Source organism: Ranitomeya variabilis, chromosome 3, assembly GCF_051348905.1.
Source record: "Ranitomeya variabilis isolate aRanVar5 chromosome 3, aRanVar5.hap1, whole genome shotgun sequence".
NCBI lineage: Eukaryota > Metazoa > Chordata > Amphibia > Anura > Dendrobatidae > Ranitomeya > Ranitomeya variabilis.
Window position 1 is genome coordinate 174,144,310 of NC_135234.1, and position 72,089 is coordinate 174,216,398.

General features: G+C 47.2%; 1 protein-coding gene across 1 annotated transcript; it reads left to right on the top strand.

Annotated features, from left to right (window-relative positions):
* Positions 1–10,518: 10,518 nt before the first annotated feature.
* ADORA3 (adenosine A3 receptor) lies at positions 10,519–59,945 on the top strand. Its single transcript, XM_077294892.1, has 2 exons — positions 10,519–11,187; positions 56,828–59,945. The coding sequence occupies exons 1-2, from the start codon at positions 10,838–10,840 to the stop codon at positions 57,459–57,461; spliced, it is 984 nt and encodes a 327-aa protein (XP_077151007.1). The 5' UTR covers positions 10,519–10,837; the 3' UTR covers positions 57,462–59,945.
* The last annotated feature ends 12,144 nt before the right edge of the window (positions 59,946–72,089 follow it).

Consider the following 72,089-nt stretch of genomic DNA (forward strand, 5'->3'; position numbering starts at 1 on the left):
GTTTTTTGTGCAAAAAACGCTGCAGACAAAAACGCAAGTGTGAAACCAGCCTTAGCCATGTTTGAAGTGACTTTAGGGGTCCCATATATTTGGAAACCCCCAAAAGTGATACCATTTTAAAAACAGCACCCCCTGACATATTGAAAACTGCTGTCAGGTAGTTTATTAACCCTTCAGTTGCTTTTTAGGAATTAATGCAAAGTGACATGACAGAAATGAAAATGTGTATTTTTACCACCTAAATGCCTCTAACTTCTGAACACGTTACAACAGCCAGCAGACTCTTAGGTCAGAATTTGGTAATGAATTGCCAATCGCAAACATCAGGACCACAAAATCATGATCTGAGGTTACCAATTGGGATTAGGAGGAAGCCGCCACAGTCTGTTAACCATTTATAATGATGTAGTCACTATTGAAAGCAGCATCTAAGGGGTTAAACAGATTTGGAGGGTGCAAACACTGATCATGGCTGATGCAGCAAGTTGTCAGCTATAGTGTACAGCCGACAGCTGCTGGATTGTCACCTGTATGGGGAGGCTATTCTCTTATATCTCAGGTCAGTAAAAAGACGTATTGGCTGTCATTAAGGGGTTCAATCTATCCACAAGATAGGTGGTCACTAGTAGATCAGTAAGGGTCTGACTGCTTGGAACCTCGCTGATTTCCAGAAGTGGAATCCTCCTGAGGCTCTGTGCAAATTTGGTGGCAGTAACACATGGCAATGGGACTGATGGAGATAGCCAAGTACAGTGCTCAGCTATGTCTGCCAGTCCTATGGACCTTAAAACGACCAGCAGTGTACTTGTAAATCCTCTCAGCATTCAGGTTGCGGTTTCAGACTCCAAGTTTGGCAATTGCTGGGGTCCTAGCAGTCAGACTATCATTCTTTTTGCAGTTATCCCCTATTCTGTAGATAGGTGATTTCTTATTAACCCTAAACCAAGTGCTTGGAAATGTAATTTTGAGACTCAACTATGGGAATAAGGTTGGGAATCATTGATTTTGTAAAAAGAGCATAGGAAGGATGTCTGCACTTTGTACAGCAGTGTGTTTTTACATTTTGCCTCTTTTGCATACACTTGTCTGAAACCAAGTTCTTGTTAAAAATATTTGCTTACAGTCTCATTAGGTTACCATTTCTCTAGTCACAGTTTCCTCTCTTTTCCCTTCTTCAACTCTCACTGGTAACCAATCATCTTTCTATTTATGTTTCAATACAAATCAATATTGTCAAAACCTAGGGAACATTCATCCACGGATATTAAGGAATTTGAGCTCCGCAGTTGATGTACCACTGTGCTTTATCTTCTTAGACTTTCTTGTCGGTGCCACAAGATTGAAAGATGGCTGATGCAGTACCGATATTTAAGAAAGATAAAAAGATAGATCCAGGAAACTATCATCCGGTAAGTCTGACATCAGTAGTGTGCAAAATTTTTATGGGCAAAAATAAGAAGGGATGAGCAGACCTGTAGATGTTCGGGTTCCTCAACTTCGATAGTACTTTAATCCAAAGATCAGTTGGGCACCAGAACTTGACCAAAACTTGACCCCTAACATGAACCCCATAGAAGCATTTATGACTCTACCATTTAAAAGCATAAAAATTAAAATTTTAAAAATTGTGAAATTTTAAAATTTTTTGCCAAATTTTCATTTTTTTCCACAAATAAATGCAAGTCATATCAAAGAAATGTTACCACTATCATAAAGTACAATATATCATGAGAAAACTATCTCAGAATCACTGGGATCCGTTGAAGCCTTCTAGAGTTATGACCTCATAAACTGACAGTGGTCAGAATTCTTAAAATTGGCCTGGTCAGGATGGTGAAAACAGGCTTTGGGGTAAAGGGGTTAAAGACTGACAATAAAACATTACAAATCGATGAGAAATTGCGTTTTACAAGAAAAAAATTTAATGAAACATTTTTTACTGTATAATGACTTAAGTTGTATATAAGGCAAAATGGTAGAATTTTAAAAGGATTTTTTTAAATTATAATTTAAGTAAACTAAAATTACATTTTTCATTAAAAAATAGGAAATGCCAGTGAAATTTATGAAGGAAGCAAGAACTGCAAAAAATTGCATTTTTCCCAAAAAAATTAGGGACTCGGATGGACTCAGATGCATCCTTTTTTAGACATAAAAGAGTATCTCATACGCATTCAGTTCAACTTGTCATGTATTGGTACTCCAAGACTAATAAATGCTATGCACGTGTAGATCCTGCCAAAAATTACAAGCAGGGTAATCAAGAAACCCTTGAAGGCACCAACTGTATTGCCTCATTCAAATAATGTGAACAAAGTGTAGTTGTGGTACTCCTATACTAATAAAAGCTTTGCACAAAAGGCAAAGCCAGGAAAAAACCCTAGTATTCCACAACTGGCCTCTGCTGCTTACAAAGCCCTGCCAGCATGTGCAGTGTGGAGTTCCAGTGTGTGGTCATGTCACACACCAGTTGCTGAGCTGGCAAATGCCTGAGCTGCTGCAGCACTGCTAGAGCGGTGTGTTGTGAATTCCGTTCTCGAACTCCCTCCTGTGGTCATGAATGGTACTTCGGTGAGTTCTGCCCTTGGACTCCCTCTGGTGGCTGTGAGTGGAGCTGCTGGTTCTGAGATTCCTTCCCCAGCTGCCCTCGTTTAGGGCTAGGCTAGGATTCTCTATTTAACTCCACTCAGATCGTTACTCCATGTCAGCTGTCAATGTTCTAGTACTGGTTCAGATCTCTCCTGGATCTTTCTGAGGACCTGTCTACTCCAGCAAAAGCTAAGTTCCGGCTTGTTCATTTGTTACTTATGGTTTTTCTTGCTAAGTTCTAGTCCAGCTTGCTATCATGAAACTGCCTGGCTAGCTGGAAGCTCTGGGGGTGCAGAGTGGCACCACCGCACCGTGAGTCGGTGCGGGGGTAATTTTTGCACACTCTGCGTGGTTTTTGTAGTTTGTTGTGTTGACCGCAAAGATCCCTTTTCTATCCTCAATCTGTTTAGTTAGACTGGCCTCTCTTTACTAAAGCCTATTTCATCCTGTGTTTGTGATTTCCTCTTAACTCAGAGTCAATACTTGTGGGGGGCTCCTTTTACCTTTGGGGAAATTTCTCTGAGGCAAGTTAGGCTTTGTTTCCTTTCTTTAGGGGTAGTTAGCTCTTAGGCTGTGAAGAGGCATCTAGGCAGAGTCAGGCACGCTCCACGGCTATTTCTAGTTGTGTTGATAGGAGTAGGGTTTGCGGTCAGCAGAGTTCCCATTTCCCCAGAGCTCGTCCCGATTCCGTGTTTAACTATCAGGTCATTCCTGGTGCACCTAACCACCAGGTCCATAACAGCGGTGGTAGCTGTAGCCGACTTGCGGAAATGGGCGACGACGTGCACCTTGCACAGAAGCTCTATCGAATCTGGGTATGTTTTCAGAAACTGCTGAACTACCAAGTTGAGCACGTGGGCCAAGAATGGTACGTGTGTGAGCTTGCCAAGTTTCACAGCCACCATCAGATTATCCACATCCTCCTACATTACCACACATGACAATGCCTGGTTGGAGGTTCAGCAGCATAAGTCACAGATCTGTATGATCTTGTATTCCTTTCACTTACTCTGCCGTGGTGTGCAGTTTGTCTCCTAGACATATTAGCTTCAGCAGAGCCTGTTGCCACTCTGAGGCAGTGCTGCAGAGCTTCCTGGTTCTAAATGATGTGCTCTGAGATAGCACATAGGAGATGGATGATGAAGAAGTGCAGGAATTGGTGTAGGAGATGGAGGAAACCGTGGTAGCACATGTGCAAGGGTGGGACTCAGCCTCAGCCTCCACAATGTTAACCCAGTGTGCCATCAGGGAAATGTAGTGTCCCTGGCCACAGGCGCTTGTCCACATGTTGGTCGCTTAGTGGATAATCCCAGTAACTGCATTGGTATGGGCACAGGTGATATTCCTGGATTCATGCTGGTACAAGGCTGGGATGTCACAATGGGAGAAAAAGTGGCAGCTGGGGACTGAGTACCGAGGGACCGAATTTGTACATCTATAGCAGGACAATTTTTGTTTTATATTTCAAACATTTGACACAAACCAAGTTCTAGTCTCTATATGACAATAGTCAATTTTTGAATAAAAGTATTTTACTGTACCCGGACAAGCGGTTTGTAAAAATTTTAACCCACGGTAATTTTACACAAAACACGTTAAACTATATGGATGACTAATTGAATCAGGAAAAAATGTTTTAACTTTTTTTTGAAGTGTTAAATATCACATAAATGTACCTCAGACCATGGAATAGTGACGGGTGAGAAATTTAATACTGTAAAACTTTTTAACGCTTATTCAGTTTTATAGAACACAGAACTGTACCTCAGACCAAGTAATACTGTATGGCTGAGAAACTTAACCCTGCAAAATTTATTTAACACTTTTTTATTTATATAGATAACAGAAATGTGCCCCACACCACGGAATATTGTATGGGTGAGAAATTTAACCCTGACAAATTTTTTAATGCTTTTTTGGAGTGAGAAATTTAACACAGGAAAATGTTTCAAATATTTTTTGAGTGTTGTATAGCACAAAAAAGTAACATAAAGCACGTAATACTAGACGGATCAAAATATATTCAATTTTTTTACCTCCCTCCTCCCAAACCCCAAAAAGCTGCAGCTATATATTTGGCAATGGACTGCGCAGCCCTAAAATCTGTCTGTAGACTGTATTCTGTCTACTGTTCCTGCTCCTGCAACTCTCTCTCCCTCCCTACACTAAGTGCAGAATGTATGTGATTCTAACAGCAAAACCAAATGATTAGCTCTTAGAAGGGCTGTTAGTATGATACTGTCATGAGTGTGTTATGCCAACCTGGGAGATCTGGGGGTAGAAGATCACTGTGTATTGTGAATTGCAGAGCTTGCATTTAGCCTTTGTGTTTGGGTCCCATATTGAATGAGTTTGGTTCCTTTTGGTGCTGAAGATGTTAACGACCCCTACTATGCTGTTCAGAAACATACAGCTCCAGTTCAGCTGCTTCTGATCTGGTGGTTAACTCTTCCTATAAAACTTGGCCAGACTCTGCCTTGCCAGTGAAATCTCTGCTTCCTTGCTCTTAGGAGATGATGTGCTGAATAGAAGTTAGTTGTTGCTATTGGAGATTTGTCTTTCTGTGTGTGCTAAAGCTAAGTAGTTGAAGTTTGTAGTTGGAGTGTTCTATAGTTTGCTGTTGTACATGTGTTTATCTCCTTGTCCCTATTCCCATTTAATTTATTCCTCTTTGTTCCTATCCTCCCTATTGTGGTTAGTTCTTTGATATTAGAGAGGTTTTCTGTTATGCCTGTTTTGTCTTTGTGTTTGGCTTACCTTTCATTTCTGTCCCATGCCTCATGGGGTGGGGGAGGGGACATATTATGGTTTTTACAGGAGATTTTGGCCACTCTACCATCAAGATTACCCCTGGAACAGGGATAGTTAGGCTCCCAGTTCCAGGGACAGTTTGAAGCCCCCCTTCCCTAAAGTGAACCTGTCACCAGTTTTTGCCTATAAGAGTTACGGTCATGACCTTTCAGGGCTGATATACAGGAGTCTATAATGATGTATATCTGTCCCCAACCCTACCTGTAAGAGAAGAAAAATAACTTTTATTATACTCACCTGTGGGGCGGTCCAGTCTGATGGGCGCCGCTGGTCTTGGTCTGGCGCATCCCATTTTCTTATGATCCCCGTCCTCCTGCTTGCTTCGTGTGGATGATGTGTCCTTTAGTTATCCACACAGTATCCTCAGCACAGCGCCCCTGCGCAGATGTACTTCTATGCTCTGCCGAGGGCAGAGTAAATTACTAGAAACACAGAAAAACTTTTCAGATCACCCAGTAGAAACCTTCATCTGTAGTCCACATAATATCCGGGCAAGGAAAAAACATCTCTGTCTGACGTTGAAACTTGTGCACATGGAAAGAAAAATCCAGCTCCAGGAATGAAAAGTATCAAAAATGTATTTAAACATATTAAAATTTGGAAAACTGCTGGCAAGCAATAAATTACATCATTTGGATGGAAGCTACCATATAGTCGCTGGACGCGTTTTGAGCACAAACAGTGCTCTTAGACTTCAGCAGGAATCAAATGTTACAGCGAGCACTGCCCAAAGCTCACTGAGTAACGAGTACATATAAGCCAATATACTCGTGTGCCTTCTGGGTATCTCCGAGTATGTTAGCTATTCCTTAGTGGTTATGATTCTTTTTAGACAATAGGCAGTGTAGGCAGCTACTGAGGGTCCTAGTGAAAGGGCAGTCTGTTCTACCACATACAGTAGGCAGAACATGACTGCCTTGCTCTCCTTCAATGGCGGGGAAGAAATTAACTGAGCAAGCATTTTTCTGTGAGGTTCTTTCTTAAAAAAAAGACCTGATATTGCTATCAGTTAAAGGGCATCTGTCACCAAGTTTTTGCTATGTAATCTGAGGGCAGCATGAGGTAGAAGCTGAGACACTGATTTCAGGGATGTGTCACTTATTATGTCACTTGGTTTTATAGATAATCACTGTCATGACTAGTGATCTTTTGAGCCCTGGTTTGACCACACCCCTCCATGTGATAAGCAGCTCACTGTCAATAGACAAGGTACACAGAAAGGTGTTGTGTGTGCGGGGTTATCTTTCTGATCTCTGCTACAAAACATTCTACATCTAAAAACTCTGTGTCACATCTACTGCGCCAAGTAAACTAAGTGATACATCGTTGGATTTAGGTACTCTTTTTCTATATTATACACTGTGTGCAGAATTATTAGGCAAGTTGTATTTTGATCACATGATACTTTTTATACATGTTGTCCTACTCCAAGCTGTTCAGGCTTGAGAGCCAACTACCAATTAAGTAAATCAGGTGATGTGCATCTCTGTAATGAGGAGGGGTGTTGTCTAATGACATCAAAACCGTATATAAGGTGTGCTTAATTAGTAGGCAACTTCCTTTCCTTTGGCAAAATGGGTCAAAAGAGAGATTTGACAGGCTCTGAAAAGTCCAAAATTGTGAGATGTCTTGCAGAGGGATGCAGCAGTCTTGAAATTGCCAAACTTTTGAAGCGTTATCACTGAACAATCAAGCGTTTCATGGCAAATAGCCAACAGGGTCGCAAGAAGCGTGTTGGGCAAAAAAGGCGCAAAATAACTGCCCATGAATTGAGAAAAATCAAGCATGAAGCTGCCAAGATGCCATTTGCCACCAGTTTTGCCATATTTCAGAGCTGCAACGTTACTGGAGTAACAAAAAGCACAAGGTGTGCGATACTCAAGGACATAGCCACAGTAAGGAAGGCTGAAAAACGACCACCTTTGAACAAGAAACATAAGATAAAATGTCAAGACTGGGCCAAGAAATATCTTAATACTGACTTTTCAAAGGTTTTATGGACTGATGAAATGAGAGTGACTCTTGATGGGCCAAATGCTGGATCAATAAAGGGTAGAGAGCTCCACTCCGACTCAGACACCAGCAAGGTGGAGGTGGGGTACTTGTATGGGCTGGTATCATCAAAGATGAACTTGTGGGACCTTTTCGGGTTGAGGATGGAGTGAAGCTCAACTCCTAGACCTACTGCCAGTTTCTGGAAGACAACTTCTTCAAGCAGTGGTACAGGAAGAAGTTGGTATCGTTAAAAAAAAACATGATTTTCATGCAGGACAAAGCTCCATCACATGCCTCCAACTACTCCCCAGCGTGGCTGGCCAGTAAAGGTTTCAAAGAAGAAAAAATAATGACATGGCCCCTTGTTCACCTGATCTGAACCCCATTAAGAACCTGTGGTCCCTCGTAAAATGTGAGATCTACAGGGAGGGAAAACAGTAGACCTGTCGGAACAGTGTCTGGGAGGCTGTGGTGGCTGCTGCACGCAATGTTGGTCGTAAACAGATCAAGCAACTGACAGAATCTATGGATGGAAGGCTGCTGAGTGTCATCATAAAGAAAGGTGGCTATATTGGTCACTAGTTTTTTGAGGTTTTGTTTTTGCATGTTAGAAATGTATATTTTTAAATTTTGTGCAGCGATATTGGTTTACCTGGTGAAAATAAACAAGTGAGATGGGAATATATTTGGTTTTTATTAAGTTGCCTAATAATTCTGCACAGTAATAGTTACCTGCAAAAACAGATATCCCCCTAAGATAGCCAAATCTAAAAAACCCTACTCCAACTTCCAAAAATATTAAGCTTTGATATTTATAGAAAAAACAACGAGAAAAAAGATCATGCCCATATGTAAAGGAACACCTCCAAACAATGATAAATATCAAAAATATGTACTTTTTATTGACAATGAACCTCAAAAACTGCATGTACATGCATGTAAAGAACGATGACACAAAACACTTAAAAACATTTAAAATTGCAAAATATGCGGAAACAACAACATGCCTATACTGAAATGATTGTCAATTCCTATGGTAGGGAAAATGACGCCCCACAGAAAATATGACAAAATATTTTTCCCTGAGGAAGCCGCCATCTGGGCGGCGATACGCGTGGAAGCCTACCCACGGGGTGCTTCCCCAGTTTACAGAGACTTCTATTCATGGTCATGGCTCTGGATTTTCGGTATGATGGGGTTTTTTCATGGGATTGAGGTTTTCTTTTTTCTTTGGGCTTTTGCATCTTGCAGTCCTTCCTCTCCCTCCCATTGCAGGCCATGTGTGCTTATTTACAAATCATCTTTTGAGTCACATCTCAGATTCTATTTTTAGGCACGTGTTTTTCAGGACTTTTTTCTGCATCCCATGACCATGATTTGCACATTGTTGCAGGTATTTTGCACAGGAATTATGCACCTTATGTAGGTGGCTATGGTATTGCAACATTGACACCACACTATTGAGTGGTCAATTACTCTTGCATTTTGACTGTGTGGTTAGATCTTTCTGATCATCTTATTTGGGAGAAGCACATTTTCTGTGGGGCGTCATTTTCCCTACCATAGGAATTGACAATCATTTCAGTATAGGCATGTTGTTGTTTCCGCATATTTTGCAATTTTAAATGTTTTTAAGTGTTTTGTGTCATCGTTCTTTACATGCATGTACATGCAGTTTTTGAGGTTCATTGTCAATAAAAAGTACATATTTTTGATATTTATCATTGTTTGGAGGTGTTCCTTTACATATGGGCATGATCTTTTTTCTCGTTGTTTTTTCTATGTCTTGTTACAAGCCCATAGTGAACCTTCCTTTTTCTGATATATATATTTTGTGGTGCCCTCCATCCATCCATCCATCTGTTTTCAAGCTTTGATATTTATGAGTCTTTGGGGTTGATTGAGAACATAGTTGTTGATCAATAATAAAAATAATCCTCTAAAATACAACTTGCCTAATAATTCTGCACACAGTGTACTGTACTACGCTCAGATGAGGTAGCAAAAATGTGGTGATAGATTCTCTTTAACTGATAAAGGAAAAAAAGGATAAAGGATAAAAAATGTAAATCTAAAAATGAAAGGAACAGTAAACTGAGAAATTAATAAAAGTAGACAGAAGAAAATCTTTAACAATCTGCAGAATATTTTTGCATACTTTTAAACAATTTTGTAGAAACGTATCATTTTTTTCCTCTGATCCTGAAACAAGTAAAAAGAAAAGAAAATGTGTTTAAAAATATAAAAAATTAAAGAAATATAAAAATTCAAATCACCTCCTTTAGCCCCATTTAAAACAATAATAAAAAAATGCACATATTTGATATCGCTGCATTCAGAAACACATGAGCTATCAAAATATAAAAAGAATTACGGTAATCCGATCGGTAAAAGAAGAATATTAAGGGCTTAGCAGATGAGCGTGTTCTAGGAACGTGTGCTGAAATTTGACAGCACATGGACCAATGTTATTTAGTAGAGGTGTTCAGCTGACAGTTTTTTCACATGAACCAAATGTCCAATTGAAAAATATCGCAACACGTAATATTCTCTTTTGCATTTGGGATGAGACTCGCCCATTGAAATCTATGGGTGCGTAAAAAATTGGATCTGATACGGATCATCTATCTGTATTGCATCTGACTGTTAAAGATGCATGGCAATTCTGTAAAAGTCAGATACAATACAGATGAGCCTTATGGGATCCATTTTTTACTGCAACTAAAGACTTCTGGAAACTGTTGCTGATCAGGTACATTTTAAACAGTTGATCTACAAACACAGATGCCATATGGGTGTCATACAGATGTAAAAACGGACATACACATGGCACATGGAAGGCATATGGATAATATGTATGAAAGTTGTCAGATTTTTGGGATAAAAATAAAATGTTTTTTTCATGTGGTGATCTGAACCAGCCCTAAAGAGGGAATGTTTGTTTTAGTATATTTATCGATCCTTTAAATCACAGTCTTTGCAACTCTGGATGGAACTACTCCTATTTTTCTTGAAAAGGGAAACACTGGCTTCCGTTAGGGCAACTTCTCTAAAGCTGTGGAGGTATAGAAAACCATAAATAATAAGCGTGATTTCCCTAAAGCTTTCTTACTTCAACTAGCTGTGGCACCTGATTGTGGCATCCTGCAGGTTCTTTACTTTTCAAAGCACAGCACAGCATTGACTTCCTTTCAGAAAACAAGGAATGACAGCAGGATTTACCCTTTGATTCCTATCTATTTGGAGGAACTGACATCCCTACAGGAGTTTTTTTTTCTCTTTGAAAGAAGAAAAGAAAAGCAAGATTTATTTTTGACAAGTCAATGCAATGGAACAATAAGCAAGGTTCCTACGCATCAAACCCTGTTTCAGTGATTGCCTCCTTTCTTCTTTGGATGTATGCTGTGGAATCTCTTTAGTAACTTTTACATTATCACTGGACATGGCAAATGAAACAACACATTTAGACCCCTACAGCCAGGCATACATTGCCATAGAGACTGTGATTGGAATATCAGCTGTTTTGGGCAACATCTTGGTCATCTGGGCAGTGAAAGCAAACCCAAGCCTACAGAATACAACTTTTTTCTTCATTGTGTCTCTTGCATTTGCAGACCTTGCTGTTGGCATCCTGGTTATGCCCCTTGCCATTGTAATAAGCCTGGGTAAACAATTACATTTCTACTCCTGCTTGTTTATGTGCTGTTTAGTGATTATTTTGACCAATGCCTCCATCTTATCCCTGCTTGCGATATCCATTGATAGATACTTGAGAGTTAAAATACCCACAAGGTAAGGTCAACGATCATTGTATAATTTTATTTCTATCCTTTACCTATGGTTGTCTATACTTCATTTTCATGAGAACTGTATTTGTTGTTATGTGCATGCTGCATTACCAGTCTTGTACAGAGAATCACTGATATGTTCATTATCTCTGCCCCATCAGGATATAAAAAAAACACGTAACTATTCCTATACTAAATCTATGCGAAAGGACTAAATTTCACATCCAACATTATTTTCAGATCATTATTACAGAGCAAACAAAATACCACCATGCATGGAATGGTAAGTGGGTCACAAGTGTAAATAGCGCATCCATGCATATGCCACATAGCAATCCCATGTTTATAGTGTGTGCCTCACAACCCCGACGCACGTTTCACGTGGGCTTACTTTGGGAGTTGAGCCCCTTGCTATTTAATGCTATGATGGCTATGTTGCATATGCATGGGGTGTGCAAAATACACTTGTGACATACTTATTTATCATACCATGCATGGTAGTATTTTCTATGCCACTCTTTGCAATATGGGCATTTTATCTATTATGTAGGGTTGACTATTTTTATTAATACATACTTATTGAAGATAAGTTAACACCTTATGTACTTATTCCCTATACCATGTATTTTGCTAGTGATTTACGGTACCTTTAACTGCCCAATATTCCTTCTGTGCTGTGTGTATTCCTCTTTATGAGCCTTCACTGAGAACATTATTATATACTAGCTATTGAACCCGTTCTACGCCCGGGTGGCAAGCATTTATATTGGTATATGGTCTCCATATATATGGGCGGCTGTGCTGGGTGCGGCGGCTGTGCTGGGTGCGGCGGCTGTGCGTGGCTGTGGGCGGCTGTGCGTGGCTGTGGGCGGCTGTGCGTGGCTGTGGGCGGCTGTGCGTGGCTGTGCTGGGTGCGGCGGCTGTGCTGGGTGCGGCGGCTGTGCTGGGTGCGGTGGCTGTGCGTGGCTGTAGGCGGCTGTGTGTGGCTGTAGGCAGCTGTGCGTGGCTGTGCTGGGTGCGGCGGCTGTGGACGGCTGTGCTGGGTGCGGTGGCTGTGCTGGGTGCGGCGGCTGTGCGTGGCTGTGGGCGGCTGTGCGTGGCTGTGCTGGGTGCGGCGGCTGTGCTGGGTGCGGTGGCTGTGCTGGGTGCGGCGGCTGTGCGTGGCTGTGGGCGGCTGTGCTGGGTGCGGCGGCTGTGGACGGCTGTGCTGAGTGCGGCGGCTGTGCTGGGTGCGGCGGCTGTGGGCGGCTGTGCTGGGTGCGGCGGCTGTGCTGGGTGCGGCGGCTGTGCTGGGTGCGGTGGCTGTGCGTGGCTGTGGGCGGCTGTGCGTGGCTGTACTGGGTGCGGCGGCTGTGCTGGGTGCGGTGGCTGTGCTGGGTGCGGCGGCTGTGCTGGGTGCGGCGGCTGTGCTGGGTGCGGTGGCTGTGCATGGCTGTAGGCGCCTGTGCGTGGCTGTGGGCGGCTGTGCGTGGCTGTGCTGGGTGCAGCGGCTGTGCGTGGCTGTAGGCGGCTGTGCTGGGTGCGGCGGCTGTGCGTGGCTGTGCTGGGTGCGGTGGCTGTGGTGGGTGCGGCGGCTGTGGGTGGCTGTGCGTGGCTGTGCTGGGTGCGGCGGCTGTACTGGGTGCGGCGGCTGTGGGCGGCTGTGCGTGGCTGTGGGCGGCTGTGCTGGGTGCGGCGGCTGTGGACGGCTGTGCTGAGTGCGGCGGCTGTGCTGGGTGCGGCAGCTGTGCGTGGCTGTGCTGGGTGCGGCGGCTGTGCTGGGTGCGGCGGCTGTGCTGGGTGCGGCGGCTGTGGGCGGCTGTGCGTGGCTGTGCTGGGTGCGGCGGCTGTGCTGGGTGCGGCGGCCGTGCCGGGTGCGGCGGCTGTGCGTGGCTGTGCCGGGTGCGGCGGCTGTGCGTGGCTGTGCCGGGTGCGGTGGCTGTGCGTGGCTGTGCCGGGTGCGGCGGCTGTGCGTGGCTGTGCCGGGTGCGGCGGCTGTGCGTGGCTGTGCCGGGTGCGGCGGCTGTGCGTGGCTGTGCTGGGTGCAGTGGCTGTGCGTGGCTGTAGGCGCCTGTGCGTGGCTGTGGGCGGCTGTGCGTGGCTGTGCTGGGTGCAGCGGCTGTGCGTGGCTGTAGGCGGCTGTGCTGGGTGCGGCGGCTGTGCGTGGCTGTGTTGGGTGCAGTGGCTGTGGTGGGTGCGGCGGCTGTGGGCGGCTGTGTGTGGCTGTGGGCAGCTGTGCGTTGCTGTGGGCGGCTGTGCGTTGCTGTGGGCGGCTGTGCGTGGCTGTGCTGGGTGCGGCGGCTGTGCTGGGTGCGGCGGCTGTGCTGGGTGCGGTGGCTGTGGTGGGTGCGGTGGCTGTGGACGTAAGTGGCGTAAGTAACAAATAGCTGTGGCATGAAGTGCCACAGCCTCATGACACAGCAATTTGTTACTTGCGGAGGGTGAGTATACTTACCTGTCCCATTCCATCGACGCCATTCCGGGCCATGAATATCCCCCTGCTCCCGGATTCGGCGCCTGCGCAGTCCGCACTTTCCGGCGCCATTTTCTTGAAGACACATTGCAGTGTGTCTTCAAGAAAATGGCGCCGGAAAGCGCGGACTTCGCAGGCGCCTTTTCCGGCACCAGGAGGACAGATTTTCTGTGTCCTCCTGGTGCCGGAAAAGGCGCCTGCGCAGTCCACGCTTTCCGGCGCCATTTTCTTGAAGACACACTGCAATGTGTCTTCAAGAAAATGGCGCCGGAAAGCACAGACTGCGCAGGCGCCGATTCCAGGAGCATGGGGATATTCATGGCCCGGAATGGCGTCGGTGGAACGGGACAGGTAAGTATACTCACCCTCCGCCTCCTGGCTCGTCCCTGTTTCTCTGTTGGAGATCGCGGTGTGCGTTCAGCGCTTACGCATACCGCGATCTCCTAGGAGCGTCGCTCTGTGGGGTCCAGACTGCGCCGGCGCTTGCGCTTGCGCAGTCTATAAAGGCTTCGGACAGAGTGACGCTCCCAGCGTTATATTATAGACTAGCTATTGAACCCGTTCTACGCCCGGGTGGCGAGCATTTATATTGGTATATGGTCTCCATCCTGGTATGTGCTGCTCCCATCTTGCTCTCCCATCCTGTCATGTGCTGCTCCATCCTGCGCCCCCATCCTGTCATGTGCTGCTCCACCGTCTTGTCATGTGCTGCTCCATCCTGCATCCCCATCCTGTCATGTGCTGCTCCACCGTGTCATGTGCTGCTCCATCCTGCATCCCCATCCTGTTATGTGCTGCTCCACTGTGTCATGTGCTGCTCCATCCTGCGCCCCATCCTGTCATGTGCTGCTCCACCATGTCATGTGCTGCTCCATCCTGCGCCCCCATCATTGCGGGCGGCTGTGCTGAGTGCGGGCGGCTGTGCTGAGTGTGGGCGGCTGTGCGTGGCGCTGCTGGGTGCGGGCGGCTGTGGACGGCTGTGCTGGGTGCGGTGGCTGTGCTGGGTGCGGCGGCTGTGCGTGGCTGTGCTGGGTGCGGCGGCTGTGCTGGGTGCGGCGGCTGTATGTGGCGCGGCTGTGCGTGGCTGTGCTGGGTGCGGGCGGCTGTGCATGGCTGTGCTGGGTGCGGGCGGCTGTCATGTGCTGCTCCATCCTGCATCCCCATCCTGTCATGTGCTGCTCCACCGTGTCATGTGCTGCTCCATACTGCGCCCCCATCCTGTCATGTGCTGCTCCACCGTGTCATGTGCTGCTCCATCCTGCATCCCCATCCTGTCATGTGCTGCTCCACCGTGTCATGTGCTGCTCCATCCTGCGCCCCATCCTGTCATGTGCTGCTCCACCGTGTCATGTGCTGCTCCATCCTGCGCCCCCATCATTGCGGGCGGCTGTGCTGAGTGCGGGCGGCTGTGCTGAGTGCGGGCGGCTGTGCTGAGTGCGGGCGGCTGTGCTGAGTGCGGGCGGCTGTGCGTGGCGCTGCTGGGTGCGGGCGGCTGTGGACGGCTGTGCTGGGTGCGGCGGCTGTGGACGGCTGTGCTGGGTGCGGCGGCTGTGCGTGGCTGTGCTGGGTGCGGCGGCTGTGCATGGCTGTAGGCGGCTGTGCGTGGCTGTGGGCGGCTGTGCTGGGTGCGGTGGCTGTGCTGAGTGCGGCGGCTGTGCTGAGTGCAGGCGGCTGTATGTGGCGCGGCTGTGCGTGGCTGTGCTGGGTGCGGGCGGCTGTGCGTGGCTGTGCTGGGTGCGGGTGGCTGGGGGTGGCTGTGCTGGGTGCGGCGGCTGTGGACGGCTGTGCTGGGTGCGGTGGCTGTGCGCGGCTGTGCGTGGCTGTGGGCGGCTGTGCTGGGTGCGGCGGCTGTGCTGGATGCGGCGGCTGTGCGTCGCTGTGCTGGGTGCGGCGGCTGTGCTGGGTGCGGCGGCTGTGCGTGGCTGTGGGCGGCTGTGCGTGGCTGTGGGCGGCTGTGCGTGGCTGTGCTGGGTGCGGCGGCTGTGCTGGGTGCGGCGGCTGTGCTGGGTGCGGTGGCTGTGCGTGGCTGTAGGCGGCTGTGTGTGGCTGTAGGCAGCTGTGCGTGGCTGTGCTGGGTGCGGCGGCTGTGGACGGCTGTGCTGGGTGCAGTGGCTGTGCTGGGTGCGGCGGCTGTGCGTGGCTGTGGGCGGCTGTGCTGGGTGCGGCGGCTGTGCTGGGTGCGGTGGCTGTGCTGGGTGCGGCGGCTGTGCGTGGCTGTGGGCGGCTGTGCTGGGTGCGGCGGCTGTGGACGGCTGTGCTGAGTGCGGCGGCTGTGCTGGGTGCGGCGGCTGTGGGCGGCTGTGCTGGGTGCGGCGGCTGTGCTGGGTGCGGCGGCTGTGCTGGGTGCGGTGGCTGTGGGCGGCTGTGCGTGGCTGTGCTGGGTGCGGCGGCTGTGCTGGGTGCGGTGGCTGTGCTGGGTGCGGCGGCTGTGCGTGGCTGTGGGCGGCTGTGCTGGGTGCGGCGGCTGTGCTGGGTGCGGCGGCTGTGGGCGGCTGTGCTGGGTGCGGCGGCTGTGCTGGGTGCGGTGGCTGTGCGTGGCTGTGGGCGGCTGTGCGTGGCCGTGCTGGGTGCGGCGGCTGTGCTGGGTGCGATGGCTGTGCTGGGTGCGGCGGCTGTGCTGGGTGCGGCGGCTGTGCTGGGTGCGGTGGCTGTGCGTGGCTGTAGGCGCCTGTGCGTGGCTGTGGGCGGCTGTGCGTGGCTGTGCTGGGTGCAGCGGCTGTGCGTGGCTGTAGGCGGCTGTGCTGGGTGCGGCGGCTGTGCGTGGCTGTGCTGGGTGCGGTGGCTGTGGTGGGTGCGGCGGCTGTGGGTGGCTGTGCGTGGCTGTGCTGGGTGCGGCGGCTGTACTGGGTGCGGCGGCTGTGGGCGGCTGTGCGTGGATGTGGGCGGCTGTGCTGGGTGCGGCGGCTGTGGACGGCTGTGCTGAGTGCGGCGGCTGTGCTGGGTGCGGCGGCTGTGCGTGGCTGTGCTGGGTGCGGCGGCTGTGCTGGGTGCGGCGGCTGTGCTGGGTGCGGCGGCTGTGGGCGGCTGTGCGTGGCTGTGCTGGGTGCGGCGGCTGTGCTGGGTGCGGCGGCTGTGCCGGGTGCGGCGGCTGTGTGTGGCTGTGCTGGGTGCGGCGGCTGTGCGTGGCTGTGCTGGGTGCGGCGGCTGTGCGTGGCTGTGCTTGGTGCGGCGGCTGTGCGTGGCTGTGCCGGGTGCGGTGGCTGTGCGTGGCTGTGCCGGGTGCGGCGGCTGTGCGTGGCTGTGCCGGGTGCGGCGGCTGTGCGTGGCTGTGCCGGGTGCGGCGGCTGTGCGTGGCTGTGCTGGGTGCAGTGGCTTTGCGTGGCTGTAGGCGCCTGTGCGTGGCTGTGGGCGGCTGTGCGTGGCTGTGCTGGGTGCAGCGGCTGTGCGTGGATGTAGGCGGCTGTGCTGGGTGCGGCGGCTGTGCGTGGCTGTGCTGGGTGCGGTGGCTGTGGTGGGTGCGGCGGCTGTGGGTGGCTGTGCGTGGCTGTGCTGGGTGCGGCGGCTGTACTGGGTGCGGCGGCTGTGTGTGGCTGTGGGCGGCTGTGCGTTGCTGTGGGCGGCTGTGCGTTGCTGTGGGCGGCTGTGCGTGGCTATGCTGGGTGCGGCGGCTGTGCTGGGTGCGGCGGCTGTGCTGGGTGTGGTGGCTGTGGTGGGTGCGGTGGCTGTGGACGTAAGTGGCGTAAGTAACAAATAGCTGTGGCATGAAGTGCCACAGCCTCATGGCACAGCAATTTGTTACTTGCGGAGGGTGAGTATACTAAGGCTAAGTTCACACTAGCGTTGTGCGCCGCTGCGTCGGCGACGCAACGCACAACGCACGCCAAAACGCGGCAAAACGCACGCAAAAACGCTGCGTTTTGCGACGCATGCGTCGTTTTTTGCCGAAAATCGGACGCAAGAAAAATGCAACTTGCTGCGTTTTTTTGGTCCGACGCTTGCGGCAAAAAAGACGCATGTGTGGCACAACGCAACAAAAAAAAACGCATGCGTCCCCCATGTTAAGTATAGGGGGCGCATGACGCATGCGTCGCCGCTGCGTCGCCGACGCAAACCCGACGCACATTAGCTTAACGCTAATGTGAACGTAGCCTTACCTGTCCCATTCCATCGACGCCATTCCGGGCCATGAATATCCCCCTGCTCCCGGATTCGGCGCCTGCGCAGTCCGCGCTTTCCGGCGCCATTTTCTTGAAGACACATTGCAGTGTGTCTTCAAGAAAATGGCGCCGGAAAGCGCGGACTTCGCAGGCGCCTTTTCCGGCACCAGGAGGACAGATTTTCTGTGTCCTCCTGGTGCCGGAAAAGGCGCCTGCGCAGTCCGCGCTTTCCGGCACCATTTTCTTGAAGACACACTGCAATGTGTCTTCAAGAAAATGGCGCCGGAAAGCGCAGACTGCGCAGGCGCCGATTCCAGGAGCATGGGGATATTCATGGCCCGGAATGGCGTCGGTGGAACGGGACAGGTAAGTATACTCACCCTCCGCCTCCTGGCTCGTCCCTGTTTCTCTGTTGGAGATCGCGGTGTGCGTTCAGCGCTTACGCATACCGCGATCTCCTAGGAGCGTCGCTCTGTGGGGTCCAGACTGCGCCGGCGCTTGCGCAGTCTATAAAGGCTTCGGACAGAGTGACGCTCCCAGCGTTATATTATAGACTAGCTATTGAACCCGTTCTACGCCCGGGTGGCGAGCATTTATATTGGTATATGGTCTCCATCCTGGTATGTGCTGCTCCCATCTTGCTCTCCCATCCTGTCATGTGCTGCTCCATCCTGCGCCCCCATCCTGTCATGTGCTGCTCCACCGTGTCATGTGCTGCTCCATCCTGCATCCCCATCCTGTCATGTGCTGCTCCACCGTGTCATGTGCTGCTCCATCCTGCGCCCCCATCCTGTCATGTGCTGCTCCACCGTGTCATGTGCTGCTCCATCCTGCATCCCCATCCTGTCATGTGCTGCTCCACCGTGTCATGTGCTGCTCCATCCTGCGCCCCATCCTGTCATGTGCTGCTCCACCATGTCATGTGCTGCTCCATCCTGCGCCCCCATCATTGCGGGCGGCTGTGCTGAGTGCGGGCGGCTGTGCTGAGTGCGGGCGGCTGTGCTGAGTGCGGGCGGCTGTGCTGAGTGCGAGCGGCTGTGCTGAGTGCGGGCGGCTGTGCGTGGCACTGCTGGGTGCGGGCGGCTGTGGACGGCTGTGCTGGGTGCGGTGGCTGTGCTGGGTGCGGCGGCTGTGCGTGGCTGTGCTGGGTGCGGCGGCTGTGCTGGGTGCGGCGGCTGTGCGTGGCTGTAGGCGGCTGTGCGTGGCTGTGGGCGGCTGTGCTGGGTGCGGTGGCTGTGCTGAGTGCGGCGGCTGTGCTGAGTGCGGGCGGCTGTATGTGGCGCGGCTGTGCGTGGCTGTGCTGGGTGCGGGCGGCTGTGCGTGGCTGTGCTGGGTGCGGGCGGCTGTGGGTGGCTGTGCTGGGTGCGGCGGCTGTGGACGGCTGTGCTGGGTGCGGTGGCTGTGCGCGGCTGTGCGTGGCTGCGGGTGGCTGTGGGCGGCTGTGCTGGGTGCGGCGGCTGTGCTGGGTGCGGCGGCTGTGCGTCGCTGTGCTGGGTGCGGCGGCTGTGCTGGGTGTGGCGGCTGTGCTGGGTGCGGCGGCTGTGCGTCGCTGTGCTGGGTGCGGCGGCTGTGCTGGGTGCGGCGGCTGTGCTGGGTGCGGCGGCTGTGCGTGTCTGTGGGCGGCTGTGCGTGGCTGTGGGTGGCTGTGCGTGGCTGTGCTGTGTGTGGCGGCTGTGCTGGGTGCGGCGGCTGTGCTGGGTGCGGTGGCTGTGCGTGGCTGTAGGCGGCTGTGTGTGGCTGTAGGCAGCTGTGCGTGGCTGTGCTGGGTGCGGCGGCTGTGGACGGCTGTGCTGGGTGCGGTGGCTGTGCTGGGTGCGGCGGCTGTGCGTGGCTATGGGCGGCTGTGCGTGGCTGTGCTGGGTGCGGCGGCTGTGCTGGGTGCGGTGGCTGTGCTGGGTGCGGCGGCTGTGCGTGGCTGTGGGCGGCTGTGCTGGGTGCGGCGGCTGTGGACGGCTGTGCTGAGTGCGGCGGCTGTGCTGGGTGCGGCGGCTGTGGGCGGCTGTGCTGGGTGCAGCGGCTGTGCTGGGTGCGGCGGCTGTGCTGGGTGCGGCGGCTGTGCGTGGCTGTGGGCGGCTGTGCGTGGCTGTGGGCGGCTGTGCGTGGCTGTGCTAGGTGCGGCTGCTGTGCTGGGTGCGGTGGCTGTGCTGGGTGCGGTGGCTGTGCTGGGTGCGGCGGCTGTGCTGGGTGCGGTGGCTGTGCGTGGCTGTAGGCGCCTGTGCGTGGCTGTGGGCGGCTGTGCGTGGCTGTGCTGGGTGCAGCGGCTGTGCGTGGCTGTAGGCGGCTGTGCTGGGTGCGGCGGCTGTGCGTGGCTGTGCTGAGTGCGGTGGCTGTGGTGGGTGCGGCGGCTGTGGGTGGCTGTGCGTGGCTGTGCTGGGTGCGGCGGCTGTACTGGGTGCGGCGGCTGTGGGCGGCTGTGCGTGGCTGTGGGCGGCTGTGCTGGGTGCGGCGGCTGTGGACGGCTGTGCTGAGTGCGGCGGCTCTGCTGGGTGTGGCGGCTGTGCGTGGCTGTGCTGGGTGCGGCGGCTGTGCTGGGTGCGGCGGCTGTGCTGGGTGCGGCGGCTGTGCTGGGTGCGGCAGCTGTGCGTGGCTGTGCTGGGTGCGGCGGCTGTGGGCGGCTGTGCTGGGTGCGGCGGCTGTGCTGGGTGCGGCGGCTGTGCGTGGCTGTGCTGGGTGCGGCGGCTGTGCGTGGCTGTGCCGGGTGCGGCGGCTGTGCGTGGCTGTGCCGGGTGCGGCGGCTGTGCATGGCTGTGCCGGGTGCGGCGGCTGTGCGTGGCTGTGCTGGGTTCGGCGGCTGTGCGTGGCTGTGCCGGGTGCGGCGGCTGTGCGTGGCTGTAGGCGCCTGTGCATGGCTGTGGGCGGCTGTGCTTGGCTGTGCTGGGTGCAGCGGCTGTGCGTGGCTGTAGGCGGCTGTGCTGGGTGCGGCGGCTGTGCGTGGCTGTGCTGGGTGCGGTGGCTGTGGTGGGTGCGGCGGCTGTGGGTGGCTGTGCGTGGCTGTGCTGGGTGCGGCGGCTGTACTGGGTGCGGCGGCTGTGGGCGGCTGTGTGTGGCTGTGGGCGGCTGTGCGTTGCTGTGGGCGGCTGTGTGTTGCTGTGGGCGGCTGTGCGTGGCTGTGCTGGGTGCGGCGGCTGTGCTGGGTGCGGCGGCTGTGCTGGGTGCGGTGGCTGTGGTGGGTGCGGTGGCTGTGGACGTAAGTGGCGTAAGTAACAAATAGCTGTGGCATGAAGTGCCACAGCCTCATGGCACAGCAATTTGTTACTTGCGGAGGGTGAGTATACTTACCTGTCCTGTTCCACCGACGCCATTCCGGGCCATGAATATCCCCCTGCTCCCGGATTCGGCGCCTGCGCAGTCCGCGCTTTCCGGCGCCATTTTCTTGAAGACACATTGCAGTGTGTCTTCAAGAAAATGGCGCCGGAAAGCGCGGACTGCGCAGGCGCCTTTTCCGGCACCAGGAGGACAGATTTTCTGTGTCCTCTTGGTGCCGGAAAAGGCGCCTGCGCAGTCTGCGCTTTCCGGCGCCATTTTCTTGAAGACACACTGCAATGTGTCTTCAAGAAAATGGCGCCGGAAAGCGCAGACTGCGCAGGCGCCGATTCCGGGAGCAGGGGGATATTCATGGCCCGGAATGGCGTCGGTGGAACGGGACAGGTAAGTATACTCACCCTCCGCCTCCTGGCTCGTCCCTGTTTCTCTGTTGGAGATCGCGGTGTTCGTTCAGCGCTTACGCATACCGCGATCTCCTAGGAGCGTCGCTCTGTGGGGTCCAGACTGCGCCGGCGCTTGCGCTTGCGCAGTCTATAAAGGCTTCGGACAGAGTGACGCTCCCAGCGTTATATTATAGATATGTTGATTTTCTTCGCATGTGTGTTGCAATTGTTTTGCAATTTTAAATGTTTTCATAAAAAAAATTATATTTTATTATTTGGAGGTTGTGACTTCATAATATTGTAGGCATTATATATTGCAGGAGACCTCTCTCTTTTTTGTATAGTTTTGATCCTGATATACCTTCCCTTAAAAATGTATGCAAGTATGGTCTGCATATAAGGCTGTGAGGATATCAGTTTCCAACAAACAGTGGTAGTACTATTGAATGGTCATTATGAAGATTTTGGTTTATTTCTGTGGCAAGCACATGGAATTCTTCAAGCTCGTTAAAGTAACATATGGCAAATTTGCTGAAAAAAATTCTGAAGCTATGCTGATGATATGAATAATGTTATATGCAAAAGAGGAGAGATAGGGAGGTGCCCCCTACTCAAACACCACTATACCACTTGGTTATAAGAGGGAGGAAGAGACATATATATCTGGGCTCACCTTGTAAGCTATGTGAAAAAGCTTGTCACAATTCTGTATTCACTGGCTGCTGCCTTCCTTTTTTATTTTGATCTCCCTTGATATGGGTCCTGTTGGTACAGCAGATGAAGCCCAATAGTAGAAGAATGAGGTCCTATCAAGCTTCGTAGGCCAGGGTCACACTTGCAAGTGCAATGTGAGTCTCTCGCATCAATACCCGACACTGCCGCTGGCACTCGGGACCGGAGCGTTCAGCTGCATAGAAACACATGCAGCCACACACTCTGGTCCTGAGTGCAGTGCCAGGTATTGATGCGAGAGACTCGTGCAAGTTTCTCTCATTGCACACGCAAGGTACTCTTTTGTCAGTGCCCAACTCTACTCTAACCTATCAAATATTTGTTAAAATATGCAATATTTTTTTAGGTATATTTTTACTTATTATTCTTTAAGGGAATGTGTCACATACAATTTTTGAAATGACCAAAAATACCACATGCAAGGAACAAATACTGCAACACCATTAAAAGACCACATATTACCACAACATAGTGGCCAAATAATACCATATACAAGGAACAAATACCATCACATGATGACCAGACCACATATTAACACCACCTATTTACTGAATAATACCACATACAAGGAGCAAATTGTGTTAAACCATGACCAGACCACATATTACCTACACATAGTGACTGAATAATACCACATACAAGGAACAAATAACGCCATACCATGACGAGACCACATATTAATACCATATAGTGCCGGAATAATACCAAATACAAGGGACAAATACCATCACACCATGACCAGACCACAAAACTCCACCACATAGTGACTGAATAATACCACATACAAGGAACAAATATCGTCACCCCATGACCAGACCACATATTACCATAACATAGTGACCGAATACCACATACAAAGAACAAATACTGCCACACCATGACCAGACCACATATTACCACCACATAGTGACTGAATACTACAATACTGATCATTAATAAAAAAAAATGCACAACACTAATATTACCATAAGTACCATTATACACAGGTTCTCTGTATAAAGTGTTTAGGTAATATAGGGATCACCAGTGACATTATACACAGGAGCTCTGTATATACTATATAGTGTTAGTGTACAAGTAACACACTGACTTACCAGTGACATCTCTAGTTGAAGTTATTCATCTTTGCTTTTATTCTTCATCCAGCATAGACCGCCACCACTTATTTTAGCCGGGACTCGTCTCTGCAGAAAATAACACAGTTATCTAGAGCACATTCCCCAAATTTTTCCCCAACTTCTACTCTATGCCAGATGAAGAAAAAAAGCAAGTGTCGCCCTGCGCAGTAATAGGACCTCCCATTCCCCCCATTGAAAACAGTATCCTCAAAAATAAAATACATCACAGCAGTAATAATATCACTTACCGTATTTTTTGGACTATAAGACTCACTTTTTTTCCTCCCAAAATGTGGAGGAAAATCGGGAATGCATTTTATAGTCCAGATGTATGGGCTCTAGCTGTGGTGGGGAGGTGGGGGAGTGGTTTCGGCAGTGCAGCGGGTCACAGAAGGCAGGAGACAGCGGCTTCGGCTTACTTCTGTGCCCACTGCTAAAGAGAAATGAATATTCACTGAATTTCATGCCCATGGGTGTGGAAGGCAATGAATATGCATTTCTTTCTGGCATCCTAGTATAAATGGCCCCATCCTGTTGCTGGAATGATTGGTCTCATCATAAAAGATAAAAAAAAAACAAACATTACACTTACTTTCCTCCGCTCCCTCGCAGTGTCCTGCTCTAGTGCCAGTGCAGCGCCCCAGAGTCCTGTTCGTTGCAGTATTGTCACTCTTCCACCAGGGGGAGTGATGGTACGTCTGATGGCACTAAAGGAGTTCACCTGATCAGATATCACAGTCACACACAACATTTCACACTCCGGCCACCAGGGGGACAAAGGGTCCTATCTATTAGGCCACTCCTCACACTCTGGTAAAACTGGTAGTCGGATAGGAAGTTAGGGAGAAAGCTGATTGGAGAGACCCAGGGAGGACCTGTTAGGGGTGGGATCCTGACAGCGGCCTAGCACGAGATAGAGCGTTACGGAGCTGCGCCTGCACCCCATTGCAGCAGCATCCTAAGAAAGGACAAGAAGCTAAGTATATTGTGGAGAAGTGAGAAGCGAGATCACAGCACTAGGAGATAAGAACAGGAGGAGTCCTGCCTTGAGATCGGCAACATCCTTCTGAGGCACGTAGCCGGCGGCCGGAATGCCGAGGCACTGATTGGCTCTACGCCTTACTCTGAACTACGGCAGGGCAGTCAATTCCAAGCTGGCTGTCCAACCTTTACACTTAATGAAGACAACGGAGGCAAATTGTGGGAGAGGGGCGTCTCTAGGGTCCCTATAAAATAACTCCAGGCCTACCCCGTCATACGGGTGTGTGCTATCCATATCATCTGGGGGACGTAGAGAGAGAAAAAGAAACATACATGACAGTTGTGAGGACTATCCTGTGGTGCTCAGCAGGGGAAGTACTACAACACACAGGCGCTAGTAGGAAAGCTACTGATTTCCACCTGCAAAGGGAACTCTGGAGGTGCCTTCTGACCGGCCGGTCTCAGCCAGCCCTTTAAGCAGTGCTCTGGATTGTGGATGCCGAAGCCTTCAGTAAAAAGGTAAAGAGACTGCAACCCTGTGTCCTCGTCATTTACTGCGACCTACACCATTACTATCTACTCATCAAGGGAAGCCCTGGGGACATACTTTCACCTGTGGGAAGTTACACCATCTAGCTGCCATTCCATCACCCCAGTGGACCCCTAACAGCGTCGGTCACCCTGACCGAATACCACAGGTGGCGTCACGAACACTTGACAAACTTTCATCCCCTTTAATTGGGCGCCCCTTAGCAAGGCCACGGGCCGGGTCGGGCCACCGTGACATCCCCAGAACCGAGACAGAGGGACCCGGTACCGAGTACCCCACTGCCCTGCATCTGGGGGCGCTCCACCAGCAGCTGCCGGAATACTCACCAGGACCGTTGATCGCAGAGAGCGGTTGGTATCCATTCCTCTTCAGTAGCGTGCAGTGTCAGCCGGAGCCCTCCTGCTGCTGCCTGCGGTCACGTGTGCGCGACCACTACAGCAGCAGGAAGCCGCTGGCTGACACTGTGCGCTACTGAAGAGGAATGGATTGTCACTGCTCCCTAAGATGAAAGGTCCTGGTGAGTATTCTGGCAGCTGTGCTCTGCTTGTGAGCAGTGCATGATGTCCCTGCCATGCGCTGCTTACAAGCATTAAGCAGCTTCTGGCACCAGAGCAGGATGCTGCGACTGCGAGGGAGTGGAGGAAGGGTAAGTGTAATGGTTTGCTTTTTTCATCTTTCCTGAAGGGGCCATGCATATAAGGAATGGGATGGGGCCAATTATAAAAGAAAAAGGATGGGACCAATCATACCAGGAACAGGATGGGACCATTTATACCAGAAAAAGGATGGGACCAATCATATCAGGACCGTGATGGGGTCAATCATACCAGAATAAGGATGTGGACAATCATACCAGGACTTTGATGGGGTTAATTGTTGTGAATTCCGTTCTCGGACTCCCTCCTGTGGTTATGAATGGTACTTTGGTGAGTTCTGTCCTTGGACTCCCTCTAGTGGCTTTGAGTGGAACTGCTGGTCCTTGAGGTTGGCTTTTCAGCTGCCCTCGCTTATTGCTAGGCTGGCTTCTCTATTTAACTCCACTCAGATCGTTACTTCATGCCAGCTGTCAATGTCTCAGTATTGGTTCAGATCTCTCTTGGACTTCTCAGATGACCTGTTGACTCCAGCAGAAGCTAAGTTCCTGCTAGTTCATTTGTGTTACTGCTAATTCTAGTCCAGCTTGCTATCATGATATTTCCTTGCTAGCTGGAAGCTCTGGGGGTGCAGAGTTGCACCTCCACACCGTGAGTCGGTGTGGAGGTCTTTTTGCATACTCTGCGTGGTTTTTGTAGTTTTTTTGTGCTGACCGCATAGTTCCCTTTTCTATCCTCTGACTATTTAGTGAAGACTGGCCTCCTTTGCTAAAACCTGTTTCATTCCTGTGTTTGTGACTTTCCTCTAAACTCACCGTCAATATATGTGGGGGCTGCCTTTTCCTTTGGGGAATTTCTCTGAGGCAAGGTAAGGCTTCTATTTCTATCTTTAGGGGTAGTTAGCTCTTAGGCTGTGAAGAGGCGTCTAGGGAGAGTTAGGTACGCTCCACGGCTATTTCTAGTGTGTGTGATAGGAGTAGGGTTTGCGGTCAGCAGAGTTCCCACTTCCCCAGAGCTTGTCCCGATTCCTAGTTTAACCATCAGGTCATTCCGGGTGCACCTAACCACCAGGTCCATAACAGTTAATCATACCAGAATAAGGATGAGGACAATCATACCCAGACCTTGATGGGGACAATCATACCAGAATAAGGATGGGACCAATCATACCAGGAACAGGATGGGGACAATCATACCAAATAAGGATGGGGCCATGCATACCAAGATAGGGATGAGGGAGCCATGCATACCCGGATAGGGATGAGGGAGCCATGCATACCAGGATAGTGTCTTATAGCCATGCATACCAGTGCGTCTTATAGTCTGAAAAATATGGTAATTAGCCCTTACAGTAATAATGTCCTACATTTTAGCACCTTACTGTAATAACATCCCCCATTCTGGCCCCCATGTGTCTAATTCCTTGCCACATGTGTTTACATCCTGCTCCCATATGTTATCGCATCCTGGCCGCATATGTCCTCCCATCCTGGCCCCATATATCCTCTCATCCTGCACCCCCATATGTCTCTATGCTGCAACCACATATGTATTCCCATCCTGGCCACATATGTCTCCATATTGCCCCCCATATGTCTCCATCTTGCCTCATATGTCTCCATCCTGCCCCCACACATATCTCCATCCCACTCCCCATATGTATCCATCCTAACCCCATATGTCTCCACCCTACTCCCATATATGTCCTCTCATCCTGGCCCATATGTCTCCATCCTGTCCCCCATATGTCTCCATCCTGCCTCCATATATGTCCTCTCATCCTGGCCCTAAATGTCTCCATCCTGCCCCCTCATATGTCTTCATCCTGCCCCAATATACTGTATGTCCTCTCGTCCTGGGCCCATATGTCTCCATCCTGCCCCCTTATGCCCTCCCATCCTGTCCCTCATATGTCTCCATCCTGCCCCCATATATCTCCATCCTGTCCCCATATATCTCCATCCTGCCCCATATATGTCCTCTCATCCTGATCCCCACATATGTCTCAATCCCGCCCCCATATGTCTCCATCCTGCCCCATATATGTCTCCATTCTGACCACTATATGTCTCCATCCTGCCCCTTGCATGTCTCTCCATATTGTGGATTTCAGTAAAAGAAAAAAGGGTTCTCCTGACCTGGCCATGGTCCAGCAGCATTATATTCCTCAACCATTTGATGCGCAAACCCACCGACACATGACAGTGACTTCCTACGCAGGCGACGTGAGCGCCGACATCAGATGCCAGCCTCTGATTGGCTGGAAGCTCATATTGCAATGCAGAAGCGGGTCCCGCATGGCAATAAATTTTAACAGAACATACACCTGAGGACCCACATTCAGTTACTGAGCGAACGGCCGAATCCTGCCCCTGGGGCCTGGTGATGAAGGGGGCCCCCTCCTGATTGGACCCATAGGCCAGTAATGCCCTGATGGTGGCCCTGAATCCAAATATGGAAATCAGAATAAAGTCCCAGATCAATACTAACCTTTCTCAACAATTTCCTGCTTTTACATGGGCATCACACCTTGGTAAAAGATCCATTTTAGGTGCCTTTACAGTGAACTGGAAACTTTGGGAGAAAAAAACCCAAACTCTTGCTCATATGAAATAATATAATAGTAGTCAGTATTAGGAAAAAGGCACATTGCTCTGTTATAGGAATTGGTATGGGACATAAAAGTCGGACCACAACCAATCCAGCATTCATGGTACATCCTGTAAACATGCTTATTTATTTATAAAATTATGAACTGTTTGAGGATCAGTTGATGTTACATTTGCTTTCTTAAAAAACACAGATGCAAAATGGGAATTTAAAGGTTCAATCTTTTCAACATCATTTTTTACCACTTCACCCTTTTCGTCCTGTAAAACTCCTACAGCATCTTTGACTTTCTTTTGTTTTTGACATACTGGTACCCCCCCAAATCCCTTTTTATTGCTTTTGGTCTCCATTGCAAGCTTCTTTTCATACTGGCTTTAGCTTGCCCTGCATTCCCTGCAGATAGCATCATATTTTTCTTAGATATGCCCTTCTCATTCCATTTAATATACTTTTTTTTTCTTTTTAGCAAGTGTTCAACCCTTTTCTGCCATTGGACGTACTATCCCGTCCATGTGACCTGGGACTTAATTCCCATGGACGGGATAGTACGTCATAAGAGATCAGCCACGCTCACAGGGGGAGCGCAGCCAATCGCGGTCGGGTGTCAGCTGATTATCACAGCTGACATACGGCACTATGTGCCAGGAGCAGTTACGGACTGCTCCCGGCACTTTATCCCCCAGGACACTGCGATCATCATGATCGCAGCATTCTGGTGCCTTAGGGAAGCATCGAGCAGGGAAGAGGCTCCCTGCGTGCTTCCCTGAGACCCTCAAAAAAGCACGTCTCTTCCTGTCTCCTCACTACAGGCCCCCAGATACAAGATGGTCACTGGGTCCTTCCAGGTCCTCCAGGGAGGCGGCTTGTCAGTGCCTGCTGAGAGCAGGTGCTGGCAAGCCTCCTGAACTGCCTGTCAGATCTGCGATCTGACACTATATAGTGATGTCCCACCCTGGGACAATGTAAAAAAGTAAAAAAAATAAAATTAACGTGTAAAAATATGGTTGGGATTAGGGTTAGGGGCATGTTCAGGTTAGGGTTGGGATTAGAGTTAGGGGTGTGTTCCGGTTAGGGTTGGAGTTAGAATTGGGGGGTTTCCATTGTTTAGGCACATCAGAGGTTCTCCAAACACAACATGGCGTCCGATCACAATTCCAGTCAATTCTGCTTTGAAAAAGTAAAACAGTGCTCCTTCCCTTCTGAGCTCTGCCATACGCCTAAACTGGGGTTTACCCCAACATATGGGGTATCAGCATACTCAGGACAAATTGGACAACATTTGGGGTGTCAAATTTCTCTTGCTACCCTTGGGAAAATAAACATTTGGGGGATAAAAATCATTTTTGTGGGAAAATTTTTTATTTTTATTTTCATGGCTCTGCGTTATAAACTGTAGTGAAACACTTGGGGGTTCAAAGTTCTCACAACACATCTAGATAAGTTCCTTAGGGGGTCTACTTTTCAAATTGGTGTCACTTGTGGGGGTTTTCACTGTTTAGGCACATCAGGGGCTCTCCAAACGCAACATGGCATCCTCTCTCAATTCCAGTCAATTTTGCATTGAAAAGTCAAGCGGCGCTCCTTCCCTTCCGAGCTCTGCCATGCACCCAAACAGTGGTTTACCCCCACATAAGGGGTATCAGCATACTAAGGACAAATTGCACAACTTTTGTTGTCCAATTTCTCTTGTTACCCTTGGGAGAATAAAAAATTGGGGGCGAAAAGATCATTTTTGTTAAAAAAATATGATTTTTTGTTTTTACGGCTCTGTATTATAAACTTCTATGAAGCACTTGGTGGGTCAAAGTGCTCACCACATATCTAGATGAGTTCCTTAGGGAGTCTACTTTCCAAAATGGTGTCACTTGTGGAGGTTTCCACTGTTTAGGCACATTAGGGGCTCTCCAAACGCGACATGGCGTCCTATCTCAATTTCAGCCAATTTTGCATTGGAAAGTCAAATGGCGCTCCTTCACTTCCAAGCTCTGCCATGCGCCCAAACAGTGGTTTACTCTCACATATGGGATATCTGTGTACTCAGAACAAATTGTACAACAACTTTTGGGGTCCAATTTCTCCTGTTACCCTTGGTAAAATAAAACAAATTGGATCTGAAGTAAATTTTTTGTGAAAAAAAGTTAAATGTTCATTTTTTTTTTAAACATTCCAAAAATTCCTGTGAAACACCTGAAGGGTTAATAAACTTCTTGGATGTGGTTTTGAGTACCTTGAGGGGTGCAGTTTTTACAATAGTGTCACAATTGGGTATTTTCTATCATATAGACCCCTCAAAGTGACTTCAAATGTGATGTGGTCCCTAAAAAAAATAATGTTGTAAAAATGAGAAATTGCTGGTCAAATTTTAACCCTTAACTCACTAACAAAAAAAAAAATTGGTTCCAAAATGGTGCTGATGTAAAGTAGACATGTGGGAAATGTTACTTATTAATTATTTTGTGTGACATATCTTTGTGATTTAAGGGCATGAAAATTCAAAGTTGGAAAATTGCGAAATGTTCAAAATGTTCGCAAAATTTCTTTTTTTTCCACAAATAAACGCATGTAATGTAGAGGAAATTTTACCACTATCATGAAGTACAATATGTCACGAGAAAACAATGTCAGAATCACTGGGATCAATGCAAGCGTTCCAGAGTTATAACCTCATAAAGGAACAGTGGTCAGAATTGTAAAAATTTTGCCCGGCCATTAACATGCAAACGACCCTTGGGGGTTAAGGGGTTAAGTAATGTGCTTATCCTGGTCTCTTTAAATGTTTCCAATTCTTTCTTCTTTTCGGGACTGTATATACTATATAGTGTTAGTGTACAAGTAACACACTGACTTACCAGTGACATCTCTAGTTGAAGTTATTCATCTTTGCTTTTATTCTTCATCCAGCATAGACCGCCACCACTTATTTTAGCCGGGACTCGTCTCTGCAGAAAATAACACAGTTATCTAGAGCACATTCCCCAAATTTTTCCCCAACTTCTACTCTATGCCAGATGAAGAAAAAAAGCAAGTGTCGCCCTGCGCAGTAATAGGACCTCCCATTCCCCCCATTGAAAACAGTATCCTCAAAAATAAAATACATCACAGCAGTAATAATATCACTTACCGTATTTTTTGGACTATAAGACTCACTTTTTTTCCTCCCAAAATGTGGAGGAAAATCGGGAATGCATTTTATAGTCCAGATGTATGGGCTCTAGCTGTGGTGGGGAGGTGGGGGAGTGGTTTCGGCAGTGCAGCGGGTCACAGAAGGCAGGAGACAGCGGCTTCGGCTTACTTCTGTGCCCACTGCTAAAGAGAAATGAATATTCACTGAATTTCATGCCCATGGGTGTGGAAGGCAATGAATATGCATTTCTTTCTGGCATCCTAGTATAAATGGCCCCATCCTGTTGCTGGAATGATTGGTCTCATCATAAAAGATAAAAAAAAAACAAACATTACACTTACTTTCCTCCGCTCCCTCGCAGTGTCCTGCTCTAGTGCCAGTGCAGCGCCCCAGAGTCCTGTTCGTTGCAGTATTGTCACTCTTCCACCAGGGGGAGTGATGGTACGTCTGATGGCACTAAAGGAGTTCACCTGATCAGATATCACAGTCACACACAACATTTCACACTCCGGCCACCAGGGGGACAAAGGGTCCTATCTATTAGGCCACTCCTCACACTCTGGTAAAACTGGTAGTCGGATAGGAAGTTAGGGAGAAAGCTGATTGGAGAGACCCAGGGAGGACCTGTCAGGGGTGGGATCCTGACAGCGGCCTAGCACGAGATAGAGCGTTACGGAGCTGCGCCTGCACCCCATTGCAGCAGCATCCTAAGAAAGGACAAGAAGCTAAGTATATTGTGGAGAAGTGAGAAGCGAGATCACAGCACTAGGAGATAAGAACAGGAGGAGTCCTGCCTTGAGATCGGCAACATCCTTCTGAGGCACGTAGCCGGCGGCCGGAATGCCGAGGCACTGATTGGCTCTACGCCTTACTCTGAACTACGGCAGGGCAGTCAATTCCAAGCTGGCTGTCCAACCTTTACACTTAATGAAGACAACGGAGGCAAATTGTGGGAGAGGGGCGTCTCTAGGGTCCCTATAAAATAACTCCAGGCCTACCCCGTCATACGGGTGTGTGCTATCCATATCATCTGGGGGACGTAGAGAGAGAAAAAGAAACATACATGACAGTTGTGAGGACTATCCTGTGGTGCTCAGCAGGGGAAGTACTACAACACACAGGCGCTAGTAGGAAAGCTACTGATTTCCACCTGCAAAGGGAACTCTGGAGGTGCCTTCTGACCGGCCGGTCTCAGCCAGCCCTTTAAGCAGTGCTCTGGATTGTGGATGCCGAAGCCTTCAGTAAAAAGGTAAAGAGACTGCAACCCTGTGTCCTCGTCATTTACTGCGACCTACACCATTACTATCTACTCATCAAGGGAAGCCCTGGGGACATACTTTCACCTGTGGGAAGTTACACCATCTAGCTGCCATTCCATCACCCCAGTGGACCCCTAACAGCGTCGGTCACCCTGACCGAATACCACAGGTGGCGTCACGAACACTTGACAAACTTTCATCCCCTTTAATTGGGCGCCCCTTAGCAAGGCCACGGGCCGGGTCGGGCCACCGTGACATCCCCAGAACCGAGACAGAGGGACCCGGTACCGAGTACCCCACTGCCCTGCATCTGGGGGCGCTCCACCAGCAGCTGCCGGAATACTCACCAGGACCGTTGATCGCAGAGAGCGGTTGGTATCCATTCCTCTTCAGTAGCGTGCAGTGTCAGCCGGAGCCCTCCTGCTGCTGCCTGCGGTCACGTGTGCGCGACCACTACAGCAGCAGGAAGCCGCTGGCTGACACTGTGCGCTACTGAAGAGGAATGGATTGTCACTGCTCCCTAAGATGAAAGGTCCTGGTGAGTATTCTGGCAGCTGTGCTCTGCTTGTGAGCAGTGCATGATGTCCCTGCCATGCGCTGCTTACAAGCATTAAGCAGCTTCTGGCACCAGAGCAGGATGCTGCGACTGCGAGGGAGTGGAGGAAGGGTAAGTGTAATGGTTTGCTTTTTTCATCTTTCCTGAAGGGGCCATGCATATAAGGAATGGGATGGGATGGGGCCAATTATAAAAGAAAAAGGATGGGACCAATCATACCAGGAACAGGATGGGACCATTTATACCAGAAAAAGGATGGGACCAATCATATCAGGACCGTGATGGGGTCAATCATACCAGAATAAGGATGTGGACAATCATACCAGGACTTTGATGGGGTTAATTGTTGTGAATTCCGTTCTCGGACTCCCTCCTGTGGTCATGAATGGTACTTTGGTGAGTTCTGTCCTTGGACTCCCTCTAGTGGCTTTGAGTGGAACTGCTGGTCCTTGAGGTTGGCTTTTCAGCTGCCCTCGCTTATTGCTAGGCTGGCTTCTCTATTTAACTCCACTCAGATCGTTACTTCATGCCAGCTGTCAATGTCTCAGTATTGGTTCAGATCTCTCTTGGACTTCTCAGATGACCTGTCGACTCCAGCAGAAGCTAAGTTCCTGCTAGTTCATTTGTGTTACTGCTAATTCTAGTCCAGCTTGCTATCATGATATTTCCTTGCTAGCTGGAAGCTCTGGGGGTGCAGAGTTGCACCTCCACACCGTGAGCCGGTGTGGAGGTCTTTTCGCATACTCTGCGTGGTTTTTGTAGTTTTTTTGTGCTGACCGCATAGTTCCCTTTTCTATCCTCTGACTATTTAGTGAAGACTGGCCTCCTTTGCTAAAACCTGTTTCATTCCTGTGTTTGTGACTTTCCTCTAAACTCACCGTCAATATATGTGGGGGCTGCCTTTTCCTTTGGGGAATTTCTCTGAGGCAAGGTAAGGCTTCTATTTCTATCTTTAGGGGTAGTTAGCTCTTAGGCTGTGAAGAGGCGTCTAGGGAGAGTTAGGTACGCTCCACGGCTATTTCTAGTGTGTGTGATAGGAGTAGGGTTTGCGGTCAGTTCCCACTTCCCCAGAGCTTGTCCCGATTCCTAGTTTAACCATCAGGTCATTCCGGGTGCACCTAACCACCAGGTCCATAACAGTTAATCATACCAGAATAAGGATGAGGACAATCATACCCAGACCTTGATGGGGACAATCATACCAGAATAAGGATGGGACCAATCATACCAGGAACAGGATGGGGACAATCATACCAAATAAGGATGGGGCCATGCATACCAAGATAGGGATGAGGGAGCCATGCATACCCGGATAGGGATGAGGGAGCCATGCATACCAGGATAGTGTCTTATAGCCATGCATACCAGTGCGTCTTATAGTCTGAAAAATATGGTAATTAGCCCTTACAGTAATAATGTCCTACATTTTAGCACCTTACTGTAATAACATCCCCCATTCTGGCCCCCATGTGTCTAATTCCTTGCCACATGTGTTTACATCCTGCTCCCATATGTTATCGCATCCTGGCCGCATATGTCCTCCCATCCTGGCCCCATATATCCTCTCATCCTGCACCCCCATATGTCTCTATGCTGCAACCACATATGTATTCCCATCCTGGCCACATATGTCTCCATATTGCCCCCCATATGTCTCCATCTTGCCTCATATGTCTCCATCCTGCCCCCACACATATCTCCATCCCACTCCCCATATGTATCCATCCTAACCCCATATGTCTCCACCCTACTCCCATATATTGTTATGACCCCAATGGCGAGGGTCTCAGAGGAACGTGGAAGTCTGCAGAATACAAAAATCCAGCTCATAGGACAGTGGTAACTGGGTTGACCATATATCTACTCCTAACGCCAACACTAGAAGTAGCCGGGGATCATTCCTACGTTGATTCTAGATGACACGCGCCAGCCGGAGAATCTAGCTACCCCTAGTAGAGGAAAACAAAGACCTTTCTTGCCTCCAGAGAAGGGGACCCCAAAGCTGGATAGAAGCCCCCCACAAATAATGACGGTGAGGTAAGAGGAAATGACAAACACAGAAATGAACCAGGTTTAGCACAGAGAGGCCCGCTTACTGATAGCAGAATAAAGAAAGGTAACTTATATGGTCAACAAAAACCCTATCAAAATCCACACTGGAAATTCAAGAACCCCCGAACCGTCTAACGGTCCGGGGGGAGAACACCAGCCCCCCTAGAGCTTCCAGCAAAGGTCAGGATATAGTTTTGGAACAAGCTGGACAAAAAATACAAAACCAAAACAAAAAGCAAAAGGCAGACTTAGCTGATATAACTGGAACCAGGATCAGTAGACAAGAGCACAGCAGACTAGCTCTGATAACTACGTTGCCAGGCATTGAACTGAAGGTCCAGGGAGCTTAAATAGCAACACCCCTAACTAACGACCCAGGTGCGGATAAAAGGAATGACAGAAAAACCAGAGTCAAAAAACTAGTAACCACTAGAGGGAGCAAAAAGCAAATTCACAACAGTACCCCCCCCTTAGTGAGGGGTCACCGAACCCTCACCACGACCACCAGGGCGATCAGGATGAGCGGCATGAAAGGCACGAACTAAATCGGCCGCATGAACATCAGAGGCGACCACCCAGGAATTATCCTCCTGACCATAGCCCTTCCACTTGACCAGGTACTGAAGCCTCCGCCTGGAGAGGCGAGAATCCAAGATCTTCTCCACCACGTACTCCAACTCGCCCTCAACCAACACCGGAGCAGGAGGCTCAGCAGAAGGAACTACAGGCACAATGTACCGCCGCAACAAGGACCTATGAAATACATTGTGAATAGCAAACGACACAGGAAGATCCAGACGAAAAGATACAGGATTAAGGATTTCCAATATCTTGTAAGGCCCAATAAAACGAGGTTTAAATTTGGGAGAGGAGACCTTCATAGGAACAAAGCGGGAAGAAAGCCATACCAAATCCCCAACGCGTAGTCGGGGACCCACACCGCGGCGGCGGTTGGCAAAGCGCTGAGCCTTCTCCTGTGACAACTTCAAGTTGTCCACCACATGATTCCAGATCTGCTGCAACCTATCCACCACAGAATCCACCCCAGGACAGTCAGAAGGCTCCACATGACCCGAAGAAAAGCGAGGATGGAAACCAGAGTTGCAGAAAAAAGGTGAAACCAAGGTGGCGGAACTAGCCCGATTATTAAGGGCAAACTCAGCCAACGGCAAGAATGTCACCCAATCGTCCTGATCAGCAGAGACAAAACACCTCAAATAAGCCTCCAAAGTCTGATTGGTTCGCTCCGTCTGTCCATTAGTCTGAGGATGGAAAGCAGACGAAAACGACAAATCAATGCCCATCCTACTACAAAAGGATCGCCAGAACCTGGAAACGAACTGGGATCCTCTGTCAGACACAATATTCTCAGGGATGCCGTGCAAACGAACCACGTTCTGGAAAAACACAGGAACCAGATCGGAAGAGGAAGGCAGCTTAGGCAAAGGAACCAAATGGACCATCTTGGAGAAGCGATCACATATCACCCAGATAACGGACATGCCCTGAGATAGCGGAAGATCAGAAATGAAATCCATGGAGATATGTGTCCAAGGTCTCTTCGGGACAGGCAAGGGCAAGAGCAAACCGCTGGCACGAGAACAGCAAGGCTTAGCTCGAGCACAAGTCCCACAGGACTGCACAAATGACCGCACATCCCTTGACAAGGAAGGCCACCAAAAGGACCTGGCCACCAGATCTCTGGTGCCAAAAATTCCCGGGTGACCTGCCAACACCGAGGAATGAACCTCGGAAATGACTCTGCTGGTCCACTTATCCGGGACAAACAGTCTGTCAGGTGGACAAGACTCAGGCCTATCAGCCTGAAATCTCTGCAACACACGTCGCAGATCCGGAGAAATAGCTGACAAGATAACTCCATCTTTAAGAATACCAACAGGATCAGCGACTCCAGGAGCATCAGGCACAAAGCTCCTAGAAAGAGCATCGGCCTTCACATTCTTTGAACCAGGTAAATACGAGACAACAAAATCAAAGCGGGAGAAAAACAATGACCAGCGGGCCTGTCTCGGATTAAGGCGTTTAGCAGACTCGAGATACATCAGATTTTTGTGATCAGTCAAGACCACCACACGATGCTTAGCACCCTCGAGCCAATGACGCCACTCCTCAAATGCCCATTTCATGGCCAACAACTCCCGATTGCCCACATCATAATTTCGCTCGGCAGGCGAAAACTTCCTAGAGAAAAAGGCACAAGGTTTCATAACAGAGCAACCAGGGCCTCTCTGCGACAAAACGGCCCCTGCCCCAATCTCCGAAGCATCCACCTCAACCTGAAAGGGAAGTGAGACGTCAGGCTGGCACAAAACAGGCGCCGAAGTAAACCGGCGTTTCAACTCCTGGAAAGCCTCCACGGCAGCAGGAGCCCAGTAAGCTACATCGGAGCCCTTCTTGGTCATATCCGTCAAAGGTTTCACAATGCTAGAAAAATTAGCGATAAAACGACGGTAGAAGTTAGCGAAGCCCAAGAACTTCTGAAGACTCTTAACTGACGAGGGCTGAGTCCAATCAAGAATAGCTCGGACCTTGACTGGGTCCATCTCCACAGCAGAAGGGGAAAAAATGAACCCCAAAAAGGGAACCTTCTGTACACCAAAGAGACACTTTGAGCCCTTGACAAACAAAGAATTTTCACGCAAAATTTTAAAGACCAACCTGACCTGCTCCACATGCGAATCCCAATTATCAGAAAAAACCAAAATATCATCCAGATAAACAATCAAAAATTTATCCAGATACTTCCGGAAAATGTCATGCATAAAGGACTGAAAAACTGAAGGCGCATTGGAGAGACCAAAAGGCATCACCAAGTACTCAAAATGACCTTCGGGCGTATTGAATGCGGTTTTCCATTCATCACCTTGCTTAATGCGCACAAGGTTGTACGCACCACGAAGGTCTATCTTGGTGAACCACTTGGCACCCTTAATCCGGGCAAACAAGTCAGACAACAGCGGTAAAGGATACTGAAATTTGACAGTGATCTTATTTAAAAGCCGATAATCAATACAAGGTCTCAAAGATCCGTCCTTTTTTGCCACAAAAAAGAATCCCGCACCAAGAGGGGAAGAAGACGGACGAATATGTCCTTTCTCCAGAGACTCCTTGATATATGAACGCATAGCGGTATGTTCAGGTACCGACAGATTAAACAGTCTTCCCTTAGGAAATTTACTGCCTGGGATCAAATCTATAGCACAGTCACAGTCCCTATGAGGAGGCAGTGCACTGGACTCAGACTCACTGAAGACGTCCTGATAATCAGACAAATACTCCGGAACTTCCGAAGGCGTAGAAGAAGCAATAGACACAGGCAGGGAATCCCCATGAATACCACGACAGCCCCAACTTGAGACTGACATAGCCTTCCAGTCCAGGACTGGATTATGGGTCTGTAACCATGGCAGCCCTAAAACAACCAAATCATGCATTTTATGTAAAACCAGGAAACGTATCACCTCGCGGTGTTCAGGAGTCATGCACATGGTAACCTGTGTCCAATACTGCGGTTTATTTGCAGCCAATGGTGTAGCATCAATACCCCTATGAGGAATAGGATTTTCTAATGGTTCAAGAGTAAAACCACAGCGCTTAGCAAATGAGAGATCCATGAGACTCAGGGCAGCACCTGAATCTACAAACGCCATGACAGGATAAGATGACAGTGAGCAAATCAAAGTTACAGACAGAATAAATTTAGGTTGCAAATTACCAACGGTGACAGGACTAACAACCTTAGCTATACGTTTAGAGCATGCTGAGATAACATGTGTAGAATCACCACAGTAGTAGCACAAGCCATTCCGGCGTCTATGAATTTTCCGCTCATTTCTAGTCAGGATTCTATCACATTGCATTAAATCAGGTGTCTGTTCAGACAACACCATGAGGGAATTAGCGGTTTTGCGCTCCCGCAACCGCCGGTCAATTTGAATAGCCAGTGCCATAGTATCATTCAGACCTGTGGGAATGGGAAAACCCACCATAACATTCTTAATGGCTTCAGAAAGGCCATTTCTAAAATTAGCGGCCAGTGCACACTCGTTCCAATGTGTCAGCACGGACCATTTCCGAAATTTTTGGCAATACACTTCAGCCTCGTCCTGCCCCTGAGACATAGCCAGCAAGGCCTTTTCTGCCTGAATCTCAAGATTGGGTTCCTCATAAAGTAAACCGAGCGCCAGAAAAAACGCATCAAGATCAGCCAATGCCGGATCTCCTGGCGCCAGCGAAAAAGCCCAATCCTGAGGGTCGCCCCGTAAGAACGAAATAACAATTTTTACTTGCTGAGCAGAATCTCCAGATGAACAGGGTCTCAGGGACAAAAACAATTTACAATTATTCACAAAATTCCTAAACTTAAACCTGTCTCCGGAAAACAGTTCAGGAATCGGTATTTTAGGTTCTGACCTAGGATTTCTGATAACATAGTCTTGTATGCCCTGCACACGAGTAGCCAGCTGGTCCACACTTGTAATCAAGGTCTGGACATTCATGTCTGCAGCAAGCATAGCCACTCTGAGGTAAAGGGGAAGAAGAAAAAAAAAAAAAAAACTCAGAATCTTCTTTCTTATAATCCCTCTTCTGCAATGCATTAAACATTTAATACTGGCCTGGCAAACTGTTATGACCCCAATGGCGAGGGTCTCAGAGGAACGTGGAAGTCTGCAGAATACAAAAATCCAGCTCATAGGACAGTGGTAACTGGGTTGACCATATATCTACTCCTAACGCCAACACTAGAAGTAGCCGGGGATCATTCCTACGTTGATTCTAGATGACACGCGCCAGCCAGAGAATCTAGCTACCCCTAGTAGAGGAAAACAAAGACCTTTCTTGCCTCCAGAGAAGGGGACCCCAAAGCTGGATAGAAGCCCCCCACAAATAATGACGGTGAGGTAAGAGGAAATGACAAACACAGAAATGAACCAGGTTTAGCACAGAGAGGCCCGCTTACTGATAGCAGAATAAAGAAAGGTAACTTATATGGTCAACAAAAACCCTATCAAAATCCACACTGGAAATTCAAGAACCCCCGAGCCGTCTAACGGTCCGGGGGGAGAACACCAGCCCCCCTAGAGCTTCCAGCAAAGGTCAGGATATAGTTTTGGAACAAGCTGGACAAAAAATACAAAACCAAAACAAAAAGCAAAAGGCAGACTTAGCTGATATAACTGGAACCAGGATCAGTAGACAAGAGCACAGCAGACTAGCTCTGATAACTACGTTGCCAGGCATTGAACTGAAGGTCCAGGGAGCTTAAATAGCAACACCCCTAACTAACGACCCAGGTGCGGATAAAAGGAATGACAGAAAAACCAGAGTCAAAAAACTAGTAACCACTAGAGGGAGCAAAAAGCAAATTCACAACATATATGTCCTCTCATCCTGGCCCATATGTCTCCATCCTGTCCCCCATATGTCTCCATCCTGCCTCCATATATGTCCTCTCATCCTGGCCCTAAATGTCTCCATCCTGCCCCCTCATATGTCTTCATCCTGCCCCAATATACTGTATGTCCTCTCGTCCTGGGCCCATATGTCTCCATCCTGCCCCCTTATGCCCTCCCATCCTGTCCCTCATATGTCTCCATCCTGCCCCCATATATCTCCATCCTGTCCCCATATATCTCCATCCTGCCCCATATATGTCCTCTCATCCTGATCCCCACATATGTCTCAATCCCGCCCCCATATGTCTCCATCCTGCCCCATATATGTCTCCATTCTGACCACTATATGTCTCCATCCTGCCCCTTGCATGTCTCTCCATATTGTGGATTTCAGTAAAAGAAAAAAGGGTTCTCCTGACCTGGCCATGGTCCAGCAGCATTATATTCCTCAACCATTTGATGCGCAAACCCACCGACACATGACAGTGACTTCCTACGCAGGCGACGTGAGCGCCGACATCAGATGCCAGCCTCTGATTGGCTGGAAGCTCATATTGCAATGCAGAAGCGGGTCCCGCATGGCAATAAATTTTAACAGAACATACACCTGAGGACCCACATTCAGTTACTGAGCGAACGGCCGAATCCTGCCCCTGGGGCCTGGTGATGAAGGGGGCCCCCTCCTGATTGGACCCATAGGCCAGTAATGCCCTGATGGTGGCCCTGAATCCAAATATGGAAATCAGAATAAAGTCCCGGATCAATACTAACCTTTCTCAACAATTTCCTGCTTTTACATGGGCATCACACCTTGGTAAAAGATCCATTTTAGGTGCCTTTACAGTGAACTGGAAACTTTGGGAGAAAAAAACCCAAACTCTTGCTCATATGAAATAATATAATAGTAGTCAGTATTAGGAAAAAGGCACATTGCTCTGTTATAGGAATTGGTATGGGACATAAAAGTCGGACCACAACCAATCCAGCATTCATGGTACATCCTGTAAACATGCTTATTTATTTATAAAATTATGAACTGTTTGAGGATCAGTTGATGTTACATTTGCTTTCTTAAAAAACACAGATGCAAAATGGGAATTTAAAGGTTCAATCTTTTCAACATCATTTTTTACCACTTCACCCTTTTCGTCCTGTAAAACTCCTACAGCATCTTTGACTTTCTTTTGTTTTTGACATACTGGTACCCCCCCAAATCCCTTTTTATTGCTTTTGGTCTCCATTGCAAGCTTCTTTTCATACTGGCTTTAGCTTGCCCTGCATTCCCTGCAGATAGCATCATATTTTTCTTAGATATGCCCTTCTCATTCCATTTAATATACTTTTTTTTTCTTTTTAGCAAGTGTTCAACCCTTTTCTGCCATTGGACGTACTATCCCGTCCATGTGACCTGGGACTTAATTCCCATGGACGGGATAGTACGTCATAAGAGATCAGCCACGCTCACAGGGGGAGCGCAGCCAATCGCGGTCGGGTGTCAGCTGATTATCACAGCTGACATACGGCACTATGTGCCAGGAGCAGTTACGGACTGCTCCCGGCACTTTAACCCCCAGGACACTGCGATCAAACATGATCGCAGCATTCTGGTGCCTTAGGGAAGCATCGAGCAGGGAAGAGGCTCCCTGCGTGCTTCCCTGAGACCCTCAAAAAAGCACGTCTCTTCCTGTCTCCTCACTACAGGCCCCCAGATACAAGATGGTCACTGGGTCCTTCCAGGTCCTCCAGGGAGGCGGCTTGTCAGTGCCTGCTGAGAGCAGGTGCTGGCAAGCCTCCTGAACTGCCTGTCAGATCTGCGATCTGACACTATATAGTGATGTCCCACCCTGGGACAATGTAAAAAAGTAAAAAAAATAAAATTAACATGTGTAAAAATATGGTTGGGATTAGGGTTAGGGGCATGTTCAGGTTAGGGTTGGGATTAGAGTTAGGGGTGTGTTCCGGTTAGGGTTGGAGTTAGAATTGGGGGGTTTCCATTGTTTAGGCACATCAGAGGTTCTCCAAACACAACATGGCGTCCGATCACAATTCCAGTCAATTCTGCTTTGAAAAAGTAAAACAGTGCTCCTTCCCTTCTGAGCTCTGCCATACGCCTAAACTGGGGTTTACCCCAACATATGGGGTATCAGCATACTCAGGACAAATTGGACAACATTTGGGGTGTCAAATTTCTCTTGCTACCCTTGGGAAAATAAACATTTGGGGGATAAAAATCATTTTTGTGGGAAAATTTTTTATTTTTATTTTCATGGCTCTGCGTTATAAACTGTAGTGAAACACTTGGTGGGTCAAAGTGCTCACCACATATCTAGATGAGTTCCTTAGGGAGTCTACTTTCCAAAATGGTGTCACTTGTGGAGGTTTCCACTGTTTAGGCACATTAGGGGCTCTCCAAACGCGACATGGCGTCCTATCTCAATTTCAGCCAATTTTGCATTGGAAAGTCAAATGGCGCTCCTTCACTTCCAAGCTCTGCCATGCGCCCAAACAGTGGTTTACTCTCACATATGGGATATCTGTGTACTCAGGACAAATTGTACAACAACTTTTGGGGTCCAATTTCTCCTGTTACCCTTGGTAAAATAAAACAAATTGGATCTGAAGTAAATTTTTTGTGAAAAAAAGTTAAATGTTCATTTTTTTTTTAAACATTCCAAAAATTCCTGTGAAACACCTGAAGGGTTAATAAACTTCTTGGATGTGGTTTTGAGTACCTTGAGGGGTGCAGTTTTTACAATAGTGTCACAATTGGGTATTTTCTATCATATAGACCCCTCAAAGTGACTTCAAATGTGATGTGGTCCCTAAAAAAAATAATGTTGTAAAAATGAGAAATTGCTGGTCAAATTTTAACCCTTAACTCACTAACAAAAAAAAAAATTGGTTCCAAAATGGTGCTGATGTAAAGTAGACATGTGGGAAATGTTACTTATTAATTATTTTGTGTGACATATCTTTGTGATTTAAGGGCATGAAAATTCAAAGTTGGAAAATTGCGAAATGTTCAAAATGTTCGCAAAATTTCTTTTTTTTCCACAAATAAACGCATGTAATGTAGAGGAAATTTTACCACTATCATGAAGTACAATATGTCACGAGAAAACAATGTCAGAATCACTGGGATCAATGCAAGCGTTCCAGAGTTATAACCTCATAAAGGAACAGTGGTCAGAATTGTAAAAATTTTGCCCGGCCATTAACATGCAAACGACCCTTGGGGGTTAAGGGGTTAAGTAATGTGCTTATCCTGGTCTCTTTAAATGTTTCCAATTCTTTCTTCTTTTCGGGACTGTATATACTATATAGTGTTAGTGTACAAGTAACACACTGACTTACCAGTGACATCTCTAGTTGAAGTTATTCATCTTTGCTTTTATTCTTCATCCAGCATAGACCGCCACCACTTATTTTAGCCGGGACTCGTCTCTGCAGAAAATAACACAGTTATCTAGAGCACATTCCCCAAATTTTTCCCCAACTTCTACTCTATGCCAGATGAAGAAAAAAAGCAAGTGTCGCCCTGCGCAGTAATAGGACCTCCCATTCCCCCCATTGAAAACAGTATCCTCAAAAATAAAATACATCACAGCAGTAATAATATCACTTACCGTATTTTTTGGACTATAAGACTCACTTTTTTTCCTCCCAAAATGTGGAGGAAAATCGGGAATGCATTTTATAGTCCAGATGTATGGGCTCTAGCTGTGGTGGGGAGGTGGGGGAGTGGTTTCGGCAGTGCAGCGGGTCACAGAAGGCAGGAGACAGCGGCTTCGGCTTACTTCTGTGCCCACTGCTAAAGAGAAATGAATATTCACTGAATTTCATGCCCATGGGTGTGGAAGGCAATGAATATGCATTTCTTTCTGGCATCCTAGTATAAATGGCCCCATCCTGTTGCTGGTATGATTGGTCTCATCATAAAAGATTAAAAAAAAAAAAACATTACACTTACTTTCCTCCGCTCCCTCGCAGTGTCCTGCTCTAGTGCCAGTGCAGCGCCCCAGAGTCCTGTTCGTTGCAGTATTGTCACTCTTCCACCAGGGGGAGTGATGGTACGTCTGATGGCACTAAAGGAGTTCACCTGATCAGATATCACAGTCACACACAACATTTCACACTCCGGCCACCAGGGGGACAAAGGGTCCTATCTATTAGGCCACTCCTCACACTCTGGTAAAACTGGTAGTCGGATAGGAAGTTAGGGAGAAAGCTGATTGGAGAGACCCAGGGAGGACCTGTCAGGGGTGGGATCCTGACAGCGGCCTAGCACGAGATAGAGCGTTACGGAGCTGCGCCTGCACCCCATTGCAGCAGCATCCTAAGAAAGGACAAGAAGCTAAGTATATTGTGGAGAAGTGAGAAGCGAGATCACAGCACTAGGAGATAAGAACAGGAGGAGTCCTGCCTTGAGATCGGCAACATCCTTCTGAGGCACGTAGCCGGCGGCCGGAATGCCGAGGCAGTGATTGGCTCTACGCCTTACTCTGAACTACGGCAGGGCAGTCAATTCCAAGCTGGCTGTCCAACCTTTACACTTAATGAAGACAACGGAGGCAAATTGTGGGAGAGGGGCGTCTCTAGGGTCCCTATAAAATAACTCCAGGCCTACCCCGTCATACGGGTGTGTGCTATCCATATCATCTGGGGGACGTAGAGAGAGAAAAAGAAACATACATGACAGTTGTGAGGACTATCCTGTGGTGCTCAGCAGGGGAAGTACTACAACACACAGGCGCTAGTAGGAAAGCTACTGATTTCCACCTGCAAAGGGAACTCTGGAGGTGCCTTCTGACCGGCCGGTCTCAGCCAGCCCTTTAAGCAGTGCTCTGGATTGTGGATGCCGAAGCCTTCAGTAAAAAGGTAAAGAGACTGCAACCCTGTGTCCTCGTCATTTACTGCGACCTACACCATTACTATCTACTCATCAAGGGAAGCCCTGGGGACATACTTTCACCTGTGGGAAGTTACACCATCTAGCTGCCATTCCATCACCCCAGTGGACCCCTAACAGCGTCGGTCACCCTGACCGAATACCACAGGTGGCGTCATGAACACTTGACAAACTTTCATCCCCTTTAATTGGGCGCCCCTTAGCAAGGCCACGGGCCGGGTCGGGCCACCGTGACATCCCCAGAACCGAGACAGAGGGACCCGGTACCGAGTACCCCACTGCCCTGCATCTGGGGGCGCTCCACCAGCAGCTGCCGGAATACTCACCAGGACCGTTGATCGCAGAGAGCGGTTGGTATCCATTCCTCTTCAGTAGCGTGCAGTGTCAGCCGGAGCCCTCCTGCTGCTGCCTGCGGTCACGTGTGCGCGACCACTACAGCAGCAGGAAGCCGCTGGCTGACACTGTGCGCTACTGAAGTGGAATGGATTGTCACTGCTCCCTAAGATGAAAGGTCCTGGTGAGTATTCTGGCAGCTGTGCTCTGCTTGTGAGCAGTGCATGATGTCCCTGCCATGCGCTGCTTACAAGCATTAAGCAGCTTCTGGCACCAGAGCAGGATGCTGCGACTGCGAGGGAGTGGAGGAAGGGTAAGTGTAATGGTTTGCTTTTTTCATCTTTCCTGAAGGGGCCATGCATATAAGGAATGGGATGGGGCCAATTATAAAAGAAAAAGGATGGAACCAATCATACCAGGAACAGGATGGGACCATTTATACCAGAAAAAGGATGGGACCAATCATATCAGGACCGTGATGGGGTCAATCATACCAGAATAAGGATGTGGACAATCATACCAGGACTTTGATGGGGTTAATTGTTGTGAATTCCGTTCTCGGACTCCCTCCTGTGGTCATGAATGGTACTTTGGTGAGTTCTGTCCTTGGACTCCCTCTAGTGGCTTTGAGTGGAACTGCTGGTCCTTGAGGTTGGCTTTTCAGCTGCCCTCGCTTATTGCTAGGCTGGCTTCTCTATTTAACTCCACTCAGATCGTTACTTCATGCCAGCTGTCAATGTCTCAGTATTGGTTCAGATCTCTCTTGGACTTCTCAGATGACCTGTCGACTCCAGCAGAAGCTAAGTTCCTTCTAGTTCATTTGTGTTACTGCTAATTCTAGTCCAGCTTGCTATCATGATATTTCCTTGCTAGCTGGAAGCTCTGGGGGTGCAGAGTTGCACCTCCACACCGTGAGTCGGTGTGGAGGTCTTTTTGCATACTCTGCGTGGTTTTTGTAGTTTTTTTGTGCTGACCGCATAGTTCCCTTTTCTATCCTCTGACTATTTAGTGAAGACTGGCCTCCTTTGCTAAAACCTGTTTCATTCCTGTGTTTGTGACTTTCCTCTAAACTCACCGTCAATATATGTGGGGGCTGCCTTTTCCTTTGGGGAATTTCTCTGAGGCAAGGTAAGGCTTCTATTTCTATCTTTAGGGGTAGTTAGCTCTTAGGCTGTGAAGAGGCGTCTAGGGAGAGTTAGGTACGCTCCACGGCTATTTCTAGTGTGTGTGATAGGAGTAGGGTTTGCGGTCAGCAGAGTTCCCACTTCCCCAGAGCTTGTCCCGATTCCTAGTTTAACCATCAGGTCATTCCGGGTGCACCTAACCACCAGGTCCATAACAGTTAATCATACCAGAATAAGGATGAGGACAATCATACCCAGACCTTGATGGGGACAATCATACCAGAATAAGGATGGGACCAATCATACCAGGAACAGGATGGGGACAATCATACCAAATAAGGATGGGGCCATGCATACCAAGATAGGGATGAGGGAGCCATGCATACCCGGATAGGGATGAGGGAGCCATGCATACCAGGATAGTGTCTTATAGCCATGCATACCAGTGCGTCTTATAGTCTGAAAAATATGGTAATTAGCCCTTACAGTAATAATGTCCTACATTTTAGCACCTTACTGTAATAACATCCCCCATTCTGGCCCCCATGTGTCTAATTCCTTGCCACATGTGTTTACATCCTGCTCCCATATGTTATCGCATCCTGGCCGCATATGTCCTCCCATCCTGGCCCCATATATCCTCTCATCCTGCACCCCCATATGTCTCTATGCTGCAACCACATATGTATTCCCATCCTGGCCACATATGTCTCCATATTGCCCCCCATATGTCTCCATCTTGCCTCATATGTCTCCATCCTGCCCCCACACATATCTCCATCCCACTCCCCATATGTATCCATCCTAACCCCATATGTCTCCACCCTACTCCCATATATGTCCTCTCATCCTGGCCCATATGTCTCCATCCTGTCCCCCATATGTCTCCATCCTGCCTCCATATATGTCCTCTCATCCTGGCCCTAAATGTCTCCATCCTGCCCCCTCATATGTCTTCATCCTGCCCCAATATACTGTATGTCCTCTCGTCCTGGGCCCATATGTCTCCATCCTGCCCCCTTATGCCCTCCCATCCTGTCCCTCATATGTCTCCATCCTGCCCCCATATATCTCCATCCTGTCCCCATATATCTCCATCCTGCCCCATATATGTCCTCTCATCCTGATCCCCACATATGTCTCAATCCCGCCCCCATATGTCTCCATCCTGCCCCATATATGTCTCCATTCTGACCACTATATGTCTCCATCCTGCCCCTTGCATGTCTCTCCATATTGTGGATTTCAGTAAAAGAAAAAAGGGTTCTCCTGACCTGGCCATGGTCCAGCAGCATCATATTCCTCAACCATTTGATGCGCAAACCCACCGACACATGACAGTGACTTCCTACGCAGGCGACGTGAGCGCCGACATCAGATGCCAGCCTCTGATTGGCTGGAAGCTCATATTGCAATGCAGAAGCGGGTCCCGCATGGCAATAAATTTTAACAGAACATACACCTGAGGACCCACATTCAGTTACTGAGCGAACGGCCGAATCCTGCCCCTGGGGCCTGGTGATGAAGGGGGCCCCCTCCTGATTGGACCCATAGGCCAGTAATGCCCTGATGGTGGCCCTGAATCCAAATATGGAAATCAGAATAAAGTCCCGGATCAATACTAACCTTTCTCAACAATTTCCTGCTTTTACATGGGCATCACACCTTGGTAAAAGATCCATTTTAGGTGCCTTTACAGTGAACTGGAAACTTTGGGAGAAAAAAACCCAAACTCTTGCTCATATGAAATAATATAATAGTAGTCAGTATTAGGAAAAAGGCACATTGCTCTGTTATAGGAATTGGTATGGGACATAAAAGTCGGACCACAACCAATCCAGCATTCATGGTACATCCTGTAAACATGCTTATTTATTTATAAAATTATGAACTGTTTGAGGATCAGTTGATGTTACATTTGCTTTCTTAAAAAACACAGATGCAAAATGGGAATTTAAAGGTTCAATCTTTTCAACATCATTTTTTACCACTTCACCCTTTTCGTCCTGTAAAACTCCTACAGCATCTTTGACTTTCTTTTGTTTTTGACATACTGGTACCCCCCCAAATCCCTTTTTATTGCTTTTGGTCTCCATTGCAAGCTTCTTTTCATACTGGCTTTAGCTTGCCCTGCATTCCCTGCAGATAGCATCATATTCTTCTTAGATATGCCCTTCTCATTCCATTTAATATACTTTTTTTTTCTTTTTAGCAAGTGTTCAACCCTTTTCTGCCATTGGACGTACTATCCCGTCCATGTGACCTGGGACTTAATTCCCATGGACGGGATAGTACGTCATAAGAGATCAGCCACGCTCACAGGGGGAGCGCAGCCAATCGCGGTCGGGTGTCAGCTGATTATCACAGCTGACATACGGCACTATGTGCCAGGAGCAGTTACGGACTGCTCCCGGCACTTTAACCCCCAGGACACTGCGATCAAACATGATCGCAGCATTCTGGTGCCTTAGGGAAGCATCGAGCAGGGAAGAGGCTCCCTGCGTGCTTCCCTGAGACCCTCAAAAAAGCACGTCTCTTCCTGTCTCCTCACTACAGGCCCCCAGATACAAGATGGTCACTGGGTCCTTCCAGGTCCTCCAGGGAGGCGGCTTGTCAGTGCCTGCTGAGAGCAGGTGCTGGCAAGCCTCCTGAACTGCCTGTCAGATCTGCGATCTGACACTATATAGTGATGTCCCACCCTGGGACAATGTAAAAAAGTAAAAAAAATAAAATTAACATGTGTAAAAATATGGTTGGGATTAGGGTTAGGGGCATGTTCAGGTTAGGGTTGGGATTAGAGTTAGGGGTGTGTTCCGGTTAGGGTTGGAGTTAGAATTGGGGGGTTTCCATTGTTTAGGCACATCAGAGGTTCTCCAAACACAACATGGCGTCCGATCACAATTCCAGTCAATTCTGCTTTGAAAAAGTAAAACAGTGCTCCTTCCCTTCCGAGCTCTGCCATACGCCTAAACTGGGGTTTACCCCAACATATGGGGTATCAGCATACTCAGGACAAATTGGACAACATTTGGGGTGTCAAATTTCTCTTGCTACCCTTGGGAAAATAAACATTTGGGGGATAAAAATCATTTTTGTGGGAAAAATTTTTATTTTTATTTTCATGGCTCTGCGTTATAAACTGTAGTGAAACACTTGGGGGTTCAAAGTTCTCACAACACATCTAGATAAGTTCCTTAGGGGGTCTACTTTTCAAATTGGTGTCACTTGTGGGGGTTTTCACTGTTTAGGCACATCAGGGGCTCTCCAAACGCAACATGGCATCCTCTCTCAATTCCAGTCAATTTTGCATTGAAAAGTCAAGCGGCGCTCCTTCCCTTCCGAGCTCTGCCATGCACCCAAACAGTGGTTTACCCTTACATAAGGGGTATCAGCATACTAAGGACAAATTGCACAACTTTTGTTGTCCAATTTCTCTTGTTACCCTTGGGAGAATAAAAAATTGGGGGCGAAAAGATTATTTTTGTTAAAAAAATATGATTTTTTGTTTTTACGGCTCTGTATTATAAACTTCTATGAAGCACTTGGTGGGTCAAAGTGCTCACCACATATCTAGATGAGTTCCTTAGGGAGTCTACTTTCCAAAATGGTGTCACTTGTGGAGGTTTCCACTGTTTAGGCACATTAGGGGCTCTCCAAACGCGACATGGCGTCCTATCTCAATTTCAGCCAATTTTGCATTGGAAAGTCAAATGGCGCTCCTTCACTTCCAAGCTCTGCCATGCGCCCAAACAGTGGTTTACTCTCACATATGGGATATCTGTGTACTCAGGACAAATTGTACAACAACTTTTGGGGTCCAATTTCTCCTGTTACCCTTGGTAAAATAAAACAAATTGGATCTGAAGTAAATTTTTTGTGAAAAAAAGTTAAATGTTCATTTTTTTTTTAAACATTCCAAAAATTCCTGTGAAACACCTGAAGGGTTAATAAACTTCTTGGATGTGGTTTTGAGTACCTTGAGGGGTGCAGTTTTTACAATAGTGTCACAATTGGGTATTTTCTATCATATAGACCCCTCAAAGTGACTTCAAATGTGATGTGGTCCCTAAAAAAAATAATGTTGTAAAAATGAGAAATTGCTGGTCAAATTTTAACCCTTAACTCCCTAACAAAAAAAAAAATTGGTTCCAAAATGGTGCTGATGTAAACTAGACATGTGGGAAATGTTACTTATTAATTATTTTGTGTGACATATCTTTGTAATTTAAGGGCATGAAAATTCAAAGTTGGAAAATTGCGAAATGTTCAAAATGTTCGCAAAATTTCTGCTTTTTTTTCCACAAATAAACGCATGTAATGTAGAGGAAATTTTACCACTATCATGAAGTACAATATGTCACGAGAAAACAATGTCAGAATCACTGGGATCAATGCAAGCGTTCCAGAGTTATAACCTCATAAAGGAACAGTGGTCAGAATTGTAAAAATTTTGCCCGGCCATTAACATGCAAACGACCCTTGGGGGTTAAGGGGTTAAGTAATGTGCTTATCCTGGTCTCTTTAAATGTTTCCAATTCTTTCTTCTTTTCGGGACTGTTACTGATTGTGCATTGAGAATTTTATTTAGCAAAGTCTCCCATCCTTCTAGAACATCCAGCCATTGGACCTTTCCTATCCTCTTTCTGAATCTATTAAAATCTGTCTTTATGAAGTTAAACCTTAAAGTGTGATTCCTCCCAGGCATTCCTCCTCTTGTTATCCAAAATTTTAGGATCTCATGATAGCTGCCTCTTAAATTTACAGCCACCTTCATTTCCTCAACCATTTCCTCTCGGTTGCCAGATCCCCTTGTTCTCTCTTCTATTTTTTGAAAGATAAAACTGTCAAAGAGAGAGGATAAGAATTTTCTGGACCCATTACATATGCATGATAGAAATTCCAAACAAATATCTGGATAGTTAAAATCTCCCATTATCACTATGTCATACTTTTTTTTAAGAACAAATACATCGGATGTAAAAAGAGTTCATCCATATCTTCAGTCTCTCCAGGTGGCCTGTAGTAAACACCTACAATAGTGTCCTTTTATTCTCATTCCTTATATTCTTACCCAAACAGTTTCTACAGAGCTACCATTCTCTAAAGCTTGAATCTCTGTGTATACAAATGATTTTATAACATACATTGTAAAACTTCTCCCATCTTGTTAAGTCTGTTTCTAATAAATAAGTTGTAACCTTTAAGGTTTGTATTTTTATCATGTGTATCATCCCACCCAAATTCAGTGATGCCTATAGCATCATTTCTCTCTTCCTGTGTTAGCAGCCCCAATTCTCCTTGTCTCATTCCCATACTCTCTGCATTCGTATAGACACATTTTGTAGTTGGTTTCTTTTGTTCCTCTATTTTCATTCATAACTTGTTGCCTCAGAATTTGTTGTCAGAATTCATTAGCTGCAAACTTTTTCATGGCTGTATATTTCCCATTCCATATTGCTCTAGTTTAAAGCTCTCTTGATGAGTGTAGCAAGGCGTCTATCAAATATATGTTTTCCTGTTTTCGTTAAGATGGAACCCTTCTCTAGCAAGGAGTCCGTCGTACAGGAAATTCAATCCATGGTCAAGAAACCCAAAATGTTGCTGACTGCACCATTGACATAGCCAGTTGTTCACCTGTAGAATCCTGTTCAATATCTTTGCTCTATGTACATCCACTGGGAGGATGGATGAGAAGATGACCTGTGCTTCCAGGTCCTTCACTTTCCAGCCTAGGTTTTCAAAGTCTTTGCATATAGTTTGCAGGCCCATTTTTGCTGTGTGATTTATTCCTTCTTGTGTTAGTAGGTATGGGTAGTCGTCTGTAGCATTGAAGAGTCTTGATATCCTATCAGACACATCTTTGATTTTGGCACATGGAAGACAGCGCACTTCTCATGAGATGATGTCCGGTCAGCAGATAGTGGCTTCTGTTTCTCTCATATGGGAACATTATTCTTCTTCACTACAGGGCTTCTTTTTCTCCCTTCATGAGGCTTCTGATTTCTTACTAGGGTGTTATTTGTGGGCAAAGCACTTTTTTGATGTATATCTTTGTCGTTGTCCTGTGTGAGAGCCTGGCAGCAGTTCTCCTGCGGTATGGGTGCTGACTGCTTCCTCATCCTTCTGCTTCTTTGAGTCACATGCTTCCATTTCTCTTTTTCTGCATGTACATTGAAAGGTGCTTATCTTCGAACATTCTGAATAGTTATGTTTACTCTACCATTAGCTTCTGCATGAACACTGGAAAGCTCTTCTCTTGCAACATTCTAAAGAGATTATTCTGTTCTATCAAGAAAGTCCTCATTTTCTTTGATGAGCTTAAGTGTAGCTATTCTCTACTCAAGACTGCACCTTTTTCTCTAACAGAGTCTTAAGTTTGCATTTCTGGGACGTAAATTTTGTCATTTCTTCTGACAAGTCTGTAAACATAATAACACAATGCAGAACACCATGTGGCTAATCTCCTTCTCCATACTGAACAAAATGAATTGTTGTAAAGATTCGCTCTCTGTCAGACAAGCAATTTGGCCATTTTCTTCAAGCAGCTTGATCCAGCTACACCCATAGATTTTCAGATTTGCAGAGACTCTTCACTGTTCCCAGAATGCATGGGGAATATGCAAATTACCTCTATCAACCTTCAATTCCTGGTTTGACAATTTAATTCAAGCTGCTTGATCCAGCTAAACCCAAAGATCTTCAGACTCGTGGCAACTCTTCCCTCTTCCCAGAATGCATCGGTAATATGCAAATTACCTCCCTTAAGGTTCAATTCCTGGTTTTGATATGCTGAGTTCTGTTAGGGGAGAAGAGGGGAATTTACCAAGTAACCACACCACTTAACTATATCTGCCACAGTTATATTTTCCATTTACAAATACTTAGTCATACACATTAAAAAACAACCTCTTTGAATAGAAAGCTAAACAACAAACGATCCGTGACGTTCCAGCGATATACATATGATATAGCTGTGTCTGACACGGTACTGCGATCAGGGACCCCGCTGAGAATCGTACGTCGTAGCAGATCGTTTGAAACTTTCTTTCTTCGCTGGATCACCTGCTGTCATCGCTGGATCGGTGTGTGTGACACCGATCCAGCGATGTGTTCGCTAGTAACCAGGGTAAACATTGGGTTACTAAGTGCAGGGCCGCGCTTAGTAACCCGATATTTACCCTGGTTACCATTGTAAATGTAAAAAAAAAAAACACTACATACTCACATTCCGGTGCCTGTCACGTCCCTCGCCGGCGGCTTCCCGCACTGACTGTGAGCGCCGGCCGTAAAGTAAAAGCAGAGCACAGCGGTGACGTCACCGCTGTGCTGTGCTTTACGGCCGGCACTGACACAGTCAGTGCGGGAAGCTGACGGCGAGGGACCTGACGGACATCGGAATGTAAGTATGTAGTGGTTTTTTTTTTTTACATTTACAATGGTAACCAGGGTAAACATCGGGTTACTAAGCGCGGCCCTGCGCTTAGTAACCCGATGTTTACCCTGGTTACCCGGGGACTTCGGCATCGTTGGTCGCTGGAGAGCTGTCTGTGTGACAGCTCTCCAGCAACCACACAACGACTTACCAACGATCACAGCCAGGTCGTATCGCTGGTCGTGATTGTTGGTAAATCGTTTAGTGTAATGGTACCCTAACTCTACTTGGTGTTGAACATTTGTAGTTTTGTAAGTTACAGCCTGTTGTGTTGTTGTGAAACCTCTTTATCTAATTTCTTGTAAATTCTTTGAAGATATGTATACGGTAATTCTTTACAAACATTTCCCTTTTGTGTGTAAAAAGCAGGGTACAGAATAGGAGTTTGCAGTGGCCCATAATGGATATTTCTTTAGGGATGGAGATCTCCACTTCTAGATTATTGAGTCAAAATAGATAATGTGGTAGAGATACTATTGTAGCTATATGCAAAGTAATATTTAATTCTAATTAATGACAGTATTTAAGGGGAAGCTGATAGTTTCTCAGAATACTTTGGCATTCCCTTTAAAGGGGGTTCTAGCCAAACCAAATTATCCATAATTAAGCTGTAATAGCAAGTTTTATCGTTTACTAATTTAGCACAATTAGGACAGATGCCCCCATCTACCGGTATTCGTTCCTTCCCGTCCAGTTCATGAAATGTTAATACCTTCCCTTTAACAGACACTTGATGCAAAGAGTAGGTGGTTGGTCTAGGTATTGCTATATAAAAATATATATGTATAAAAGATGTTGGTGCGCTGCCAAAGATGTTAATGAGGATGCGGTAATTAAAATAAGTGCCTTTAATTTAGGATCAAAATCCCAAACCAATTTACAGCTCCGGACCGGAGCCTTCATCAGGTACTTTAAGGTATTGAAATAAGCAGATAGCAAATCCCCTTCACTCAGTGCTCTAATTACATGCTGAAACATAAAAGCTCCTGTTTTGAGCATAGGATAAGACATAAAGGAGGCTGGGACAAAGGACAGTGCAGCAAACAGGTGACAGGGGCACCTCATTATATTATTTTGTGTGATTGACAATTTACAGCTCATTTATGTACAGTAGGTTTGGAAAGTATTCAGACCCCTTTAAATTTTTCACTCTTTGTTTCATTGCAGCCATTTGGTAAATTCAAAAAAGTTCATTTGTTTCTCATTAATGTACACTCTGCACCCCATCTTTTTGCAAATTTACTAAAAAAGAAAAACTGAAATATCGCATGGTCATAAGTATTCAGACCCTTTGCTCAGTATTGAGTAGAAGCTCCCTTTTGCGCTAGTACAGCCATGAGTCTTCTTGGGAATGATGCAACAAGTTTTTCACACCTGGATTTGGGGATTCTCTGCCATTCTTCCTTGCCGATCCTCTCCAGTTCCGTCAGGTTGGATGGTGAACGTTGGTGGACAGCCATTTTCAGGTCTCTCCAGAGATGCTCAATTGGGTTTAGGTCAGGGCTCTGGCTGGGCCAGTCAAGAATGGTCACAGAGTTGTTCTGATGCCAAGTCTTGTTGGAAGGTGAACTTTTGGCCAAGTCTGAGGTCCAGAGCACTCTGGAAGAGGTTTTGATCCTGAATATCTCTGTACTGTATATTTTGTTCGACAGAAAACTCCCTTAAAATAACAATTTTCTTAGACCTCAGTGATGTGCAATTCCTATGTAATTCCCCATTTGGGAATATATATAGACTGACACTGTCCAGTCATTGCTTAGTGTTGAAGTGAGTATTGATAATCCTGGTTAAAGTAAAGAATTGTCAATTTCTTTATTAATTTTCAAGAAGAATAACAGAAGAACATTTATTTAATGAGAATTTAAAATATTTAGCATTCAAACAAGGCAATATATTTGAAGAGTTTTTCACCATGAACAAAAAACACTTTAATCAATAGATCTTGCAAAAAAATAAATTCCACAATTGGATGTGTTAAAAAAATGTTCCTGTGCCGAGATAATCTTATAAATGTGCCCCTGCTGTGTACTGTGTATTGGCTGTGTCTGACCGTACAGGAACATGGTCTGATCATACCACAGCTCCTGGGCAGGGGAGGAAGCAAAAGAGTATACAGACAGGACAGCATGGGATCGCAGATGCAGGTTTCTGTAAGGAAAAACATTTCTCGCCTTGTTTAAAAACTTGTTTTACATCTCAGAAAGAAACCGGTGTGATCCCCTGCTGTAATATCTGTATACTGTTTTGACTCCTCCCCTGCCCTGGAGCTGTGGTATATCCGACCATGTTTATGCATGGTCAGACACAGCCATTATATCACAGGGCACATTTATAAGATTTTTAGGACAGAAACATACTTTTTGACAATATTTAACATAAGATCCAACTGTGGAACTTTTTTTTAGTCTAAGATCAATTAATTACAATGTATTTTGTTCTTGAAACAAACACTTTAAATGAAGGCAAAGAACATGCTGAGCTGAACGAATTATCTATGCTTTGTTTGCACCGTCTTTTTCGACACATTAAGCCAAACAATTTGTCTCAAGAATTCATGAAACAATCTTATCTTTCTTACAAAATAAAAGGTAAAATCTTAATAGTGTAAAAAGATAGTAATGATTTACGGCAAAGATTAACAGCAGTTTTCTGTTACAGGTACAGATCTGTGATCACCCTTAGGAGAATCTACATATCGATCTGCTGTGTCTGGATAGTGTCACTCATAGTGGGGTTGGTGCCAATGTTTGGATGGAACAATCGATCTAAATTAAAGGATGAAGAGAAAAATTACCTAAAATGTGAATTTGAAAGTGTTATGAGAATGGATTACATGGTTTACTTCAATATTTTTGGATGGGTTTTTCTCCCCTTGTTGATTATGGTGGGTTTATATATTGAGATTTTCTACCTGATCAGGAAACATTTAGCAAAAGGTACATCCAACACCAAAGGCAAAGGAATGTTTTATGGCAAGGAATACAAGACTGCAAAATCTCTGTCCATTGTCTTATTGCTGTTTGTCCTTAGCTGGATGCCACTGTCTATAATAAACTGCCTTATCCTTTTTAGTCCTTCTATAAAACAATCCAGTGTGTTCCAGCCGGCCATCTTTTTTGCTATATTACTGTCTCATGCCAACTCTGCAATGAATCCCATCATCTACGCTTTTCAAATAAAAAAGTTTAAAGACAGTTATATTCAGATCATAAAAGAATACCTGCTACACAGAGTTAGGTTGGCTGAAAGTTCAAGTGGCGAGCATACGCTGGATGAAATCTCTCAGGAGTGATCATGGAAAATAAAGGATAATAAGACACGGATCCAGATAAATGCAGATAGCAATATGCCAACAATATGGACGCACAGGGACTTGTAATAATTTTGGGAGCAGCAGCTGAATATTTTATACCATGTTGGATTCTGTAAGGAATGAATATCACAACAAAGATTGAAAACAAAATTAAAACAATGTTCATGTTAAAGAGAGTCTGTCTGCACAGAATGACTGAAGAAACCATGTCCAGGTGCTCAGTGCCCCCTTGGTGTGGCCAAACATTTACATGGTTATCCAGGATGTTTGCATTTTTCATGGAGCTAAGAACATACAGGCAGGCAGATAATAAGTGATAACTTCATAATTGTTGGAGATCAACCGCAGAGACAACAGGGCTGTGATGTATCATGTTTGGAGGAATGGTCTTTCATGTGCACCAGGATTCTATTGTTTTCAGTTCTCCTGGACATGGCCAATTGCTGAACTCTGCTATTTCATGGACTTTCATAAACAATCTTGGGGGTACACATGTGGGACAAAACTCCATTCAAACGTCACTTCAGAATCCCAATCTAGGAACAGTCGGGTCCTTGCAGATTATCAACTTTAAAATCTAAATCTGAAGGACGCATCCTTCAGTTTCTTTTCGTCCCCTCTCATCAGTGACTGACAATAGAAGTTGTTATATTCCACCCAAGTTAGTCCCCCCCGGCAACTGTAGAAAAAAGAGAAGTAGTTTAGTGCTGGGTCTCCTTCTGATATTGGGTCCTATCATAGTTGTACTGGTGTTCCTCTATGGTAGGTACACCACTGTCATAGATTAAGAATCACAAAGTTGTGGCATGAATAAAACAGCAAAACAAAAAGGCCACCAACGATATGGAACATGTATGCAGCTTTGCCTAATAACATTTACGTGAAAGAGCTGCAAATACATAAAAACATACAAATTCAGACTGGCCAAAAAAGAAACAGGTGAATCTCCACTCATCTCTGTGGCTACTTCCCCATGGTCAGTAATCGACAGCGCCTTGGACGCAGCACATGTCCGCTCCATTCAAAGCTCTGCTGGCTTTTGAATGCAGGTGATTCCACATGTGTTCATCGTGCCTATACATTGCACTAGTGACATTTATCTTGCGGAGACTAAGCGTCTCCACAAGATAAATAGACATGCTGCAGTCTGGAAAGATGCGACACATGTCCTTCTCCGTAGCTAAGCCAGAGGCGTTGGTGCACGCATAGTGTGCATGGAATTTCTTGAAATCCAATCCACTATGCTGTAACATCTGGCTGCTGCGGGTTGGAGGCTGCAGTCAGATGTACGCAGCGTCCAACCCACAGCATTTACTGACCATGGGAACATATCCTATGACCAGTAGCTGGCACAATTCACTTATTTCAGTATGTGAATAAACTAGCTAGTTTAATATAATGTACATATAGAAACATAGGTACATTTGTGAATGAAGGTGATGTGATATTTACCTGTAGCTGAACAATGTAATTCGTGGGTCCTTAGCATCCCAGCCCAACGTTATATATATTCATCCATATGTGATGAGAACCACACATATTTTTCCTATTTCTAGATCCTCTAATTAGTACACTATGACTTCTGTCTTGAACTTTTTACTAGTTCAGTTCTGCCATATTTTCTCTGGATTCGATTTTGGTTCCTGCTGCACTCTTTTATTGGTAACTCTCACCACTTCTGAATATATATTGTGAAAACTCTTTTTTTATTTAAACTGCTAAAATAATGTGTTTTCACAGTAAAACAAAATCATGTAGCAACAGGTACAATACTGTATTAGAGAAGATGACTGGTTTTCTGTAAATAAAGTTTAAATTCTGTATAATGACAGGTTCTGCATCTATATTATGTACTTTGTGCTCCAAGGTCTAATGATTTCAATCAGAAAATAAAGAGATTACCTTTAAAAATGTGTTTCACTATATGAATTTAAAGGGAACCTGTCATGTCAGGAATGCTATTTACCAGCAGATATAGGGTTATTCTGAAGGGGAATAGCATTAAAATCAGACCTGCCTGCTGTTATGTAAGTTACAGGGAAAAAGTGAATGTACTGTAAGTCTTCCCTGTAGTCGATCGCTTTCAGTCATAGGGGTGTGCAGGGAGCAGTTACAGTCGCCACTCATAATACTGTGAATATGAGTTTAGAAAAATACATCGGCCTAAAGTGAAACATGGTGGTGGCAGTGTCCTTATGAGGGACTGCATGAGTGTTCCTGATATCAGGGAGATACGTTTCTTTGATGCTATCATGAATTCACAGATGTACTGCTATATAGTGAAAGAGAAGATGTTACAATCAGTCTGTGCCTTTGGTAGACGTGCACTTTTCCAATATGAATGATGCATAACACATATCTGTTACATTTCTGAAGAAGAGAAAGTGATTCAGTGGCTAAGTATGTCTCCTGATCTTAAGGATAACCTGTCAGCAGGATTGTGCACAGCAACCAACACACACTGTCAAGTTGGCGCCGTTATAGTGATTTAAATGATATATTGATTGATGAAATCCATCTTGTGGTTGTTGTTTAATCTTTATTTTCAGTTTTGAGCTAATTAAATGCTTGTGCTCCGGAGCGGCCTGTGGGGTGGGCAGGGCCGGTTTTAGACAAAGTGGGGCCCTAGGCAAAATTTAAAATGGGGCCCCAAATTCTGAAACATTGCACTAACAACCACACTACAGTCAATTCAGTGCATTGAAGTGAGTACTTAACTAGTAGCAACATATTTAAGCCCCAAGAAGCCACTGAATAACAAAGACAAAATTTCTGTCCAAGGAGTAAAACATATCACAAGGTTGGGTTTGTTCTTTGTTGACTACAACTAGTTAAGTCACTAAAAACACATTTTCTCGGGTATCCTCACTCTAGTTGTATCCTACAAAGAACACAGCTTTGTAATATGTTTTAAATTCAGTACAAGAAAATGGATATGCACCTGATCAATCTCTGCTTCATTCAGCTGGGGCTCTGAAGCCCTGATTCTTGGGATTAGTGGGGGTCTTGGCAGTCGGACCCCAGAGATCTAAAAATTATCCCGTGGATGAGTTACATCTTCTAACCTTGAGAACCTCTTTGAACAGTGATGTCTGAGCTAACTATAATATTGCATGGCAGCGTTGATTCACTAGAAATAATGAAATGAATGATACCTGTGGTCAATGATTAGGATCCTGCTCAGGCTGCTCTGTGGTGTGCACTGGCACCAAGAGTGATGATGTCACTGATCGCTAGTGCCAGGACCACTGCGTTCTGTAATAGGCTGCAGCAGTCCCGTGATCTGAGCAGAGCGCCATTATGAAAACATACAATGATACATGGTACAAGTCACCTGACTGATGCAGATTGTGGGCTTGCTTACAATAGTGTATAAAACGGGCAAGTGCTATGTGATGTTTTATCGCATAGCAGCACTCAACCTAAAGTTATACTGTGGGGCAGTGCAGATCTGCATAAGACTATCGCAGCGTGCTGCAAGTGGCTCTGCAAACTGGACCATTTGCACCTATACAAGTCTATGGGTGTATGTAAGACATCGGACTGCACTCAGATGTTATCTGAGTGCAGTCTGATGTATGCACACAGAGACATCCTGCCCCCGTGTCTCTCATCCTGCCTGTGTCTCCATCATGCCACCTGTGTCTCCGTCCTGCCACCTGTGTCTCCCATCCTGCCTCCTGTATCTCCCATCCTGCCCCCATCTCCATCAACCCCGTGTCTCCCATCCTGTCCCTATGTCTCCATTCTGACCCCGTGTCTCCATTCCTGCCCCATCTGTCTCCAATCCTGCCCCGTGTCTCCTGCGTCTCAGGTTCAGTTACTGCACAGGCAGAAAACTGCCACTGGGGCCGGGAGCAGAAGAGACGGGGCTCAATGTGGTGTCAAGTGTCATTAGGATAATCATCGCAATTATCTTGCATGAGAGAATATACACTAGTGTGAGCGACCCCTATAAGGGTATGTGCACACGTTGCGGATTTGGCTGCGGATCCGCAGCGGTTTTCCATGCGGTGTACAGTACCATGTAAACCTATGGAAAACCAAATCTGCTGTGCCCATGCTGTGGAAAATTCCACACGGAAACGCTGTGGTTTATTTTCCGCAGTATGTCAATTCTTTGTGCGGATTCTGCAGCGTTTTACACCTATTCCATTATAGGAATTCAAAGGTGTAAAAACGCAGGTGAAATCCACACAATCTCCATAAAATCCGCAGATAATCCACAGTGAATCTGCAGGTAAAATGCAGGGGTTATACCTGCGGATTCTTCAGAATCCGCAATGGAATCCGGAAAGTGTGCACATAGCCTCACAGAACAGAATGGTCCTGTGGCTAGAGATCAGTGAGATCATCACTGCTCTGCTTGTGCCAGCGCACACTGCAGAGCGGCCTGTGCAGGATGCTGATGAGTGACAGTAGGTATTATTCATTTTTTTTATATCACTTTTAAAAAAAATTTTTTTTACGTTAAAGGGAACCTGTCACCTGAATTTGGCGGGCCCTGTTTTCGGTCCGATGGGCGGTGTTTTCGGGTCTTTTATTCACCCCTTCCTTTCCCGCTGGCCGCAATATTGTCTTGAAGTTGAGTAGGTTTCCTCCGTAGAACACATGTGCGCAATGCAATCTTGCCTTGCGCACGTGCAGTATGCTTTGCCCATCTGCGGGCAAAGCCGAAAGCATTAGTGCGCATGCGCACTATGTCTCAGAACACAGCGAAATACTTCCAGGACATAGTGCGGCAGCGCATGCACACTAATGCTTTTCGGCTTTGCCCGCAGATGGGCAAAGCATACTGCGTGTGCGCAAGGCAAGATTGCATTGCGCATGTGTGTTCTACGGAGGAAACCTACTCAACTTCAAGACAATATTGCGGCCAGCGGGAAAGGAAGGGGTGAATAAAAGACCCGAAAACACCGCCCATCGGACCGAAAACAGGGCCCGCCAAATTCAGGTGACAGAGTCCCTTTAATTACATTGGAGTTTTGGTTGCTGACTGTGCAGACTAAAGTGTGTGACTGGTGTGGTAGTGCAGTTGAAAAAAACTCACCAGTAAGTGAAGTGTCTATATGGGAACACTTCTGGGTGGCAGCACAGCTCCTGTATTGTGTCCTGACGTGGCTGCTGTGCAGCGTCAGCACAACGTCAGTGGTCAGGTGTCGCATAGGAAGGTCCTGCCGCTGAACAGCAGCTGCCAGCCCAGGACTGTCACGGGGGAACTAGGTGAGCGAGAGCTAAAAACCCGGGCCCCTGAAGTTTCCCTCAGACTAGGGAACTCCTGACTGACCCTCTACCTGGAGTTTACACTGATGGTGTGCATGTCCAGGCCTCGAACCTCACCCTAACTCCTGTAATAACCCTAGGCTGATACCTCCGCCCTCCACCCAGTGAAGAGGTAATATTCCAATACCCACAGATAGGACAGACAAGGATAAAGGAAAATCTACACCACGCCGCAGTCACTCAGGAATACACTATAAATGTGCAGGGCAAAATAAATACAAATATAGGAAGGAGTAAATAAGACAGAGGAAAATACACCAACAGCAACGAATCTCCAAACCAGCTCTCCACTCCAGACCGAGATAACAACACACAAGAGAGAAGCTATAATCGGCGATGCCCAATGAACAGGAGAACTATTTAAAGGCCATGGGAATGGCCCAGCATCGAATCCGAGGATCAGGTAAATTAACCCCGGAACAGTTAGACAAAATCTAGCAGACGCCAATGAGCAAATAGTGGTCAACAGCGGGATTACCGCTGTCTGTCGGACGACCTAGTCTGAACAGAGTCCGATATGACAGTACCCCGCCTTCTACGAGGGACCCCAGGGCCCTCACGGCTTATAGGACCCGGCTTGTCTGGATGCCGACGATGAAAAAACCTGACAAGCCGATCCGCATGAATGTCCGAGGCTGGTACCCAGGACCTCTCCTCAGGCCCATAACCATGCCAGTGTACCAAGTACTGTAAAGTGCGACGCACTACACGAGAGTCAACCACCTTGGAGACTTCAAACTCCAAATTACCATCCACCAAGACAGGAGGTGGCATAGGCGCCGCGTCCACAGAACCCACCACCTTCTTTAGAAGAGACCTGTGGAACACATTGTGTATCTTATACACCGTAGGGAGCTCCAATCGGTACGCTACTGGGTTAATGACGGCGGTGACCCTAAATGGACCAATAAACCGTGGACCCAATTTAAGGGACGGTATTTTGAGTCTTATGTTTTTTGTGGATAACCACACCCAGTCATCCACACTCAGGTCCGGACCTGGCACACGCCTACTGTCAGCCACACGTTTGTACCTAGCACCCACACTCAACAGGCACTGCTTAACTCTCCTCCAGACTGATGACAATTGTGTCCCCAACTGGTCCTCCTCTGGAACGCCGGAAGAGCCCCTCTGACTCAAGGTACAAAATTGAGGATGTAGCCCGTAAACACAAAAAAACGGAGACTCCCCAGACGACTCCTGGTGGTGATTATTGATGGAAAATTCAGCCAAAGGAGGAAAGGTAGACCACTCCTCCTGGTTATCAGAGACAAAACAGCATAAGTACTGTTCCAAATTTTGGTTCATACGCTCAGTCTGACCATTTGACTGAGGATGAAACGCCGAAGAATGAGATAACTTGATCCCCAGACGTGCGCAAAATGCTCTCCAAAATTTTGCCACAAACTGAGACCCCCTATCAGACACGATGTCAGATGGAACCCCATGAAGTTTGACCACCTCCTGCACAAACACCTGAGCCAGAGCCTTAGCGTTAGGCAAACAAAGGCAAAGACACAAAGTGCAACATTTTTGAAAACCGATCAACAATCACCAAGATGACCGTGTTCTCAGCTGATGAGGGCAAATCAGTGATGAAATCCATGGAGATTTCCGTCCAAGGCTTACTGGGTACCTCAAGAGGAAGTAGTGTGCCAACATGACGGGAGCAGGGCGTCTTAACCCTAGTGCACGTGGTACAAGCTGACACGTATGAGACCACGTCCTGTCGGATCATGGGCCACCAAAACCGACGTGACACCAACTCCAAGGTACCTCTAACCCCTGGGTGGCCAGCCAGGACAGCATCATGATGCTCCGCCAAAACCTTTAGGCGGAGATGAAGCAGTACAAAAGATTTATTGACGGGGAGCTCAGATGGTACCTCCCCCTGAGCCTCGGCAATCTCAGCCTCAACCTCGGTAGTGAGAGCCAAAAACAAAACACCCTTTTGGAGGATGGGTACTGGATCCTCCCGAGGTTCTCCCCCCGGAAAACACCTGGACAGAGCATCCGCCTTAGTGTTTTTAGACCCCGGTCTGTAAGTGACCACAAAATTGAACCGCGTGAAAAACAATGCCCAGCGAGCCTGCCTGGGGGACAGACGCTTGGCTGACTCCAAATGCAGCAAATTCTTATGATCGGTAATAACAGTGACCTGATGTACCGACCCCTCCAAGAAGTGTCGCCATTCCTCAAAGGCCAACTTAATTGCCAACAACTCCCTGTTGCCGATATCGTAGTTGCGTTCGGCGGACGACAGTTTCTTAGAGAAATAAGCGCACGGACGTAAACCACTCAAAGATGAGCCTTGAGATAGTACCGCCCCCACACCAACCTCAGACGCATCGACTTCCACAACAAAGGGTTTAGATACGTCTGGCTGCACAAGAATGGGGGCTGAAACAAAACTGTTCTTAAGAAATTCAAATGCGCGCACAGCAGCCTCAGGCCAAATGGAGAAATTGGTACCCTTTTTAGTCATGTCAGTTAGCGGTTTAGCAATGATGGAAAAATCCTTGATAAATTTCCTATAGTAATTAGAAAACCCAAGGAACCGCCAAAGTGCTTTCAGGTTATCAGGACATTCCCAATGCAGCACCGCCTGCACCTTAGCGGCGTCCATTTTAAACCCAGAAGCAGACACAATATAACCCAAGAAAGGCAACTCTTGAACAGAAAATACACATTTCTCAAGTTTAGCATACAGCTTATTCTCTCTGAGAAGCTGTAACACCTACCTGACATGATCTAAATGAGCATCACGGTCGCAAGAATATATGAGGATGTCATCTAGATACACGATAACGAATTTCCCCAAAACATGCGAGAATACATCATTGATGAAATGTTGGAACACTGCAGGTGCGTTAGTCAACCCAAACGGCATCACCAAATTTTCAAAATGACCCTCAGGGTTATTAAAAGCCGTCTTCCACTCATCACCTTGACGGACTCTTATGAGGTTGTACGCCCCCCTGACATCAAGCTTGGTAAGCCACTTAGCACCTGCCACCTGGTTGAACAAATCTGGTATCAGAGGCATAGGGTATGGATCACGAACCGTAATCTGGTTCAACTCCCTGAAATCCAAACACGGGCGTAATCCGCCATCTTTCTTCTTCACGAAGAAGAACCCTGCTGCCACCGGCGAGGATGACGGCCTGATGTGCCCTTTGCTCAAGCTTTCAGCAATGTAATCTTTTAACGCTTGTCTCTCCGGACCGGAGATGTTAAACATCCTTGCTTTAGGCAATTTGGCTCCTGGTTTAAACCTGATAGAACAGTCATAAGGACGATGTGGTGGCAACTCTGAACAACCCTTCTCAGAGAACACATCCACAAAATCCAGAAGTGACTCCGGAATGCTTGAAGTCACCGCAGCCACACATGTGGCCAGGCAATTCTCCTAGCAGAACTCACTCCACCGAATTATGTCCTGAGTTTTCCAGTCAATTACCGGGTTGTGCATAGACAACCAAGGAAAACCCAAAACCACCTGAGCAGGAAGATTCCTGAGCACCTTACATGTAACCCGCTCGGAATGTAGAACTGCTATGTGGAGTTTCACCTCAGCCACAAATTCAGTTATCTCCCCCTGAGAGAGAGGAGCAGCATTGATGGTGACCACGCGGATAGGATGAGACAGTTTTTCAATCCTAAAACCTGCTGTGCGCGCAAACTCCTCATCAATGAGATTTGTGGCTGAACCACTATCCACAAAAACAGTAATTGGCAGCTCACTGCCAGCAATAAATACCTTAGCAGGGAGCATGCATTGAGAAACCACCATGGAGGATATACATAAGCTCAGATTGGACTCCTCCACACCCTCTGAGCCTAGCAGTTTTCCGCCGTTGCGTTTTTCTTAGACAGCAGAGGACAGATGTTAATAAAATGACCAGTTTTACCACAGTAAAAACAGGCTCCCTGCTTCCTGAGCTCAGGAGCTTGACGCTTGACATGTGACACCCCTGCGATTTGCATAGGTTCCGTGGGCTCACCTGCAGCAACCTCACGTGAACCTAAACCCTCTCCCACAGGCGGCGTCTCATGCTCCCCCTGACACAAACGATCTATGCGGACAACCAGACTCATGGCGGAATCTAGAGACGCAGGAGTCTCGTACATCAGAAGGGCTTTTTTAACCCTTCCAGAAATCCCATGTATAAACTGACTCCGCAATGCTGGATCATTCCACTGTGTATCGATCGCCCAGCGACGAAATTCAGAACAGTAATCCTCTGCAACTCGCTCCCCCTGGCGAATAGTGCGTATCTTAGATTCTGCTAAAGCCATTCTGTCAGGTTCATCGTAGATTGTCCCAAGAGAAGAAAAAAAACTCTCCACAGAGTCAAATGCAACAGAATCAGATGGCAAAGAAAACGCTCATGCTTGGGGATCCCCGCTTAACAAAGACAACACCAGACCCACCTGCTGAGCCTCATTACCCGAGGAGATCGGGCGCATGTGGAAATATAGTTTGCAAGCTTCACGAAAAGAAACAAATTTACTGCGTTCCCCAGTAAATCTTTCAGGCAAAGGAAATTTAGGCTCAGCAACTCTTCCTGTTGCTCCAGCCTGCACATTAGCTACTGCTAGTCCCTGTTGCTGCACTGCCCCCCTCAACTCAGTGACCTGTAGGGACAGCGCCTCCAACTGGCGGGTTATGGAAGTCATGGGATCCATGACAAGACAAAAAAAAAAAAAAAGAAACCCCCTTTTTTTTTTGTTGGGCCTATTATAATGTCACGGGGGAACTAGGTGAGCGAGAGCTAAAAACCCGGGCCCCTGAAGTTTCCCTCAGACTAGGGAACTCCTGACTGACCCTCTACCTGGAGTTTACACTGATGGTGTGCATGTCCAGGCCTCGAACCTCACCCTAACTCCTGTAATAACCCTAGGCTGATACCTCCGCCCTCCACCCAGTGAAGAGGTAATATTCCAATACCCACAGATAGGACAGACAAGGATAAAGGAAAATCTACACCACGCCGCAGTCACTCAGGAATACACTATAAATGTGCAGGGCAAAATAAATACAAATATAGGAAGTAGTAAATAAGACAGAGGAAAATACACCACCAGCAACGAATCTCCAAACCAGCTCTCCACTCCAGACCGAGATAACAACGCACAAGAGAGAAGCTATAATCGGCGACGCCCAATGAACAGGAGAACTATTTAAAGGCCATGGGAATGGCCCAGCATCCAATCCGAGGATCAGGTAAATTAACCCCGGAACAGTTAGACAAAATCTAGCAGACGCCAATGAGCAAATAGTGGTCAACAGCGGGATTACCGCTGTCTGTCGGACGACCTAGTCTGAACAGCGTCCGACATGACAAGGACACAGTATAAACTATAACCCTGAAGCCTGCTGCAGAGTGAGGATGGACGGCCACAGCGGAAGAACAGGAGAACATGCAGAGCGCAGGTCATGTCAGTATAACACGCTTGACTGCTTCTGCCTCATGGATTGCAGCCGCTGAGCCGACATAGATAACACAACTTACACAAGGCAGTGCAGAGCTGGGAAACGCTCACATTGCAGAACGAACAGATAAGACAGATGCACTTATATCTGCATCTTCTGCAAAGCGAAGCACTGCCTTGTGCTATTTTAATTGTAAGCAAGCTCCATTGTGGTCGTGGAACCAGCAGGGGGCCCTTGGAGGAGCTGGGGCCCCAGGCAGCTGCCTGGTCTGCCTGTGCATAACGCCGGCCCTGGGGGTGGGTCTTCATGTGGTGCTCTGCTTATATATTCATCTGTATGGCTTAAGACAGGTCACTGATCCCTCAGTGACCTGCCCCCTATTTTACATAACGAATATTCTATATATTGAAAAAAAAACACCTTCATCAGCCAGGCGCCGGCGGCCCCTGCTCTGCAGCATGATCGCATGTAAAATATGCATATAATTCTTTTATTTGATGCTATAAATAAATTAATTTAAAAAAAACTGTCTCACAGTGGTGCCAGCCACGACTGTGCATTGGCAGCTATCAACGATCCGATGGACACTACTGTTCAGGTGCCGACGTTGGTTAGATGTAGTGAGTTCATTGGCTGTGAACTCCCAGGAACTTTCTGATGGCACCGCAAGCATAAGAACTTTCGCATGGTGACATGAGACAGGTTGTAGGAGTTCACCACGAGCTGAGCAGTGGTAGCAGACCCGCCCGTCTAGATATACCAGAGCTAGACCTGTCGTGGGACAAATGGATTATCATCTTCTCAGCGAACAGGTGAGAAATTTTGTTGTTTGTTATCCTAATTCTCTTGCAGGGGACAATGGCTTCACTGGAACTGGATATGCTGAAAGTATGGTTTACCGTATTTTTCAGACTATGAGAAGCACCGGACTATAAGACGCACCTAAATTTCAGGGGTGGAAAATAGAGAAAAAAATATTTGACGCAAAAAAAGTGGTAAAATATTTAATAACATAAATAACATACTATTATATGAGGTGTTATTATATATAATAGTATGTTATTATGTTGGAAGCTACGGGTAGAAGATGGTGCTGCGGGACCAGCGTGGTGTCTGTAACGTACTATATGAAGGGAGGGTGAGTATAAGAATGGGGGCACAGGGCTTATATTCAAAGCACCGCTTCAGCACTGAAAAATAACACTGGAGTGCTGCTTTAAGAACTATAACTTCCAGCATGTCCTGTAGATCCTATGGCATGCTGGGAGTTATAGTTCACCGTATGAGTGGCTTTTTTATGTGTTGTAATAACTAACCTTTTAATTAATTCTTACTTGTACAGCCTATGCAGGTCCCACAGCCAGCCAGCCATGCTGTTGTGAGGTAAAGAAGAGCTGGAGCATCTCATGACCGCACAGAGCCCTCCTTCTTATTGCCTCAACACAGGTCATAAGAGGAAGCTTGCAGATTCTAGTGCAGTGTCTGAAAGACCTGTGATAACATCATGAAGAGGGAGGGCTCTGTGCTGCCATGTGATGCTCCAGCCTGCCTTTTTCATGACCTCACCACAGGTCCTATCTGTGCTGTGCTGTCAGGTATGCAGTGATCCTTCCTGTGGCACCCTGTTCCTGCCACCTCCTTCCACACCACACGATCTCCCCAGCCACTGCAGGAATCTGGCACTTGGGAAACCATGTGTGTCTGCTGTTTAAGTGAAGGAATATTCATTTGCTGCTCCCCTCCCACTACACAGCGCTATAAACTGTGCAGGAGGTGTGGGTTAAATCCGCGCTGCCTTAATGATGAAGTTCCAAGGATAATAAATTTAAAAGTTGGTTTATTCAACGCGTTTCAAGGTCAGTGCGACCTCTTCTTCAGGAAATTCCACATACAACATACAGATACAACGTGCTTATTATCCTTGGAACTTCATCATTAAGGCAGCGCGGATTTAACCCACACCTCCTGCACAGTTTATATTGTCATACGGCCGTTGATCGACTTGTGGATCTGCAGCAGCCGAAATCGCTACATGCTCTTCATTCAACAAAATCAGGTGAGCAATTCTAAGAAAGCTCTCTTGGTTATCTAAAGGATAGGACCCTATTTTGCGCTTTGTGTCTCCATTTTTTTTCCTATAGCTACTACACAGCACTGGCAGGTGGGCGGGAAAGTGGCTAATGAATATTCCTTCACTTTAAGCTGTGGTTTCCCCAGCACTGGATTACTGCAGCAGCGACATTTTCCTGCCTCCTGGGGGTGTGATTCCAGTGTGAACCCACTCTGCCGCTGCCCCCTTTTCACATGTTTCATTTGAACCATAAGACGCACCCACACTTTCCTCCCAAATTTGGATGAAAAAAAGTGCATCTTATGGTCCGAAAAATGCGGTAATTAAGATTTATTAAAGGAGTCGATGTTATTTTTTCAATTAAAGGACTTTATTTTGTGTGTGTATGTGTTTTTATACAATATGACTATTGGGTTAGTAACGGAAGCATCTTATAGACGCCTCTCCATTACTAACCTCTGGGCTTGATGTCACTTGACAATACAAAGGTGACATCAACCTCCGTAACTATCACCCTACTTGCCACCGCATCAGGGCAAGTGGGAAGAGTGAAGCCATTTATTGTCAAACTACCGTGTTTTCTCTTTTTAAATCATAGTGACGACCCAAAACATCCAAGTGACCCTGATCAAAAGTTTACATACCTTGGTGATTTTGGCCTGATAACATGCACAGAAGTTGACACAAATGGGTTTGAATGGCTACTAAAGATAACATCCTCACCTGTGATCTGTTTGCTTGTAATCATTGCATAAAAGCTGAGTGAGTTTCTTGGTCCAGACAGACTCTTGCATCTTTCATCCAGCCACAGACATTTCTGGATTGTAAGTCATGAGGAAAGCAAAAGAATTGTCAACGGATCTATGGGAAAAGGTAGTTGAACTGCATAAAACAGGAAAGGGATACAAAAAGATATCCAAGGAATTGATAATGCCAGTCAGCAGCATTCAAACTGTGATTAATAGATGGAAAATCAGGGGCTCTGTAAAAACAAAACCACGGTCAGGTAGACCAACAAAAATGTTGTCCACAACTGCCAGGAAAATTGTTTGGGGTGCAAAGAAAAACCCACAAATAACATGAGCTGAAATACAGGACTCTCTGAAAACTAGCGGTGTGCCTGTTTGAAGATGCACAAGAAGGAGGCACTTGAAGAAAAATGGGCTGCATGGTCGAGTCACCAGAAGAAAGCCATTGCTGCGCAAGTGCCACAAAGTATCTCACCTACAATATGCAAAACAGCACAGAGACAAGCCTCAAAACTTCTGGAACAAGGGAATTTGGAGTGATGAGACCAAAGTTGAACTTTTTGGCCACAAGCATAAACGTTACATTTGGAGAGAGGTCAGCAAGGCCTATGATGAAAGGAACACCATTCCTACTGTAAAGTATGGAGGTGGATTGCTGATGTTTTGGGGATGTGTGAGCTACAAAGACACAGAAAACTTGGTCAAAGTTGAAGGAAAGATGAATGCAGCATATTATCAGCAAATACTGGGGCAAATTTGCACTCATCAGTCTAGAAGCTGCACATTAAATGTTCCAACATGACAACGATCCAAAACACAAGACCAAGTCTACCTGTCATTGGCTACAGCACAAAGTGAAGGTTCTGGAGTGGCCATCTCAGTCTCTTGACCTCAATATCTTTGAGCCACTCTGGGGAGATCTCAAGCACGCAGTTCATGCTAGACAGCCCAGGAGGAATTTACAGGAACTGGAGGCTTTTTGCCAAGAAGAGTGGGCAGCTTTACCACCCGAGAAAATAAAGAACCTCATTCACAAATACCACAAAAGACTTCAAGCTGTCATTGAT

What these genes read in the sequence shown, in the direction of transcription:
- ADORA3 (XM_077294892.1), top strand. Translation starts at nt 10,838, where the DNA reads ATGGCAAATGAAACAACACATTTAGACCCCTACAGCCAGGCATACATT. An exon ending in AGAGTTAAAATACCCACAAG is followed by an intron (nt 11,188 to 56,827) that starts GTAAGGTCAACG and finishes TTTCTGTTACAG; the next exon opens with GTACAGATCTGTGATCACCC.